Here is a 72,089-nt window from a genome sequence, read left to right on the forward strand (position 1 = left end):
GTCGTTACAAAGAGGTTGGTCGATTTATTTGATCAACTTATGAAAAATCATACATTCGATCCTTATGTAGTTGTAGAACTACTTTTTTGGTCCCTTTATTTAATATTTTGGTTGTCAGATATGTTGGACTACTCTTTACCGCATGGAAGTGGCAACCGCTGGAGATATTAGCAAAGCTAAATTCGCTTTTCACCTGATGAAAAGATTGGTGTTTTTGATGCTAATTTTTCATCTTCTCTTGCTGCACAGCTTTTAACTCAAAACAAATGGTTAATAATGAAGTTGAAGCAACTATATATACCATGGGAAAATGTTAGTATGTGATAAGACGATCCGAGAATATTATATCCGTGATATGTCACATATGGATCATATACATCTATTTCTTATCTCTCCTCTCTATTTTTTCTTTTGAACAATCGGCGCATTTTAGTATGTGATAAGACTGATCTGAGAATATTATATCCGCAATATGTCACATACGGTTCATATACATCTATTTCTTATCTCTCTCCTCTCTATTTTTTCTTTTGAACAATCCGCGCATCGCGCGGGTACGTATACTAGTTTGTATGTATTTTGAAAAAAGAAATTCAACCCCTTTTCAAAACCTATTTTCCTCTTTCCAGCATCGCTCCTCTCTAAACACACGGTCACTTCTTTCTTCTTCTTTCTCTCATTTCTTCTCTATCAACTGTCCTCAAAAGTGTTGAATTTTCAACCACAAGCTCCAAAATAACACTAGGATCAAACCCAAATATTATTTTGTGCTAATGACATCGAAATGAAAGAGATTTGTCTGAATTTCTTCAAGATTTTTCAAGGTCCCCGTGACATTTCGTATATCATTCAGCATGATCCAATTTTTAACATTCTGAACAAATAACATAAAAATGGAATTATATAGAGTGACTTATTAGAAAACTTTACAGAAAGCCGATGATAAAATTAAAAATCAAAGACCGGCCCATTTGATGGGCATTCGTGCAATTTCATCTAATTGGAAGCCCAGTTGAGAGCGGTTGGGCCGGGTTGTAGGACTTTGGGTTTGAAAGCTGATGGACTAAAGAACTTGCTTATTTCTTTGCCAAACACTGACCATCCAACAATTCTGGCCGAAGTACACAAATAGTAGATTTTGGGATCACTATTTAAGATGTGCTCAAAGTTCAACATTTTTTTTTTTTTTTTTAATGAAAATTTACCAACTTATGATACAACTTCATATATATGTGATTGAAGTAGCAATCCACGTCCGAATTACAATTTTTTTTTCTTCTGAAATTGGGAAGTCACAACATATGACTGAAGTGCACTCATACTTGTCTGCACTTTAATATTTAGAAATAATTTAAATTTAAATTTGTTATTTTAGACGACACATTTTAATATTTAGAAATAATTTAAATTTAAATATTATTTAGTGCCTCTTATTGATCACAAATTTGAAAATTCCTTTGTTCTTTTTTAAATCGTGCCTATTTAGACAAGACCACATAAAATAAGACGGATGAAGTAGTATTTTACCAGCACCCTCAATCATGCATGAAAAAAAAAATATCTTCGTTAGTCATAACATAGACTTTGTTTTGCTAATGTACAAATAGGCCACAATTAGGTTAATTGTGCACTAGGTTAAATTTAATAAAAGGCCATATCTTTTGGTTTCTTTTCTTTTTAGAGTGGCAAACAAAGTGGAAAGAGGACCCTACTTTGAACGTTTGAACCGCCTTTTTTGATCCTACAAGCTACCCTTTTCTCTTATCATTCTTCCTATCATCTATCTGTCAAGATTTATTTATCCTAAAATAATAGCGTGCATTAGCTAGTGGAATTCCTGTTAAGGTGAACTAAATCCTAATTAAATGGTAAATGTTTTGCTTTAGCAGCAAAATATCATGTTTAAGATTTAAGATTTCATAATCAAATTGAATGAATGTTGTCTTATTTATAAAAGTGAATCATAGGACTACTAGGCAGTGGATATATAGGGACCATCCAATACACCTGGAGAAGGAGAAAAATAGAGATAGAGAAGGTGAGAGTGGATACTTTTTGCTAACTTTTGCTTTCTAAAGAAAATTAAGAAAAGATTCTTTAGTTATTAGTCATAAGCACTTGGTTAAGAATTCTATCACCATTTTTACAATTTGAATATCTTGAGAAGCTCTTATCTTTTTGTCTAGAACAATATAATTAAGAACATAACGAACAAAATCCGCCTTAGAGTGAATTTGCTCCCTTAGAGTTAGCAATTGATCCATAGATTATGAGGTGCTAATTCAAAGTTTTCATGAAATCTCAGTACCTCCTATCAAATAAAAAGGAAGTCGCATGAGAATTTCCAAAGGATTTTCTATAGCACTAAGGGGTCATTTAGTTTGAGGGGTAGGGGATTATAATTCAGGATTAAATTTCGGATTAGCTTAATCCCTCATTTGGTAGAATTTCTTATTCAGGGATTAGCAGTTTCGGATTGTACGTATGTATCCACAATAGTGGAATAATTTTATTTCCACACTCCACGTGAGATAATAACCCCGGAATAATACTAAAATGACATATTTGCTCTTCTCTAAAATTCTTCTCCTCAAGTCTTAAGAAAGCCAAGATTAAAAATGAAAATAAAAGTTTATCCATCTCTATCTAATTTAAATCAAACAGAAGTTTTATATTAAACCCTGTTATCCCATTTTTAGTCCAATTAACCAAACGTCTCCGGTAAAAATATATCCACTAATAATCTCATTATTATCAATCTCAATATTATAATCCATTATTATTAATCCCGAAATAACATGTTCGCCGACCAAACAACCACTAATTAATATAAAATCTTGGAACTTCTTGACTACTTACATCATGTTTGACCAAGCTTCTGGGAAATCAAAATTGCTTATTTTAGAGAGTTCATGTGTTTGGACAAACTTTTAGGAAAAAATAAGTGCTTTTGAGTAATAAGTAACATAAGTTGTTTTGCATATGAAATGGTGACTTTTTCGCAAAAGAACTTTTACAAGCTTGGTCAAGCACAAATTGTTGCTCTAATATTCACAAAATACTTTTTCAATTGATTAGCCATACGCGAACGACTACTTTCCAAATATATCTTTTCATAAAGCACTTCTAACAAGTAAAATATATTTTAAAAATAACAAAATTTGAAAACTTAGCCAAGCAGATTTTTAATCGCGAATCCCGGAGAAAATCTAATGCTCTATCTATGTCCAGGCCAAAATTTAGCTCATGGGAGCCCCCATACATTTGCACGGGTCCGATATTTGTAGTGAGAATCTAGTAAATATATAAAAATACGATTTGGGAACCCATTAATAAACTGTGTTGTTGGTCTAATGGCAGAGAAGGAACCTTATAAGCTCCTCTTGGTCAAGGGCTTGAATCCCCTTGGTAACCATGTGGGTTTTTATTTTGTTTTTCTTTATTTCTTAATTTGAGATGAGTGAAAACCCACAAACTTCAAATCCTGGATCCACCTTTCTCCTCACAAAATTTACATCACATCAAATAAAAGGATTAGCAAGAGCAAGCAATTTTTAGCATCTTTGTTACAAACTCTTATATCTACAAAAATAAAAAGACAGATTGATAAAATTATGGCCATAGAAAACCCTTTTGGCAACTTTTTAGCCAATAGGTTTAACAGTACACGAAATCGCATTCAAAATCAGACGTACGTCGGGGGGAATTTTCATTATTGAAACTTTACGCTCATATTTGTCACACTCAACTAATTATGACAACTACCTTATGCGTGAAACTATTTCTTAATTGCATGGTCATTCTCTTTTTGAAATTTGACAGGCAGCAATCAAACATATATTTTTATGGTTGGAGAGTCAAGATTTAAATTTTATGAATTTTATATATTAGGATAACAACAATATGTGTTAGTAAGGGTTTTAAATTTAATTTTTAAACATATTTAATAAATATCTTAATGCAAATACTGCTTTAAATTAAAGTTACCGAGTTCGATCGAATCCATATGCAATAAGTAGCCTTCTTGTTCCACCCATGTATATATTATTAGCTTTGCTAGTTGCCAATGTTTTAAGTAAAGTTAGAATCCATTATCGTACACACTAGAAAACACTAAAACGTATTCTAGTTTTAACAGATCTTGTCTCTCAATAATTCATTTCATCTTTGAAAAAGTAAGTTTGAATCCGCAATTTGTTGGTCTTCTTAAAGTAAGTTTGAATACCTCAATTTGTTGGTCTTCTTCACAATCATTGGTATATGGACTACTGCTAGTCATGGCATATATTGCTAGTTCTATTAGAAAGATGATTGGATGGTCGCAAAGGTGAAGTGAAACAAATAAAAGCATAATTTTCACTTAGGCCCCTGATCTTTGGGAAGTGTCACTTTGCCTCGAAGTTGTGAGAACGACAACTATTCCACTTTTATAGGGATATTAAGGTCATTTGCACAATAGTAGCTGATTATTTGCAAGGGAATCGCCTAAATTACGAAAAGTGACATTTAGCTCATACTATTTTTTAAAATGAATGTCTTATATTTTTCAAACAAAGGAAAGTTATTAATAATACCACTGATTTATCTGATAATGAGAAAATATTTAAACAAATTAACTTATGATGATGATTAAAATACTTTTCAATTCTTCGTCTAAAATTAATAATATATATATATATATATTTTTTTTCGGCAATAAAAGATTTTCATTACCACTGGAAGAATTTACAGCTTGTACCCTGAGTTTGGACAAGGTCCCAAACTTCAGCGTTTTCACTACATAACTAATTTCATATCCAACTACTACTCTTCTACTTTATCCTGTGGGTAACAATTAAGTTGCTGGAAAACACTTGCTAGTCTAAGCTTGTTGGATCCTCTAAAGAACACCTCTTGCACCAGTTGTCTAACTATCACATCTGTAGGCCTTTGTTTGCTTTGAAATACTCTCTTGTTCCTCTCCTGCCATATGAAGTAAATTGCAGCACTTAGGATCATTCTATATACATCTGCTCCTGCAGTTTTCCCTCTATAGTGCACTGTAGCCCATTGTAATTCTGCATCCCATTGTAGAGGTTGTCTATATATCCCTTGCCACTTTAGTAATCTGTACCATATTTCAGCTGAAGTTTCACATTGGAAGAACAGATGGTTAACACTCTCCTGATGAACATTGCATAGTGGGCAAATAGTATCAACATTCATGCCCCACTTTCCCAAACTATCCTTAGTATATATTTGTTTATGTGCAACCAGTCTCAGTAAGAAAATCTATTTTGGGGCCCCAAAGTTGTTGCATACTAATCTCCTCCAAGGTACTTTAACAAATTGTCCTATGAGTTTGTGATACATCCTATTAATGGAGAATCTTTCCATGGCCATCAACGTAACTCTGACATTTGCATTCCTGCTTGGTCTACATATTTAACTGCCTATATGATTTTTTGGATCAGCCATGATGCTTGCTTCATTCCACTGCCCATATCACCCATGTACCTCCATAATAGGCATGCACCCATTTTACCCATAGTCTATCCTTCTTCATACTCAAATTCCATAGTTGTTTGCATATAACAGCTTTGTTCCAGGTCTCTAAATTAGTGAGTTGGCACCTCAAGCAGTTTTTGGAAAACATAGAGTTTCCCAGGCTAGTAATGCCTTTTTTGACTTAGTCTTATCCCCTGTCCAAAGAAAGGTTCTGCATATGGTGATTATTTTTATTAATTACCTTCTTTGGTAGCACAAATACTTGGGACCAAAATGTTTGAATAGAGAAGAGGACACTCTTTATTAAGAGTTCTCTGCCTGCATAGAATAGAAATTTGCTTGTCCAGGAGGTAATTTTCCCTATCATCTTCTCCATTAATGGATGACATTGTGCAATTGACATTCTTTTAGAGCTCAATGGAATACCAAAGTATCTGAAAGGAAGATCCCTTCTTTGAAAACCCAACGTGGACAGTATTTGGTTATGTTTCACTGGATAAACTCCTCCAAAGTAAGCAACACTTTTATCGGCATTTGCTGTTAACCCTGATGCGGCTGAGAGTTGTTAAAAGCCCTCGTATATCAATTGCACAGATTCCTACAGAATAACAAGAGATCATCAGCAAATCCTAACTGTGTAATTTTGGTCTTAGCACATTTAGGGTGGTATTTGAAACCCGGATTCTTTGCTACTCTTCTCAGGATTCCACTCAAATATTCCATGACAAGCACAAATAGAAATGGGGAGACAGGATCCCCTTGTCTCAATCCTCTCTTTGCCTCAAAAGGAGGGGATGGTTTGCCATTGATATTGATGGAGTATGAGACAGTGGTTAGGCATAACATGATCCATTTAGTGAATTTTGCTAGGAACTGTAATCCTTGAAGCATTTGCTCAACAAACACCCACTCCACAGAGTTATAGGCCTTTTGGATATCAATTTTTATCATACATCTTGCTGAAATTACTAATATATGTGTGTGTGTGTGTGTGCCTTTTTTCCATTTAAAGTATTCTCCTCAAGCAACCCCGTTATAATTTTCCTCCCCCCTTTTGTTCTTACGTAGTATTTATTTTCAGTGGAATTTCTTTTTATACAATACAAGCGCCCAAAGGTCAAAATGGTACTTTGATCATCTTTTGGACATATAGAGAGTGTATCTACCACTTTAAGGGGTTAAGTGTCATTTTCAAAAACCTTAGTGTATAAGTGGATATTAAACTACCATTTTCTCAAACCTCAAGGGATTAAATATCACTTTCCAAAACTTTAAAGTGTATAAGTGGATATTATCTACAAAAATAATATATTGCATTTACTAATTGGTTTGACCACTTTGATAGGCTTTTGGAAGAAAGAGCATCCATAGGGGATTTCAACTTTATCTTGTAAAAGACGCCTCTTTTACACGACATATTCATTTTCCGTCTCAAATATTAATCGTTTTTATTGCATTCTGTTAAGAACATTTGATATTTTAGGTTATCACCTCTTTTTCTTCTTCAAATCAACTCTTTATATCTCAATTAGTGAAGTATTATTTAATTATTTAAGAAAATCAAACGGATACACTATAATTTAGATAATATTCTTATGATTAAAGTTATTAAGAGGTGTGCAAAAATCTTAAAATATGTAAATGATATGTATTGGATTTGGAGGTAGTCCAATAAAACTTTTAATTGTCGTTTTTTCTTTCCTCTTTAGTTTTTGGGAGAGGGATGTGCCAAAAGGCTAGGGAATGGATTTGAGTGAAAAATGAAATTACAATTATTAGAGTGTAGCTACAGTTTATATGTTACAAGTTATAAATTTGAAATCTAGTGGTATTATTCATTACCTATTCTTTTATATAACATTAGTGGTGGTTAATGTTCTCATCGCCAGAAAAATACTTTTAATTGATCTAGACATTTGTGATTGATGAATCCGCGGGATAGACATGGAAAACAAATTATACACTCAGTAGATCCTATAAAAGTTATAATTTAAAGGTTAAATCAAATTAAAGCAGGTAAGGATGTGGTTTAACAGTCGATATAAAGGGACGCAAATCATAAAAGATTGGGAATCAAATCCCTTCAAAGGCAGGTAATTTCTTCTAATCTATCTGAATTTTGATAGACAAAATTATTCATTACTTTTGTTAGTAGGAGGTAATAAGTATCCAATGAGATAGCCGAGATATTCGCAAATTATAAAAACTAAAGGTCAAATTAAAGTGAGATAAAAATAAGTGACATAGGTGTGAAGGGTGATCAGTTGAACGCTTTTTATCAAAAAATTATGCTCTATATGAAGAAAATAATATTGTGTATGTATGTCAAATTATATTCTAGCTTTGCAAGACTCAAATATCACTTCTGACAATAGAGTTAAAGTTTTTAACATTGACAAATGTTACACGAAATGCATTATTATGACACCTAATATGCAAAAAAAGAAAGAAAAAAAAGACCAATGAAATGTGTCTTGTGGATGGCTGAGTAGCCAACAGCATATTCAACTTTAATTAGCCGTGCAAATAACTGCTAAAAGACCAAAAGAATATTCATCCACATAGCCACCTTTGCTTCACCAAGTCCCATAACTTCTTTTCCCTAAAAAAATCCCTTGAAATAAGAAGTGCAGAAAAATGAAGAAATTAGGTTATATTAAATATGTGGTTATATAAAGGCTTATATTCTCCACCTTTTGATAAGTAAACCCTTTTGGGTTCCCCTAATAGATAGATTTCCAGATCCAAATCTATGGTTCTTTACTTCTTTATCTAATATGTTGGTTTTAAAGGTAAAACTGAATCTTCTTTTTACCAGGAAATTTTACTTATTAATCACTTCTTTATAAATTGCAACTCCCTCTGTATCCGTTTAGTTGTTAGGATAAAGTTCTATAAGCCCATTAAAAAGATGCAGTAAGTTACTAATTTACCCCTTATTAATTGTTACTTTTTGTTTATTTGCGTGCTTATTAATACTAGGACAATTAATGCTAAACATATCAATTCTCTCTTGATTTTTCAAAATGACATATGTTTGGAAACAATATATACATGACAACTAGGAGGGAAAATCATTCTTAAATTTTCTCTTTCCAAATTTATTGGTTCTTGTTTCAACTCTAAAAAATAAGCTGGTTCTAATAAACAAATGGACGCGACACTCAATTTTAGTATTTTGAATTCCCAACTTATTTTTTTGCATTAAATTTGTGAAGGCAGTTTGTCTTCTTGTGTTGAACTAAATTACCACACTAATAACATCATATCCCTTTAATCAAAAAGAAAACTTGTGCCATATCTATTTGGATTTTCTTCATAGTTATTCTAAACGACATATATTCCATTCCTAATTCTTGGTTAATTATAAACCTCATCGATCATTGGAACCAAATATTTAAAACTAGAGGACTAGGCATATAGCAAAATCTCACATGAAATTTGACTGTTTTTACGAGAAGAGTTGATTAGGACATTAGGTACATGTAGACAGGGCTAATTCTTGAAATTAGGAAATACTTTAGAGGGACCTTAGTTGCATTTAATTTAAATCTACCTAAGCTACAAAAGGTAAAAACAACTAGACTTCCCTTCAAGTTCAAAGTAAAAGACAAACAAAGAAACAAACATACCCTTGGTGACAACGTTTTACTTTTCCCCACACCCTTCTCTTTCAAATCTGAATTTTAAACTACCACTATTATTATACGTGGCTTTAATTTATACACACGAACAATTCAATTTCTTGCGCTATCAGTATATTTTAACCATTTGTGATGAATAATTTATCATATTAATTTTATAACTAGTCTCACCCTTTTATGAATTTACCACTGAACCTCTCAGCAGCCCTCAGATCGTTACGCCTTTTATGAGGGTCGAGAACTTATAGAACAAGAATTTTGCTACCTTAAGACCGTTATGATATTGTTCATCGTGTTCGGTCGTCTGCTTCCCTGTCATCAGGTCACCAACTACCTTGACCTTTCGGCAATACATGATCTTTTATATACTTACCTACAGTATAAAAAGAAATTGCGGACTATCAATAGATACAGTCAAACCTCTCTCTAATACAACGATGTTTGTCTGAATATTTTTTGACTACTATAGCGAAATGCTACATATTATAGAGAATATATAATATAACATAACATGAAAATTGGTTAAAAAAAAAAAACTTAGTTGTTATAGTAAAATGTTGTTAAAGGGGACGACTACTATTGAGAGGCATGATTGTAATATTTAAACTCATATTATATCATAATGTGTAGTTTTGCTAAGATTTCTTTTCCTTTTTTAAACCCAAAAGAGATCTTGGGGAGGGGCATGTATCTGAAGAGGAATCTAGTTTGGAGGGGTCAAGAAGAGTAATTAGCTGGACCTTGAAAGTTGAAGCCTTTGAGAGGTGTGGGAGAAGGGAAGAATATTCCATAGGCAAGAAAGTTCAAGAACTAAATTCCAAAGATTATATATTAAACAAATATGGAAAGTGAAAACATCATTAGATTATGATTAAGGGCTTAGTTTAGCAGGAAAAGTCAGCCCACAAGGAGACGACTGCTCATACTTCTAAAAATTCACTGCCTTTGTCAGTTCCCTGTCTTTTTTAACTTTCCACTCTTCTCTAAGCTCTACTTATATGTACGTTATAATTTATAATTCTACTATCTACAACATTGCTTCTTCTATATTTTATTATTATATTCAACCCTAGCCCTACACTAGTCATACCAGTCAATGAAATTCTTTTTACACTAAGCAGGTAAATTAATTTCAAACCTAAAACTACCAAAGATATTTTGTTAATTCAAACTATCTATCTTAAAATTGAATTATTTTTTATTTGCAAATCAAAACGATAAAGGGATGAATTTCAATAAATCGACAAAACCACTCTATTGCTTACAATACCCTTAGCCTATTTTGAATTTCTTTTACAGTCCCAAAATCAATATATCAAAGAAATGCGCCCATGTTTTTAATTTAGATCCTGTCAATGTGACAAAGTTTGAGCTAAATTGTGGCGTATTATAAGAAATTTTAAGGTACTATTGATAACCTAATAAAATGATAAAGAATCCACTATCACAAGTTAACACTACTAAGAAAATAGGAATTAGCGATGAAAAAATTCTGTAGCTAAACAATAAAATCTGCCGCTAATCCTATTTAGTGACAAATTATCAAAAAAAAAAAAAATGTTAGCTAGGAGCAATTTAGCGACGAAGTTTGTTGTTGATACCAGTTTTTTCTAGTGTAACTTATACTATCCCCTCCGATCCATTTTACTTGTCATGGTTAAGATAAATAATTGATCTAAAATACTTGTCATTTTAGAAAATCAAGATAAAATTAGTTATCTGTTTCCACCTTTAGCTTTACTCTAATAAATGTAGAGAGATTATTACAGTCAAAGGAAAAGTAGTATTAAAGTGAAATCAAAGAATAAACAACGACAATTTAAACAAATTATTATTTTAGTTACTGTTTTTAAGGAACGTGCAAAAGACAAGTAAAATGAATTGGAAGGTATGATTGTGTAAAATTGAGATCTTTACACTGTGTAATTTAAGCCACTGTGAAGTGTGAATATAAGTGATTCTTGAATTGTACCAAACTTGTACATTTTGGAAAGCAGATGTAAGTGAAATCAGTGAAAAGTTGCCCCAAAACCAGAAGAATATACGAGTAAGGCTCTTCATACACAGGAGAATAATTGATACCAAGGAATTAATGTTGCCTTTCCTTTGGGTAGAGTTGAGAATTTAGAGCACATATTATTGTGGAGTTACGTCTCAATCTGGGATCTCAGCTATTTTTGTGTCAGAAATAGAATTCCACAATTTACACATTCCTTTCAGAAAAAAATAAAATAAAATCGAGACATGCTTTTATTCGCATCCATAAAAAGAAAAAGCCGTAAAGTTGCTTTTATAAACTCATCTACCATTCAAACAAAATCATCCAACAATCAAACTACTACTAGTACTATATATCTAGCTTGAACAATTCTTTGCAAGTTTTTTTAAAAAGGGATTAGCTCAATTTCCTTAATATTGGACATTTTAGCAGAACAGCATGTGTTAATTTTCAACGAGTCAAAATAAAAAAATAAATAAAGATACCAAAATTTAAAGGGATTCAAGATGTAGTATTATGCTTAGAAAATAAATTTGACCTTTGTATATATAATGTAATTATCCGACCAAGGGGGTGAGTTCAGGGGTTTGGACGAATCCCTTTACACCCTTACCTCTGCCCCTGATTGGACAAGTGTGGATGCAACATATTGACATTAAGCAATGTAGCTTCATTCGAACCCGCACTTGTATACTTAAACGTAGATTTATATGTGAAAATCTGCTTAAACTTTCAATAAAGAGTAGATTTGAACTTATAATTTTAAATTTATGAATCCACCATTAAGAACTTTACATGTAGAACGTCCATCAAATTTGAATTTCGATCTGCCTCTAATATTGGATACAGTAGATGAGAGATCAATCAACTGTTTATAATGCATGGTGGGACTGCCATGGTCAATTTGTCATTATAAGGACGATTATTCCCTTTTATGTTTTGTGTGTGTGTTCGTCGTTTCCTTTGGAATTTATTACCTCTTATTTATTGTTTTCTTGGAATTTTCCTCATTGTTTCCACAGTTGGACACGTGCATGGTTTTTTCATTGATCAACTCTTAAGGATACAAAATCAAGTCTTGAGTAATTTATTGTTTCTCTTTTTCTCATGTTTTCAAACTTCTAACTTATTTACTTGTTGAGTATATATAGGAAGAGTCAATGCTGTGTCGTTTAGTCTTTGATCACTTCAGTTTGGAGTTACCCATCTGATTTACTTAATTAACCAGTCAAATAATCTAACGGAATAATTAATTTACTGTTTTAAGTAAATGACGAAATGATTTAAGACTTTTATATCCTTAGCTTGCAATCTTTCTAGGAAAAGCTTCCCACTTTCTTTTTAATAGCGAATTAAAAAAGCTTTTAAAGCTAATAAAAAAGGTGCTAGTACCATTTAACCTTTAAAGGTTTTTATTGACATCAAAAGAAAGGAAAATATATGAGTCATGAACACTTTAATTAATTAATGACAAAATCCAACTACCACTTAAGACGTGGTATTTTTTCTATTAATTAAATAGATATCCCTTCATGAATATATGCACTTTTAGGTAACAAGCTTATATAATTATTAGTTCCACCTCTTTAATTTCTTCTTCCACTAATTATAATTGCCTAAACGAGTACCTTTCCAATGATACAAGAATTAAATCGTTCCTTAGTAAATAAATTATACTGTATATACAGGATTATTTGACTGGTTAAAAATTAAGACTATTTGACTGATAGTAAGAAAATAGAGCTAGAAGTCAAAAATTAACAAACTGGGAGGGCACATATCCATGTTAAACCGAGAAGGAACTCAGGATATAGTTGAAATTTTTGTTTTACACTCTGAAGAATCTTAAAAGTCATATCTTTCCAGCATCCATGTGTCCAAAAGAAAAGTTCAAAAGGTGAGAAAACCACTTTGTAACCTATATTTCAAACTTACTATTCTTATAAATAAAGACCATAATATATATTTCCCTCTAAAGCCAAATAAAATGACAAACAAAAGCAAAGGAACTCAAACTTTTACCTCAAAATTTAACCATCCTACAAGGAAAGCCAACATCCTACGTTTGTACACTGTCAAACCGAAGACACACACCCTAATACAGTTTAAGTTGTATACACCGATGGTGTAAAAAAAATTTACATAATCAAATCACCTTTATCTGAGCAGGTAACACTATACTATTCTTGTTTTCAAGATTATAAGTTGACATTTTAAGAACCCTTATTATATATATATATATATATATATATATATATATATATATATATATATATATATATATATATATATTAGATGACCTAATAATATAAAAATCTCTTATTTACACCGATGACAATGTATATAACTTAAATTCATCCTAAGATATATATCTAACATAAGGAGTAGTTTAATCATATATACTCTAGTTAACTTATGGTTGGAAGAGATTATAGTATAGTATGAATTATTACTAAGATATCAAAAGAACAAAAAGCAAAACAATTATGGGATAATCATTCCAATGGAAAGGTATGGAGTCTTCACTTTCTCTAGTCCTCATCATGTGTGTCATCATGCACCTTCTTTTGTGTTTTTGGCCAACCCTCCCCCTCACCCCTTTTCGACATAACAAAATTTATTTATTTTAAAAAGAATAGTAGAGATTAAGACCCCAAAAAGAAAATTTTAACTTTTCACCGCCTCCCATAAAAATATTAACATAGTACTATTCAATTCCGACCAGAAGCAGTTAAAAGACTGCAGTATATGAGAATGTGTGCGTGAGCCAACTAGAGAGAGAAAGATAGAGAGAGATCTGATATTTTCTCGTGTTATTTAGAGCTCAACATTACTCAATTAAGTGTTCATTATATTTCTCCTTTTGAGCTCTTCTCTTAATTCTACCAAGAAATAGAGAGATCTAAATAATCAATCTTTCAAACTTCAGATTTAAGTCTCAATCCTTCGAACTTCAGCTATCTTTCTTCCTAAGGTTGGCATCATTTAACCAAAAGGTATTTTTTTCCTGTAGTTCAAACTTTTTTTCCTCTTTTGCTCAAAGATCAAGTTAGCAAGCTTACCCTTTTAGGAACTTATCTTTGTAGATTTAAAAAAGATGACAGAAGAAGTGATCTCAAGTGGATTTACTCACAACTCAATTGAAGGATCCAATCCTCCCCCTCTCAAGAAAAAAAGAAATCTTCCAGGAAATCCAGGCAAGCTATAGTATATATTTTCATCTCAATGTATTCACACTGTCGTCTATGACCCTTTTTGTTCAAGCGTCTGTCTGTAGCATGGGCGGAGCTGGGGGCCAAGGGGTTCATCAGAATCTTCTACATCTGATTCCTTTTTTATATTTTGAATCTCTTTACTGAAAATTTTGGCTTTGCCGTTGGACTTTTGTAGCTTTACAAGCTATATCATCATGTATATTCATAAATAGTCGCGTTTTTTCTTTTTCTTTAATTCACTTAACTTAAGAAAGTATACTAAAATATTATGCTATGATCATGACAGATCCTGAAGCAGAAGTGATTGCCTTGTCACCAAAGACACTGATGGCCACAAACAGATTCTTGTGTGAAATTTGTGGAAAAGGTTTTCAAAGGGATCAAAATCTTCAACTTCATAGAAGAGGACATAACCTTCCATGGAAGCTAAAGCAAAGGACTTCAAAAGAAGTGAGGAAGAGAGTTTATGTGTGCCCAGAAAAGACATGCGTTCACCATCACGCTTCAAGGGCTTTAGGAGATCTCACTGGGATAAAAAAACACTATTGTAGAAAACATGGGGAGAAGAAGTGGAAATGTGAGAAATGTTCTAAGAGATATGCTGTGCAATCGGATTGGAAAGCTCACTCTAAGACTTGTGGCACTAGGGAATATAGATGTGATTGTGGCACCATTTTCTCAAGGTAAATTAATTACAAGTAGTTGATTAATTGTCCTTATGCTTCTTATAAGCTTTTGGCTGGTGTACAGTTATTTGAGTTTAAGTTATATACATCGATGTAGTCATATAATTTGTTTTGTTTTCAAGATTATGAATTCCATTTTTTGTGGAGGCTTTCCTATAAATATACTTTAAGTGATCGTATAGTATAACTTCTTTTTTCACTCACGGTGCATATAAGTTAAAGTTTAATTATTTATGAAGAAGGGTTCATGAAAGTCCAAAAGAAGAAATTTTAAAGAGCTAGCTAGGCCAATTAAGAATAAGATTACCTTGTGCTTAAATTTGTGATTGTGATGTGTTTGTCTGTTTTACATGAACTGGAAAACAGTTGAAATAATCCTTTTCTTTTCCTTTGTTCCTCACTCTCCCTTTTTTAGTGGTCAGTTAAAGAAGACAAAATAGTTGCTTGCAGCTCCTTATCTTCTAAGTTTAATATCTTTCTTCACCTTGGTACTACTAGGATAGGATCCTATAGAGTAGTGCACCCTTCTTTTTTTTTTTCACATTCATAAAAAAGTCTTTATTTTGTTTTTTCTTGTTCGTTTTATTTGCCCTAATGAGTTATTATGAATTTTTTGTTTCTAGCTTCGATATTCTAAGGTTAAAGTTTTTCTTCCTTTTGATACTAGGGTCCCAAGTTAAAGAGGAGTCTTCCCTTTTTTGGGTTTTCGCCCCTTTCAAGAAAAAAATGGGACCATTTCTCAATTTATGCATGTTATCGTTGCGCGCAGGAGTCACGTTGATCTTCTCTGTATCGTTATAATTTTATCGAAAATCGATCCTCACATTGATATAAAATCTTTATTATCTTTTGGATTGAGCAGGCGAGATAGCTTTGTGACTCATAGGGCGTTCTGTGATGCATTGGCTGAGGAGACGGCTAGAGTTACTGCAGCATCTAATATGCACAACCCATTGGCTGCCGGAAACAACATCAATTACCATTTCATCGGCGCGCCCTTAGGGCCAAACATGGCTCAACATTTCTCTTCTCTTTTCAAGCCGGTTTCAACCAACAACAACGAAAACTCGGACCCAATGAGAAGAGATCAACTATCACTTTGGAATATGGGTGTAGCTCAAGAGCAAGAACAAATCGGTATCAATATCAATAATCTCCGCGAAATCCATCAGATCGGTCCCCTTCATCACACTTCACCAGCTCCAGCACCAGCACCAACTATTTATGACACAAATGCACTTCTTGCATCGCGTTATAATAACCATGTGAACTGGGATCAGTTGGTTGGGAGCAAAATTTCTTCACTTAACAATGCTGAAAAACTATCAAACTCCTCATCTGCCAACATAAATGTCCCATCATTGTTCAGTAACCAACACCAAATTGCACCTTCTTCGACTGCAAGTATGTCAGCAACAGCTTTGCTCCAAAAAGCTGCTCAAATAGGAGCAACAACCACAACAACTGTAACTGATCCCTCACTATTCATCCCGAACTTCGGGATGAATAATTGCAACAACAAGAACAATAACCAACTTCAAGAAGGAGATAATAACAAGTTTTGTGGATTTTATGTTAGTACTACAAATAACTCAATCAGTACTAGTCTTGGAAGTGATGTAGATCAGAGCTCATCAGTAAATGATTTCTCAGCCACTATGAACCAAATGCAGATGTATCCTCCTTCAAAGCGTCGTCACATACAAATTGAAGATAGTGTGAAAGGAGGAGGACAAACTAGGGATTTCTTGGGAGTTGGGGTACAATCTATTTGCCACCCTTCATCAATCAATGGATGGATATGATTCAAATGGGTATTTACTTTTTTTTATTTTCGAGATTAAATATTCTGTCTAACCACCAACTCTTACAGTCTAGTGGTACCGGTAAGAGTCTTTCAGGCAATAGTTGTGAGTTCAATTATCACTGTTCCCTTTTCCTGTGTAATAATTTTTCCTTTTTAATATTGAAAAGCTAAAATGACAATAGAGTGTAGCTAGCCGTTTGGTGCGGAATCACCTTTGTTAGGGAGCGTTTTACCCCATGTTGGACTTTCGACGCAAATCAGGATTTAGTCGGGCCTTGAGTACCGAATTCCGGATGAAAAATAAACAAAAAATTTGTAAAGTAGAGTTGGGTTTTTAGGCACAAAGCTTGATTTAGTCGGGCCCTAACGTGAATACCAGGTGAAAAACTAAAAAGAATAAAGTGGAGTTAGGTGTTGTGGGCGGGGAGGTTTGGGGGGGGGGGGGGGGGGGGTGATTTTAGTATTTGCAAACTTTGCAGAGAAGAAAAGGTGGCAATTGAGTGCTTGAAGAAAGTTAAAAAGTTGATCTGGAAAAATGTTATATCAAAAGAGCTCAAGGAGGAGATCCATGCATATTCAGTTGAACCCTGAGATGTGTTCACTTTAAAAAATGGTGGCTTTAATTTTTTTTTTTATTAAAGGGGGGTGCTTAGTGGGGGCAAAGTAAGATAGCCCTTTTCAACTCCATTATTGCTAGCTTTCATATTTGTTCTAGTTATTATCTTCTCAAACTGCTTTTGCAAGTTACTTATTAATATTTCAGAGGCAAAAAGCCTACAACAGCTTAAAATAAGATTATGTAATTAACTTCTTAAGTGCATTTATGCTTAATCATGCAAAGTTGTGCTTAGCAACTCTAGCTATATTCTCATGTATACTTATAATTAATTGAGTTGCATGCAAGGAATAGAAGTTCATTAAAGTTTTCTTTGATCCCACCAAAAAAGGATTGGAGCTTTTTATTTTAAGTTTTCTTTGTGCCTAATTTTTCCTGCATGATTATATAGATTTCTATATAATAAGGTCACTTTTGAAATAGTTGGACGTAGTGGGTTTTATGTTGAGATGCAGTTTTAACATGACACTCATAAATTAAACAGACTTCGGAAAATAAGCGCATTCAAGATTTCCTTCTTACCAAAGAAACTAAATTTGGAACGTTATTCTGGTAAATTTTCTAGGGTCAAGAGTAGGGATGTACAAAGTAAACCGACAAACTGCATGCACCAAACCGATAAACCGAGAAAAAAATCCGATTAGTGGTTTGGTTTGACTTGGTTTGGTGTTGAATAAAAAAACCCTACCATAATTGGTTTGGTTTGGTTTTAGCTAAAAAAAGTCAAATCGAACCAAACCAACCCGACATTACATGTATTCAATTTTGGGAATTTTACATAAATGACTACACTTTGGGGGTTTAAAAATTGCCATAGCTACAGTTTCAATATTTACATCGCGTAGCTACAGTTTTCCCGCTGTATTCAAAAAATGACTCGCTGTATTCATAAAATGGCCTAGCTGTATTCATGGATACAGCGAATAAAAAAATTTCAAAAATTCTTTTCACTGTATTCAAGTCATATGTATTCAACTCAGCTGTATTCATATCAAATGTATTCAACTCAGTTGTATTCATCTATAGCTACTTTTACATTGTATTCACTTTATTGTATTTAAAAATCAGTGGTATTGAAACAACATAAATACAAAAAATATTGTATTCAACTTGTTGCATACAAATTTTTTTTAGTGAAGGCAGCAAGTAATACACTAAAAATCAAGCAAAAATTTAAATACACACAAATAACAAAAAGAATACAATCTAAAAAATAAACAAAATTGAATACAGTGAAAATGAAGCTCAGATCCGGTGACAGCGGTGACTGGCCGGAGCTCAGAGTAGGCGGCGGCGAGACGGTGGTGCCACACGCGGTGACATAGAAAAAGTAACGAATGAAGAACAAACATGTAAAATCGTAGTCAAAATAAAAAAAAAATGGTTTTCTTGTGAAAAATTAAATATCTCTATAATCTTCTTTCCCAAGCTCATATCATGTCTCTATGGTCTTCCTTTCCGTCAAACGTAGCATCGCTTATCTTTTTATTCCTGAAAACAAATATCAAATTTTCCATTGTTATCTTTTTCCTTACTGGATGACTTCAGAATTTTCCGGCCAGATCTGGCGGTGACGATGTCCCGCTGTTTCTCTGTTAATTTGATTTTTCCGGTGACAGCGACGGAGATCGCAGACCTGAAGTTTAGATTTGAGGGGGCTAGATCTGGAGGGTGGTAACAGTGATAGGATTGCGGCGAGTGGGAAGCCGGCGTCGTCGTGGTGGTGGTCGTCGTCGTCGCCGGCGCAGTGGTAGCCGGAGCTCGCTCGCTGGAGATCCGGCGGCGGTCGTAGGATGAGAGCATAAACAGTAAAGATAAAAAAATTATAAATAATTATAATAAAGTATTCCACTTTAAATATATATGTAGCTATTAATTGTATTTAACATATTAATCTTAGCTATAAGATGTAATTAATCTAAACTATAGCTACTAAATATAAATATGTACTAGAGTTAGTTATGCCACGTAGATTTCCCTTCAATTTTTGAATATTTTATACATAAAAATATTTATTTGTAATGTAATTTGTAAATATTTCTTAAATTTTGTCATAGTTTTTTGTCCTTTATCATATTATTTCAAGCTTGAACTTAGAATTTTGAATGTCAATAAGTTTTCTATCCCATGGATGTTAGTAACTCAAATAAAGTCCAAACCAAAACCAACTCAACACTAATGCTAACAAAAGAAATTCAATGCTAACATTAGGAATGACAATAATGTTGGATATCTATTCTTTAGTTTTGCATAATTGGTTTGAGAGAGTGAAAATACATAACTTAATTTTTTTCTTTGTCATGTAATTAATACTCCCTCTATTTCAATTTGTTTGAACCTATTTCCTTTTTAGTCCGCGCCAAAATGAATGACCTCTTTCCTAATTTGGAAACAAATTCACTTTATGAATGATTTACAGCCACACAAATTTTCAATACTTATTTTGAACCACAAGTTTCAAAAGTCTTCCCTCTTTCTTAAATATCGTGCCCAATCAAATGGGTTCAAACAAATTGAAACAGAGGGAGTACTTATTAGCTGTACTTATTTTAGCACGACTTAGTATTTTTAGATTATGGTCATTTTCTTTATGGCTTATTAATTAGCAATATTTATTTTAACTGATTTTATTAATCTTTTTTGTTGAATATTTTAATACAATGTCATCACTCATCTCACATTTGTGTATTTCTTAAGAAGCACCTTAATTATATAGTTGTATCTTACTAGACTAAAGAAATATTTGAAGTGAAAGTTATATGTTTCTATGAAGACTTTTTCCGGAAAAAAACCCGAAAAATCCGAGAAAAATGAATAACCCGAGAAAATCCGAGGTTGAAAAACCCGAATTTTATTGGTTTGGTTTGGTTTATAAATACAAAAACCCGACGCAATTGATTTGGTTTGGTATTTGAAAAATCCGAACCAACCCGGTCCATGTACACCCCTAGTCAAAAGAATAACCAATTACACTTGTGTTGTAGATATAACTAAGTAAATAAAAATTATGATATTTAACTTGTACCTTGAGCTAAATTATTCACACAATTCAACATAGTATATCAGAATAGACTGTGGTTTCTCACCGCGCCTAATACTAAAAACAACTTTCATGTGTTTGTCCACAAAAAAGAATCAGACCCCAACATGAAAGGGCATGTTAGAACACATATAATTAAGTAAATAAAAAAATGTGCATATTACTTTTTGTTGGAAAATTTTGCAAGCTTTTAAATTAAGAAAAGATTTCAATATAAGGACTAACACCCTAGTATATAGTTGGTTAACGTGCATTATAGAAATTAAAGATTACATGGTGAATACTATTGCTTCAAACAGTCTCTATAGTTTCTGTACTTTTTATTTTGTGGTGATGACATGATTGAACAGAATCTAAAAGGGGGTTGCAACCTCAAATAATTGGAACCAAAGATGTTATAGTTCATCAGCCACACATTTATACACACGACCAAATGTTCCAAAATTCAAAAACCTTATAATATGCTAGAGATTTGCCAAAGGGACAATTATTCAAAAGACAATATATATGGAATGATGCTGGGAGGGGCTAAAAAGAAAGCTACTAGTACTATATCAATGTGTTCATGTTTGCCTTTTGACTAGTGCTTGAGAAAAAAGTGGGGTGGGGTGGAGTGGGATGGGGTGGGGGGTCTCAATCATCTACAAGGATGTGATATGACAAAAGAAAACTGCAAAGCCTGGGGTCTCTCTACTCGTGCACAGAATCCTCATAGGTAACTTGCATGTGCATGTTCAAGAAGTTTCTTATAGTGACTGAGGTTTTAGTTACCTGCCTTTTTCAGCTAAAAATGTGGACAGTAATTTCTGATTGTTGCTGACAATTTGTTCAAAAATCTTCCTCTTATTTTGATGTTTTAGGCATCAAGGACTAGCTATGCCATATCTAAGTGTCTAATATATGGGTTGAGGTCCGGCTAATCCAAATTCGCAATAGTCTACGTTGAAAGGTAAAATGCGCTTCCTATCAAAGGCAACTTTGTTAACATGACTCAAATACGTACGAGACCTCTTTGTTAAGGATGGAGGGTTACTTACCCCATCACAACCTTTTGGTGGTTGTTAGTTAAATTGAGATGCAATTGGCAATATCTAATTATCACTATCTTTTTTGTGGTACCTCTTTTGTTGGGTTTTCGATTTATTATTTTCTTCTTTGGATGAGCTTATATAGCTTCCCGTATGTGAACATTTTGCACTTATGCCTCCAAAGTCATTTTTTTCGAGGACTTCCCTTCAAACGCACTGATTTTTAATTTGTTGTCCTTCATATGTGTGGTTTTTAATTTTTATTCTTGGTACTTATTTAATGAAAATATCCAGTCCTTCGCAAGACATAATTTCTGTAAGAATTAAGTTATACGGCATAAATATAGTATTTTTGAGATAAACTTGAGTGTTGAAAGTTTTGCCTTGTTCGGCATAATATGTGTGGATCGATGTTAAGATGCATATAACAAAGTTAAACGTAAACTAGCTATGCCTTGCGAAATTTAAAATTATATCGTTTTTCAGATTATGTTGAGTGTTGAAAGTTTTGCCTTGTCCGGCATAATATGTGTGGATCGATGTTATGATACATATGCCGAAGTTAAACGTAAACTATGCCTTGCGAAATCTAAATTATGCCGCGCCAAAAATATTAAAGGGAAAAAAATTAAAGACAACAAATTTAAGGGGCAAAAGTTAAAGAACTCCCCGAATAGGGACCTTTGTGCGAATGACCCCTCCAAAGTTAGACCTCATTGCAATTAATTCACCATTACTCGTTAGAATTTTGGCACAACACGCCAACTTTGGCCGCCACCATGATAGCTTCGCTCGTTAATTTTCTTCTTGTTATGGGGGTTAACAATGCAACTATGACTGTGCATGACCTCAAAATAAAAAGAACAAAAAGAAAAGAATAGAGAACAGTAGAAGAAAAAATAAATTGGAGCGACCTTCTGCTAGCCCAAGATCATAACTAAAGTTGGAAGATACAACTAAAGAAAAGGAAACTTTGAAAGGAAAGAAATATTTTGGATAGGAGAACTTTGTTAAGGAAGAAAGCCTTCTTAAATTGGCTTGATTACAAATGCCTAAGGTCATCCTTATTTATACTTCTCTAGGGATGGTTGTAGATGCACAAGAAAATCTAGTTAACTTGTTAAGTCTGAATCTGGAGCTTTAAGAGAGCTTGATTTCCAAACACCTATTTAATGTGGATTGCATGAAGACTTGACGTATTTGTCAAGTGCTTTTTCATTTAATTGGATATTGCTAATGTAGAGGGAAAAGGAAAATTCTAGTTATCAGCAAAATTTGAAGTAAAATAAGTAATGTTTAGATTAAAAGAATGTCATGACCCAAATTTGAAGGGACGAACCGACATCTGATGCCTTAACTTTGATCGAGCGAATCATTATTCATAATAACTCTATATGTTCCAATGCATGGCTAAGAATGTAAATCATTTGTAAACATTTGAGAACGTGGTGGAGGAGCCTAGCAGGTGTTAGAGTCGTCCATCAACACATACAATCACAACATGATTGAACCCCCTTGCGAATGAACGTGAGTACAATGATAAAAATTATACTCTGTAAGTATCACCGACTCCCTCACAAAAGGATGGACGATACCTATGAAATACATGAAAATAAATTAAATCATGTATAAGTATTTGAAAGGATGGAAATATTTAAGAAATTTTAAACTTAATTTCATCTAAATCAAAAAGTATCTCAATAATTAGGGAGTACATAACACACTGACTTAAACTGTCCAGTCTTTGGCATCGGCTTAACTGGAAGAACTGACACAACATATTGTCGTATGATGTGTCATTTTCAACCTGAGGTTTTGACTCAATCGCATGAGCCATCTTATAATAACCGCGTATGGGTCAACATTAGAGGTTGCTAGCAACATGTGTATCTCAATCTCAACTGTTGCACCGACACATGTAGTTTTTAGGCCTTAGCCCTCCCAGTTTACTATTTTATTCTGAAAATATTTGAAACTCGATTTCAATTCAATATAACTCAATATTATTTTCTCTATCGCAAAGCATAATATGAATGTGTACCCTAAGTGTATTACTCATATGAACTTCGTGGACTTTATTCAAATGAAATTAAATAATTCATGACTTACAAACTCAAGTAAATACTTATCTCATGTAAACTTTGTATCTAAAATTATAATTCTAGTTAACTATGAGTGATGTAAGCTTGCTTGTCCCAACGAAGTCACATTATTAATTGAAACATTTTATCAAACATGTAGAAGCTATGACGTTTTGAAAACTTAGCCTTAGGTGAGGGTCATCTCAACTCACCGCAATTGCTCTCCTCAATCGGCTCAACGTTTCTCAACAAGTTCAAAGACGTCAATCTATAAATCAATACAAATCATTTGACATTTATTAATGTTTGTTCATAATCTTTTTCTTAGCTCGTTCGGGGCTTCAACTTAGCTAAAAAAAGTGGACGTTCACTCTTAGATTTTTAAGTTTTGATTCATGTTATATAGTCCAAAAATTCACTATTTAAGCTATTGAAGTATTCACAATTATCCAACATCATATCAACTACCAACAATTCACTATTTATCATCATCTTCAGCTTTAGCAACCTCAATAATCGCATTTAATGAGTTCTTTATTTATGACCATTCAACCACCTAACTAAATCCATAAATAGTCTCATATATCATGAATAATCATAACAAATGAGTTTTAAGCAGTGGAATTACAGCTTGGTAGCCAAATCTTGGATCATGAAATTTTGGGTGTATCTGGCCAATGCAAAAATGAAGAAAAATGTAGAATTTTCAATGTTTAATATTGTGAATATAAATGTTTGGAATTTGAAAACATCTTACAAATATTATCAAAACTTACCTTAATTAGTGTTGAAGAGCCCTGACCAAATGGGATCAAGAGGAAACAACCCTATGTACTAATTGGTTTCATTTCCCCAATTCGACCCCTTTTTGTAACCTTGGTTGTTAGTGATCACTGTTCAAGTCTAACCATTGTTGGAGGTTGTGATTTACCATAGAATCCCCTTCCCCAATCATTCTGGAATGGGCTACGGTAAAGATAAATATCAGATATTGCATACAATTAAACACCAAGAAAAAACAAGCATTCATATCCTAGCATACAGATAACAGAAGACTTCAACAAGCAACATCCTAATTTAAAAGTTGAGGGAACCAAATTTTCTTCCTTTATTAAGGAGTTGCTCCATCCTAAAGCTCTAATATGCATGTATACAAAATTAACGACGACAACCAGATCAGATAAAAATAGTAGACAATAATATGAGATAGAATATATTGTACCTCGTCACCGGTAGCAGCAGTCCCTGTGTTCAGAAGTGCCTGTGTTTGGTTTCCGGTCAGGTACCCAACCAGGATTGCGCGTGTTTCAAATTTTTTCTTTTCTCCACCGAAAATGAAAGTCACAAACATTGTCGCACCTTTGCTACCTAAATTTGTAAGTACTAAACCAACGAAACCCAGAACCCCATATTGCACATACTTTCGTACCTAAGACCCAAACGATTTTTTTGAATCAAAAGTAGATAGAGCCTTCTATTGTGTTGTGCTACATTGAAACACTATGTTTCTTTTTGAAGACCAACGATACTTATATTATTTATAAACAACAACACTTAATAGTGCTCAACATTACAACCCAAATTGTGATGTAGAACATTAATATTACCTAAACTAGCAAGGAGGTGAACAATAGTCTCCGTGATCGATTTCACACAAACGATAGTACTGGGCTGATCTAGTCCTAAAAGTTCTAGTAGATACATATAAGGCCTAGAGGTGACATAGAGCTTAGTGGTACTGGACTTCTTCGGAGCAACTTTTGCCAAAAGATGTGCGACTTGTTTTCCTTCACGAAAGTTATGCCGGAGCGGAGGTGTTATTATGGTTATTCATGTTATGATTGGTCTAGATACCCCAAATTAGAAAGGGAAATAAGCACTGCCAACTAATAGAGGGGTTAGGAGGATGGGGAGTTCCATTTCTTGTGGTGTCAATCCAATGGTCGGCAGAGTTTTCATCACAGGACAAACTAAATGTATCCCATAAACTCTTATTTGGAGGGCAGAAGAGGAAAATGTATTCAACAATCTCTCGTGTGGACCTGCTTACAGGACACTGCTCATCAATATTTATACCCAGGTGTTGAAGACATGTTCTGGTGGCATTGCCAAATAAAAAATTTAATCTTGAAAGGACACTGAAGCTGCAAAATCCACTTAAAATCTCTCTTGGGTGCACTATGGTTCTCTATAGTTTTATAGCAAGATCTAGTTGAGAAGTTAGTAACTATGTGGTTTGGGGCCCATAGGGCATATCTGCAGCTATTGTCTTAGGTGGAATGGGTAGCGTATTGATACGCTGCTAGATATGTGCAGGGAGGTCAAAGAAGAGGGAGGAAAGATTCCATTTATCGTGTTTAAGTAGTTTTTCCTATGGTGAGGGTATAATCTGATAGGTGCAAAGGTCCTTCTATACAGTTTCTGAGGGGAGGGATATGAGGGATCCATTTAGAGAACCATATATTTAATTTGGAATTTTGGGAAGGACACCAAAGAATATTCTTGTTGCATATGTCCCACCCTTAAGCGTGTTAGAATACGTTAGCTCGTCTACTATTGGTTAAGAAATCAGTATGCAAAAGATTGATCGGAAATAAGAATATTCGAGAATCCTGTTTCTCAGTTAACTTCTCAAAAACTATGTAGTTCGTCTATTTCTCTGTTAGCATCTTTCATAATATATGTTCTTCTCATAATAGGTTTTTTTTTTTTGCCCCTACCTTGTATATTAATCAACAAAATGAAGTTACACTTAGAGGGGGTCATAGACCAAAACCTCCAGAGGATAAAACTCAAAGCTTACACAATCCGAAGTACTGGTAGCTTAGAGTATGGGGCACCAAAAAAGGGGGACAGAGCACAGCAACCCTGTCTTCCTAGCTTACTCAAGGGGGTTCAAAGTGCCACCCTGAGTGTTTCTTGGGTCTAATCCTGAAAGAGGGGACTTGAAGTTTTTCCATCCTCAAGGTCCCTCTTATGTCAGGTGGTAGTTCATCCTCCATCAGGAAAATCTTCTATACACTTAGTCTTGTGGCATGCTTGGATAGTAAGTCTACTGACTCATTTCCTTCTCTGTATGTATGCTTTACATTGAAGTGATATCGTTGCATTTTTCCTTGAATGATTGCAATGTCTTTTTGAAATTTCCATGGGATCTTGTATGTACCTAGAATCATATTCACAACAAGCAAAGAGTCTAGCTCAAGAGTTAGTGTAGTAAAATTATGATCACAACACCATATGATACCTTGAAGAGCAGCTTGAATTTCTGAGAAGTTGTTGGAAACTGCTTGAATAGGAGAGGAAAATGCCATTATCATATGACCATGGTGGTTCCTAAGAATGCCACCTGCCCCTGCTCTATTTCCATTAGCCATGTAACTTCCATCAGTATCGATCTTCCAAGAGTTATGATCAGGTTTAAGCCAGAGAACCATCTTGCTAAATATAGGAGGTTTGTAGTGTTCCACCATATTGCACACTTTAAACCAGTCCCATTCCCGTACTCAAGTTGCTGAACCTCTGGCCAATAGTAATCTTGACTTGGAATAAAATTTGCTGGTGCATTCTGTAAAAGGAGATGGATTTGTGTCCATATTTCTTCTTCCATCTTGCCTTCCAGATTTCCCATAGAACAATGAGAGGAGTGACTTGGAGGAGAAGTTTATGTGCACCATTTTTAGCTTTGTAGGACCACCAAGTGTTGAGGAGATGCATAATACTTCTGCTGTTGATGTTGATTCCCAAAGGAGTAGTAAAGAATTGCTAAGTTCTGGTGGCAGGATCACTAGTGATAAAGAGATGGCTAATGGTTTCCTGAGTGGAAACTCTACAACAAGAAGACAGCTAGATCAAGATTGGGTTGAACCTTTGAATAATATTATCTATAGGAAGTTTCCTTTTCATGCGATTCTCCGCTAGCTTGAAAGAAATTTTGAAGGGAAGGTGATTGATCCATATTTTTTTCAAAAAGGAGTAGGATCTCTTTTTTTCGCTAAAAGTGTTATATGCAGAAGAAGCAAAGAAGTTTCCTGGAGATTTGGGCTCCATATAGGGAGATCTTTTTTGTAAGAGGGACCAATGTCCACAAGGGAAATTTCCTGAGCAAAAGCTGGATTGACAGTAAGTTGCAGCAAGTTCAAATCCAAATTCGGTCTTGAAAACATTGCTTTATTGGTGTGTTTCCAGGTTTGGAATTGAGCTCAATTTGTGAATGTATAGGTCTCGTAGGATTCCACTTATCCCACCAGAAGAGGATTTTACCTTCAAAGATTTTCCAAGAGATGTAAGGCTCCACTATGGCTCTAGTTTTCATGAGATTTCTCCAGGAACTAGAGTCTTTAGGAACTGGGACTTTTGATATGGGGTTTGATCTAGGGCAGTATTTGGCCATGAGGAATCTGGTCCAAAGGTTATCTTCCACCCTAAATCTTCACTACCTTTTAGCAGCGAATGAAAAACAAATGTCTTGCAATTTCCTAAACCCCAAACCTCCTTCAACATAAGGAAAACTTAAGTTATCCCAGCAGCTCCAGTGATAGTTCTTTTTTCCCTCTTTTTCCCCCCAAAAAAAGTTTAAAAAGTACATTTCAATATGTTTAATGACAGTTTTGTGAGAGGACAGGGTAGCAAATAGATAAAAGGTTTGGGATTGGAGAATATGCTTGATTATGATAGCTTTACCTCCAAAAGATAAGAATTTGCCTTGCCAGGCACCAACTTTGTTCTGCACTTTGGATGTGAGCTCATTGAAATAAGAAGCTCTCTTGTAGCCAATGAAAATTGGACAACCTAGATAGGTAAAAGGGAACTCCTTTTGGGAGTAACCTGTCCATTTCTGAATTTTACTGTTGTGCCTTCTAGAGGTGGAATTGTGGGACAAAAAGAAGCTCTTATCAATGTTAACTTCTTGTCCTGAAGCTTGCTGATATTTCTTAAGAACTTTCATGATGAGCTTGATTGATTTCTTCTCCCCAGATGAGAACAGAACTATGTCATCAGCATAGCTAAGATGGTTAACTTGAGGGCCTCTGCGGTTCATGTAGAAACCTTTGAAATTATCATTGTCATATAGCTTATTAAGACCTCTAGAGAGAGCCTCAACAGCTAAGATAAAAAGTGAGTCACAAAGGGTCACCTTGTTTAAGACCTCTTATGGATTTGAAGAAACCAAACCTGGTGCCATTAATCAGAATAGAGTACCAATTATTAGTAAGCAACCTGAAGATGTAGTCAACAAAGAATTCAAAGAAGTTCATCTTCCTTAGAACAACCATGAGGAAGCTCCATGATAGCTTGTCATAAGCTTTAGACATATCTAACTTCATGACAATATTTCCTTCAGGGTTGTCTTTTCTAATGCCATGAACAATTTCTTGGGCCAAAAGGATGTTTTCAGTGATTAATCTTTCCTTCACAAAGCTGACCTTGTTTCCAGCAATGGTATCCTTAGTTTCCATCCAGTGACCTTGATTGTTTTTTATTCTGTGAATATGAGCTCTTCTCCTTTTCTCCCTTATAACACTATGGAAGTATTTGGAGTTTGTGTCTCCCTCTTCAGCCCACTTGATGCTAGCTTTCTGCTTTAGGATAGAAGTTTGAGCCATTTGGTATATTCTGAATGTGTTTTGTAGTAGGCACATTTCGTCGAGATCAGTGTTGTTATTTTCATATTGTTGTTCCAACTGGTCAATATCATGTTTATACTTCTTAACAGCAGCAAAGACATCACCAATAGTTTGTTTGGACCATGTGCTAAGCCCTTTAGCAGTTGCTTTGAGCTTTTGTTGTAAAGTCCATAGAGTGTTGCCATGAACCTGTGTATTCCATAAGTTGTCAAGAACTGAGAGATAATCCTCCTGGTTTGTCTAGAAATTCAGAAACCCAAAGTACTTTATAGGCTCATCATTATCATTTCTGGTCTGGTAGAGAAGAAGTTTGTGATCAGAACTAGTTTTGGCTTTGTGGACTACTCTGATAATCTGAAACCATTCACCCCATTCTTCATTAATAAAATTATCTAGTCTCTGTAGATTCGTGTTCTCTCATTTCGGCCATTACACCATGTGAAGATGCCTCCACTATAGCCAATGTCCACCAAATTACAATCGTCCATGCATGTGATAAAATCAACACTCTCTCTAAGTTTGTGAGGAACACCACCTTGTTTCTCATCAGCACTAAATATTGAGTTGAAATCCCCTAATACGGTCCAGGGGGCATTAATAGAGGAGTGAAGTCTTCTCAACCTCCTCTATAGTCTTCTTCTTTTAGCTTCTGTTGATTTAGCATATACCCCTGTAACATCGAAATTTTTGCCATCAAATTTCCCTTGCAGAGTAAGCTCTTGTCTACTGTTATTGGCAACTGATAGGTTGAGGTAGTTATTCCAAAAGACCCAAACTTTACTATTCTTGTTGGATGCAGCTTTATCAAAACCCAAGAAGGTTATCAAGAATTCAATGTGTGAAGCATCTAAGAAAGGCTCTTGTAACACTACTAAGTTAACTTTGTGCAGTCTCACAAGTTTTTCAAGCCTTATACTTGCTCCTTTTGAAACCATTCCCCTGATATTCCAAATTTCTCCAGACGATGTTAATCATTAAACTGTCGGGATTTGTTTAGCACCTTGATCATGTGTGGTATTAGAGGGTTGTGATCACCTCCTTTACCTTTTGTTGTTCTGGTATTGATCCCTCTTGGAGATAGATTCTGTTGTTTAATGATTAGATCTCTTTCTTTGGCAACAGGATCTTCTATGTCATCTGAGTCCTTAACATATTCCTCAACCCGACTGTAGACCATTGGCCACATCTTCCTCTTCACCATCCCCATCACTTAATTCATGTTCTTCTGTGGCACTAGCATAGTTTTCTTTTTCTTCGAGTTGTCCAGTATCATCTTCAAGTTTTCCCTCCTCGATGTTTCTACTTTGTATATCAGGACCATGTTTGTCAAGGGACTCAGATTCCTCAATAGTTTCTAAGGAGCCCAAATCTCTCAGATTCCTCAATAGTTTCTAAGGAGCCCAAATCTACCACCAGTTTGCCAGTAAGTCCCTCTAAGTTGAAATCAGTGATTTTGACCAAAGTATCAAATTCTTTAGAAACTTGGTGGTTACTGGAGCTGCACTCTTCTTCAGTGTTGTTGGTGTTCTTTTCAAAGGTACTGGACTGTTGTGAAATATCATTGTTGTCATGACTTTGAGCTACCTTTTTCTTTGCCGTCTTTGTTTCCACACTCTTTGTCGGGTTTTGTCTTGGTCCAAAAGTAAATTTTTTCATGTTCATAAGACTAGCCCTTCTGCTTTGTTTCCTTCTTTTGTTTTTCAGGATCTTTCTCTATTTTTCCCGATCCATTTCAGCTGCTGTTTTGGGAGCTTGAAAAGCTTTGGTGTTATCAGAAAGGTGTTAAAAAAAGTTTTTTTCCTTGGTATTGGGAGGATATTGGGAATAGGTTTTATATTTTCATTGTAATTGGGTTGGTAGTGTTTTGTCCTTCCGGTATCGGGAGTGATATCGGGAGATGGATTTTGTGTTGATTTTTTGAAGTAGTACTTCTTTTGGTCTTTCCTCTTTTGTAAGTATGCTTTTTATACTGTTTCGCACCACTGCTTTGTCCCCCCTCATGACTAGTTCTACATTGTTGGTTTCCATTAGTTTCTAGGTCCACTTTGGCGGTGTCAAGTTTTTCAGTTCTAGCATCTTTGTTTTCCAGTTTTTCTTTGTGAGCATTGTTCTTTCTGGATTCAGCTTTGCAAGTGGTGTTGTCATGTCCTTGTAGTTTACAAGTTTTATAGTATGCTGGAACTCCTTCATATTCCAGAACTTGTTCATACCCCTTTCCTCCAACTCCCTTCTTTTCATGTCCTATGAACATTGAATTAGGCAGAGCTTTGGTTAAATTGACTTCTATACGAACCTTTGCCATACTTGGTCTGGACTTTGTAAATGTTGCCATATCCTCTTTCAGCGGGGTTCCCACTTGTGCCAGAATTTGTTTTAGATAATCCCAATTATATATACGGTATTTCAATCCAGGAATCAATACCCATATAGGCGCAAGAGGCGTTTCTTCATTAGGGTCAAAATCAGGTGACCACTTAAAAGTCCGCATCATACTATTCGAGATGGTAATGAATCATTGAAAATAAAAAAAATTGAAATCGCATTCACGGGTAAAGTTGATGAAAACATGTCGGTAATCGAATACTCCAATGGTGGTCGTACCTTTTAGGGGAATTTGATCCTTGAATTTGATCTTCGATGGTTTCGATTACGTTTCTTCGTAGTGAATTTTTCAACCGCAGTGTTCGCTTTTTGATCATAATTCCATAATACTCGTTATCTTGGAAAAATACGCACGGAGAGCTGCGAGTCAGTTCGTCGAGCTATGATTTTCGAGTCAAGTCCGTTGCTGGTGAATCGGGGGATCTTTGCGTGGCATTGCGATAGTGAGACGTTTTGATTGTTTTCTCGTGAGGGTTCGCACTGTGCGGGGGTCTTTGTGTTGGCCGCACGCCACGCAAATTCCGGCGCCCGAGCGCTCATCGAGGGCGGAAGTTGTGATAACACGCGTCGAAAGCGAGAGTAGGAGTTCTGTGGACCGACCGCATAGAAAGTATAACGTAATTGAACTATTATATTAGCAGAAGGAAGAAGACCTTCTCTCTAACTTTTGTGTTGTATATTTGATTTTCCAAAAGTCAATTCTCATAAAAGTATACGCAGGTCCCACATTATTGGGAGTAGTTGCAAAGATTATAATCACATGATAAGCCTTAAATTTTCACCATTAATAGGATCTGCTTAGCTTAGTTCTTTTGTCAAAAAATTGATATTAGCATTATAACAAAGTGTTCGTGTGTGTGAGATACTTGATTAAGATCCTATTACATGTTTCTGACAACCTTTTGGCTGGATTTCCGTGTTTAGTTTAGTTGAATATGCTTTCTGACAATTCAAAACTTGTTTTGAATTAATGTTACCTCTTGTTCACGCTTAAGGAAATGGATTAACAAGTAGGTACACCACTTTTATATTGGTTTAATTGACAACTTCGGATGTGTAAAGTGTTGTTTGTTTCCCTTAGCCAAAAATCCCCTTGAACTAGTTAAGTAGTATGTTTATTTGAGTTTAGGAATCTGTTTATATAGGTTTCAATTAATCTTGCTTGTTACACCTCTCTTAAAATTCTATTTCTTAGATATTAGTTTATCATGAGTTTAAGGATCTCGAACTGTCAAGGTGTATGTTTATAGTCAAGTCCTCTGCATATTTCATAGTAAAAGGGGAATCAGTTTGTGCTAAAGTTTTCATGTTTAAGTCTTTTAAATGATTAACCTGGGAATGCCTCATTTTTAGATAGCAATATCTTGGGATTTTACAAATTAAATAGAGTTAAAGAGTGGCGGTTTAATCAACATGCTCTTGAGTAATCTTTAAGTTGATGTTATAGGATTCATATTGAAATTTTGAAGTGAGTTATTAAGATCCTTGAACCTTATTGTTTTGGGGATCTTAAATGAGCTTTAATTGTTTACAAAAAGGGTTCTTATTTGTTTACCCATCTGAACGAATAAGCATGGGCATATGAAGGACACTGGTGACTGTTTCATGTTCCCATAATTTGTTAGTTGCATAAACTTGTAAAGCATGTTGAATTAGTTAAGTTTTGTGAAAAGCCATGAGCTCTAATCATCTACTGTCTTGAGAGTTTGTTTGAATTCTTTGTACTGGCTGAAGTTTGAGACTACTGATCTGAAGCAAATTCGAATGAAAAATGGTTTGTTTACTTATTTTCTTATATGTAACATGAATATTCAAATTACTTTTATGGAAGATCTTGTCAAAAGATATTGTTTTGAACATTACTGGAAAGACCTTTCTGATTTCCAGATCATTATAGATATTCAAAAGATCTGGTTGTTATGATTGATGATTTCACTCCCCTGCTTAAACTCATTTGTTGTTTTAAATTGGAAGTATTGTTTTTCATATATGTCATAATTCAATGTTGTTCCTGCTGTTGCTATTTTTTTTCCTCACGGATGCATCCTTAAAACCTTTATGTGACCAAATGCTTTAGGATTATTTTTTACAGGATCTTGTATTGTAAAACCAGCTTGATGAGTTCTCTTTCTTTTGAGTATTTCTGCAAAACACAAACCTATCTAAGTGTGCTTTTCAGACCAACAGGATTCTAGTTTTCTTGTCTCCTAAAAAAATAGACTAGTTTAAGAAGCTGTAATCCTGAAATTTTGCAAGCATCATCCTTTCTTGGTTTTGGTTAAATAATGTCTATCCTACAAGCATGACTATGTTGTTAGTTAGGTGTTAAAAGGAACCTCTTACTGTTGGTATTCATATCTGTATAGAGTTGAGAAGTCAAGGCCTTCAAAAAATGAGTATGACGTTGAGCATAAAACTGTTAGAAGTGTGATTAAGTCGGTCTAGTTTATGATGTGCTTTTCATTTGACTGATATTAGAGGCTCTGAAACTAGAGTCAAAATGAAATATTTCGGACTTGAACCACAAGATTTTGCACTGAAAGTTTGTGTAACATGTTGCTATTTTGGGAGGTAAATGCTTGTGTGAGTTATATTTGAACAAACGGTTTAAAATGGTGTGATGTTGAGTCTAGGCTACTGTTTTGGCTTGAACATCAGGAGTTTTTCTGTACCCTCATGTTATGCTTATTATGATTGCATTGGGGACAATACATATTTTTGTGTTTGGAGGGAGGGGTACTTTATTTTTGATAATGACTGTGGTAGATAGGTAATATTAGTGTGATCGTTTTGGTACCAATAAAGGTTTAAACTTTGGCATATGAGTTGTTGATTTTGAAATGGAAAAAGAGAATGACTGAAGTTGATGATTCATGTTGTGACTTTAAGGTTCAATTTTTGGTTCTTTGTTCACTAATATGTAGTCTTCGTCCAGTTCAACGTATGTTCGTGGGCTTAGGTAGTGAGTTATAAAATTTAAGGGCTCAACACTTTTGCCACTTCGTGGCCACGGAATAGGTTCGTTAGAAAACGAACTCAACACATCCGTCCAGTTTAACTAGTTCGTGGACATGAACGATGTTCGTGGACTCAGGCACTGAGTTATAACATTTGAGGGCTCAGAACTTTTGCCGCCTTCGTGGCCTCGAAGTAGGTTCGTAAAAACGACCTCAACACGTCAGAATCCAGTTTAACGAGTTCGTTGACACGAACTATTTTCGTGGAGGCCACGAACTTTGGTCCACCCCTACACTCTTTTAATTAGTTTTTCATTCTTGTAGTTGTTTGTTTGTTTTCTTTTGAGTTCTCGGGAACTAGCATCAGTTACATCACTGTCTCAGGTGCTATGGCTAATCGTTCACTAGTACAACTTACCGACAAGGAGGAACATCTTGAAATTGGAGCTTGTCTTTCAGGAACTATATATAAAGGAGTGTGCAGAGGAATCTTGACGTATTTGGTATCAAGAAAGATGTGACCGTGTTCATCTTTCAAACCAAGAATGCTGCCAAAGGCTTTGTCCAACAACTTGAAGATGCAAAAACAAAAGTAAAAGCAATAGGAAAAGATTGCTCATTCCTTGTTTGTGTCCACTTCGTTAAAGCATTTATCAAAACAGACGGAAAAAAGGAAAAAAAGGGATATTATGTTATTACTGAACCATTATCCAAGTTTGATGCTAATGGATTGAAGATCTTATTCAATCACAAAAGTAAACATTCCTGGCACAAAGAATCAAAAACTACCCTTAGGTTGGGTGACGGCCCAAAAGAGCTTTTTAGGTAAGCCTTCTGAATAATCTAAATCTGTTTCTATTATGTCATTATATTATAATTGAAATTTTATTTCCTTTTTTTTTATTTGGCAGGGAAGTTGGCAAAGCAATGTATGCTTTGAACGAAGCTGGTCTTTTTAGCAATAAAATTATGTTTGGAGACGATGCTATTCATAATCCTAATGACAACTATCCAGGTATTTGGTTTGAGAGTGACCTAAGACTTAGGCTCTCCAATTGCAAGTGTTTCAATGATGAAGAGCATTGCAAAATTGCGGAAAAAGATTGGATTGACAGGGGCTTGAAAGAAGATGTTCTTCAATACACTGAAACACTATGTTTCAAGTGTTATTTGATATAAACTACTTCATTTGTAAAGTTTCACAAGATTGTTGATATTTAGGTTTAATTTTTTACGTCAGATCTATTTCTATAAAACAATATACATAAATAAGTGTAGTTGTCACATATTTATCTATCTATATCATATTATACTAAAAGTAGCAAGCTCCTACCTTCAAGTTTAGATTACCATTTTGGCCCTACAGTAAATCAAAATTTAATTAAATAAATAGTAAAGTTTTATTTAAACAAATAAAGTTGATCAGTGGCAGCACTAAAATGTCCCTTAAAAATTAAGTGACCATTTTACCTTCTTAAAAAAATAAACTTACCTTTCATTAAACCGAATTAGATAAATAGGAAGTGGAGTCTTTGTGTCTTCCAGTTACAAACTCCATTCAATTTCCACTAGAAATATAACATTTCCTTGGTTCTTTTTCCCTGTCTTATAACTTTTTATTAATTTATTGTGCTAATAAATAATATTAATGAAGAGCTATGATGGCAATGAAGAGTGGTAAAAGGACTATGAAGAGTCATATTGAGAGTTAATAGCAACTGTCCACATACTCTCATCTATTACACTACCATCAAGACAGTTCTATCTAGGTCAGAAACGGGACTGGTAGTGTTGAGTTGTGCTTGACTCGATTTAAATGTTTACTCTCAGTTACACCCAGTATTATGTCCATAAACATGTCAAATTTGTGTAGTTACACCTAATTACATACAAATAAATTTTAAGAGACTTTCAAAAAGACTTTTAAGGAATTGAGTTAAGGTAGTATTATTCAAAATTTTAAGAAGTTAATAACTAAAATTGTTCCATATCATTCCCTTGAGACAACGAGTGATTAATGCTCTGTATGTAGATGTCAGCTCCCTTAAATTCAAAGTTTTCAAGTGGAATTCCCTTGCTGATATAATTAAAATTCTTGATCCGTTTCTATTAAAAGTATGACTGCGAGAATCTTTACTTATAGAGAACTCTTAATTTTGTACTAAAAAGGCAAAGTATTTAGTAGCATGAATCAGGACCGAATCGAGTGGCATGGACAACAGAAATCAAATTCAATACGTCATTTCATATTTAATTTTTTTTTTACTGACAATCACTTCATAGTACTAGCTAGAATATAGTATCAAATTAAGTTTAAACTGGATGAACTGCACATTTTTTGTTCGATCAAGTGTCAGATCTATAAAAAACAAACAAATCATATACTAAAATAGATGCTTATAAGAAATGATCAAATCACCACAAAATTGTGTTAAAGCTTGCAGTAGTGAGAGCTCCTAAACTGTACGCTTAACTAGAATCACACTAATGAAGAAGGAAAAAATAGCCTCTCGTCCTCATTAACATAGAACATGTGATGTCTGATTCTTGTGAAATAGCTAAATAAGACAATTAAATCAACGATTTATAAAATGTCTAATCGATAAAATAAAATAAAATAAAATAACCAAATCATACTAAAATAGAAAACATTAGCATTTCGACAAAACTGCAAGCTTAATTAGATTCTAAACTGCAAGCTTAATTAGATGAGCAAATCATCACAAAACTGATTTAGGAATACCCTTAGGAGTTGGAACGGTTAGTTTTCATCTTAATATTAAATTTTTAATTATTAGTTTTAGTTTCTTTAATTATATTTCTTGCATTTTTCAGATTCCTGCCCCTCAACCTGAACCTGAGACTGAAGAATCAAACTGGAATCAAACTCGCATCAGGTACGTTGAGGCCATTCAGTTGAGAATTATTTTGTATATCCAATGTGTGGAATGTTAAGGTTAAACAATAAAATAAAAGTTACTTCTTGTTTAGGTGAGCATGCTACTATATAATTCATTATATATACATGTAAAGAATATCACTTGTTAGCTCCATCGATGACTAAGAGATCTCTCACTTGTTCATTAAATATCTCAATTATTTGGACTCCCACTTCATATTCTATCATGTCCTTTCTATCTTTTGTGTTGAACAAACTACGCAAAGCACGATAATTTGCATCTCATGTCTCCTCTTTGTCAAGTCTGGTCCACTCTGAAAGCATGAACAATATATAGTTGTAAAACATAGCTAATGAATACTATAACAACCGATTTTATCTCATAAAGCAATTGACAAATCTCATATCACTTAAATATCATGGTGTATGTCTTTCTTGAGCTAGTTTGTCTATAAGCAAAAATACAAACATTAAAACTATCAAGGACGGATCTAAATTTGTTCTGCAAATATAAAAAAAATATTGATTAATAGAATACTCCACAAACACAATATCATGATAAGATAAAATAAGGCATCTTGAACTCATTTTTCAAGAACATCAAGTGAAAGATAGATTTCTAAGATATTATGCACAAATAGTCATAATAAAGAGAAGAAAATGTGCTACTTATTATAAATAAAAAAGGAAGAAGGTGCTAAAATGAGCCGAGAAAGAAGACATACCTTGAGCTGGTTTAGTTTCAAAGACCATGTTGAAAGTGAAAATCTTCCTAGCATCTTTCCCATGCTTACGAGGATAAACAATCATGATATCTCTATTTTCTCCGATATAATCTAATGTGGACTTCATATCAGGTTTTTCTGATAGAAAGGGCCTAACTCTGCAACAAATTCTTATTGTCCTTGATGAAGTAAAAGTAAACTTAACTTCCATGTCATAAATAAGTTTAAACGGAAATGTGAGAAATTAACAAACTTATCTTTTGGGCCTTGGATTTGATTGTAAAATAGACGTTTTTCTTCCAAGACTTTGTGATAAGAAGAGGAGGTCACCTCAAGGCCTTAATATGGTGCACTGAGGAAAATCACTTTCAGATTATAAAAGTGATAGATAAACATAAGTTTCATTCATCTTCTATACAAAATACATTAAGATAGTATTAACCAAGTCTTCTAATTTCTTCTTTCTACCCTGACTTATACATTTAGACATCTAGCTTGGTTTCTTTGCAAAAAAATTGAGCTCCTGAACCATACATTAAAGAGAAAAGAATTAGTTGTTTTCTCATTCGTCTTCATTGTTTATTTGTTTTCTAACCAAACTGGTCATGTTCTTTTTTACCTATTTTTGGTTTCTCTTTTCTTTGGTCCTTATACCTCTATATTTGGAACCATCTAGTGATTCGCTCAGGGATTGTCTTAGTCTTTTGCGATAACTTAAATTGTGTTTCCAAGTCCGGTTAAGGATCTTCTTTATAAACACTGACAACATCAAAATTTCATTAGTACTAAAACAAAAGCAAAAACAAAAGTAGTGATAAACGTAAATGTGGAATTTTAGTAATTTACGCTTCAAGCTTTTGAATATCCCTTTTGTTGTGATGTTTCTTCCTCTTAAGACTTCTAGAAGTGCTAGAGCTACTCGTCATTTGAACTGTAATACAAGTTGACAATTAAGCAACCATATCGAAATCATGGTGCTTCTACATAGTAGAAATAAACAACTTCAAAGCTAAAGAAAGAAAACTAAATTATTGGTCGAATATGAATTGTAAACAAATTTCAATAATCCAATCAACTTTTTAAATTCTACTTGCCATAATATCTCTACAGCCTATTAGAGAAGCAAGTGGAGCCAATAAAATATATTCATCAAAAGTCTCAAATAAGTAAACACTTTGAGTTTGAAAGATAATCATCATTTTTTTTTTTTTTTGTTACCAAAGATTAAAACTTAAATTTTCAAATAATTGAGGGATCCCAAAGATGAGATAAGAACTCTTATTAATGAAAACTCCCTTTCTTTTTTTTTATTTATGGAGAAGTTAATCTGAAAATTATAAAGGCCCAAAAGTTAACACTCGGGCCACGGCCCAAAATCCCTTTGTCTGAACAAGACGTTGGCCTATTAACCGACTGAAATTGGGTCATTTGCACTTTCATCCCTATTTTGTGCTGGTAATTTATTTTTGCCTACAAGGCAGATAAGTTTTCGCGGAGCATAAATTTATATTTTTCATCATAATATTTTACAAATTATCCCCTATACTCCGAAAGAATTTATGTCCCGTTAAGCATAAGTTCAATTTGTACGGGTAAAAATGGAAGACCAACCCATTTAAAGGGCAAAATAATTAAGGAAAAATTATGCTCTATTTTTACTGGGAGAAAATATTTCCGCCACGCAGCTCATATTTTGAGTTTATTATCCGATTTAGCTCATATTTGTGTATAGTTACCTTTTATACACTATTATACACTTTTATACAAAGTTGATACATTATGAATAATGCTCTCCCTCATATATAGTGTTATATAATATTGTTTATTAGGCTACGTAACATAAGATTTTATGTTTCTCTGTATAATTTTGAAAATTTCCCAAAAATTAACAGATAATTACAGTTTTGAACCAGTCAGGAGTCTAGTTTGCCTATTTTAATCCAACTTATTTATTACCTGATTTAGCCAAACTAATTAGGCAAATATTTTTGAAAAACCCCATCTTTCCCCTTTTCCCTCGCCTTCTCCTCTCGTCATTCGGAACCCGTCATGTTGCCGTCTGCTAAACACTTTAGCAGTGACGGGAAAGGATTAGACACTAATTAATAAAGAAATAATAAGCCATAAAAAACTGCTTATAAAGAAACAGTTAAGGATAATAAAGTAATTGGACTAGTGCATTGCTAAAGACAACGTGATTACATGTGAATGGAACTAATTGACGACTCTGTCCTACTTTTGCTTCATTAATTTTTGGCTAACACATATATTTGCTTTTAGCATTCTGACAAAAGTTCTTATCCGCCAAACCTCTAGCTAAGAATTGCCTATTTTGTTTACTTTATTACAATGAGAAACAAGGAAAGCTAGGGACAGATAAATTACCTATATGCTGCAATTTGAGTTGGTTTCTGTGTTTATACATGATTATACAAAGCATACATATTATATATACGACTATATGTAATGTTTATATATAGCTATACAAAACATATACATTATATATACACCAATGATACAATGGGCTACATCGCCTGCAAACTAGATGTATTGGCCGTATCTATGGGTTATTGGGCAATTTGCAATTGCCCTTATTCCAAACTCTACCTTTAAGGGGGTGGTCTTTAACTTTCCCCTCACCTTGTGATTTTTTTAACTTTTTTTGTCCTCTCCCATAACCTTTGGATATTTTTGGTCACTTTTTTAAGCGAAGGCCAAAAATTAAAGATCTTAATTTGAGGGACAAAAATTAAAAATCAAGGACAACCCGGAAAAGAGTTTGCGAATCGGGTGGTCTTTAAACTCAAATTTGTGGTCTAAATTTTGTGATTTTTTTAAATTTTATTTTGAGCGAATACATGAAGTTCCGGGTTCGAACCCCCGCTCGTGCATAAAATAAAAAATAATTTCGTTCTGGGGAGTGAGCCCATAACCTTTGGATATTTTCGGTCTAAACTTTTTTAAGTGAAGGCAATGGAGACTTTTAGTTAAAATTAAAGACATATAAAATTTAAACTTTGCCTTATTGAGGGACAAAAAAAAAATTAAAAGACACTTGAAGTCCGCTTTGTTTAGATTTGAAGGACAATTTGAAGGTATCGGGAAGATATTACGTGGGAATTGAAAAAAAATTAAGTACATATTTTCAAAATTACAAGGAGCATGTTTGTCCATTTGAGTTGGTTAAAAAAAGCGCATATATATGCTTCAAGACAAAGTTTGCCCATAAGGCATAAGATTTGAAGGTAATTCCTAAACAAGTTTATGCCACTTTTTAACAGACTGAAATTTCAGCAGGTTATTTGCACTTTTGTCCCTATTTTGTGTTGGTTTTTAATTTTTACTCCTCAGGACAAATACTCCTTCGAACTTTGGGATTTAAGTGTTTTATTTTTCAGGCTTTTTAAAGATCACCCCAAAAAGACCTGCGTGTCTCTTTATATTTAGTAAAAAGTTGACAATTCAAACATCTATGTTTTAATTTTTATGACAAGTTTAAAATCTTACAAGATTCCCAAAAAAAAGTCTCTTTATATTTAGTAAAAAGTTGACAATTCAAATATCATGTATGACAAGTTTAAAATCACAAGATTAAAAGATATTTTAGTACATTAGACACATCTTTAGTTTAGAACCAGTCAAATTGACACTTAAATTATGATGTAAAGAGTATTTTTTCCGCGGGACACAAATTTATGTTTTTCTAATATTTCATAAATTATGCTCCGCGTTCTTAAAGAACTTATGTCCGGTAGACATAGGTTGATTTTAAAGATCAAAATTTAAAGGGAAAACATCACTAATTGCCCGCCCAACCCAAACTAATTACTCGCCTATGCCCCCTCCCAAACTATTTTTCACTTCTGCCCAGCCCAAACTAATTACCCGACGTGCCCCATCGCCCAATCCCCTTTCTTCATGATATCATCGCAATATATTTATTATATATCATGATGGTATCATGGAGGACTCTCCATGATACCATCTCAATATATTTATATACCACGATGGTACCATGGTCTTGAGGAGTGTCTCATTGAAGGACTGAAGTAGTTCTCTATAATACCATCACAATATACGTACATAAGACGATGATATCATAGAGGTTTTTCTCGAGAAAGTGTGCCTTTTTAAATAAATGACATGATCATCCATAATACCTTCTCAGTATATTTATACACCATAATGGTATCATGGAGGACTAAGAGAATGGTAAGCAGTCTTCGTATATACCATGTTGGTATCATAATTTGAGCATCTCGGATACATAATTTTAATTTTTTCTGGGAGCACGAAAGTAATGGGAGATGGACAAATAATTATTTTGGTTTAAGGGGCACGCACGTTCTTACCCCAAATTTAACTTTTTTTGGCCCTTCAAATTGGTGGTCTTTAAGTTTTACCCCTCGCCTAATACCCCGAGGTTGTGGGTTCGAACCCCAGCTTTGTAAAAAAAATAAAAAAATCGCAAGGTAGACTTTGCAAAATCAGAATTTTGTAAATCTGGCCAGTGAAATTCTGCTCATGCAAAAATTCTGCCTATGCCATGTAAATTTCGCTGCAATTCTTAATCACCAAGGACAAAATTTAAAGACCACCATTTTGAGGGCTAAAAATTAAAGACCACCCCCAGCGAAGGCCAATCCTGCAAATTGCCCCAAATTTAAAGACCAGCCCATTTGAAGGGCAAAAAAGCCCATTTGATGGACAAACCGTGAAATTTGAATCAATTCAAAAGGGAAAGTGAAACAACTGAGAGCACAAAAGAGAGAAACAATGAAGTTCACTGATTCACCCGTGATCGATCTTCAAGTCCTTAATTCTGAATTATCATTCCACCAAGACAATGGATCAATGCACGTTGGAACCAGCGTTTGGCCTTGTTCACTTGTCCTCGTCAAATTCATCGAACGTTGGCATCCTCTAACATGCGCCGTTACACCAAATCCCTATTCCGACATCCTTAACTTCCACAACAAACGTGGCATCGAACTCGGCGCGGGTTGCGGTGTAGCATCAATGGGCCTTTTCTTATTGGGCCTAAACAACATCGTTATAACAGACATCCCTCCTGTTATGCCGGCTTTAAAACACAACCTCAAAAAGAACAAACCCATTCTGAAGAAGAGTTTGAAAACGGCTCAGTTGAATTGGTCTAATAAAGATCAGATAAAGTCAATGGGCCCACCGTTTGATGTTGTTATTGCTGCTGACGTGGTGTATTTGGAGGAGACTGTGGGTCCGTTGTTGACGGCTGTGGATGATTTGGTTGATGAAAATGGTGTTGTTTTGTTGGGGTATCAGTTGAGATCACCTGAAGCGCATACGAAGTTTTGGGAGCTTTGTGGGGAGATGTTTGATGTTGAGAAGGTTCCACATGAGCATTTACATCAAGAGTATGCGTATGAGGAGACCGATGTTTATATCTTCAGGAAGAAGAAGAAATTGTAGGAATTGTGTTGTCTTGACAGGTGATTATTTGACAAGCTTGAGTTTTTTTGGTTTTAATTACAGTCTGTTTGGATGGTTGTTACATAATGTGTGGTATTTTATTGTATTGTGTTGTATTTTATCGTATTGTATTGTTTTGATGAATACAATGTTTCGAAAGATTGTACGGTTTCAGTCCTAACAGTAATATCACACATAAGAAATTTGTAGCATAAACCTACAAGTAGAATGTCACACATCAGCAATTTGAAGCATAAACCTACAAGTAGGGGTACGGGGTAAAGCTACTGCAAAAAGGTAGGGTAAAGGATAAAATGTGATTATTAGTTAATAAGTAAAGACAAAATGAGAAAAGAAATAAGTAACAACGTGATCACGCCTAATTGGCCGTTACACAATATGAGACTTTTCGTCGTTACATAGCGATGGATTTAACAATATGATACAATTAAGTTTAAGTAACAATAAAAAAAAACATTGTGTTTAGACTAACAACACAATACAATACAATAGGTAAGAAACATCCAAAATCGTATTGCGCATTGGTGTAAGATTTTGTGTTAATTAATTTGTTCGACTATAAGGAAAGTTTTCCTTAAATTGGAGGATTGATATTGAAAATGTTGAGTATTGGGATGAAATGGTCAAGATGGAGTGAATTGATATTGAAGATTCATATAGCAGACACAAACTAACTTGGAATTTGTTGTTGAGGAAATAAAATTTGAGCTGGGATTTACGGGAAAAAATTCGAACTATACTCATGCATACTTCTAGTGATACGAGATATGCGACCTCTAATCAGGAGGTCCTCATTTTTTATTTTTTTTTATGTCAATTGATTTTCTCCTGATGACTAATGTTATTGCTTGATATTTCTCAAGAATTTGACTCCTTAACTAAGAGAGCACTGTTCTCTCTCTAAGAGTAGCATATTGTTCAATCTTCCACAACTACTGAGGAGAACACATATATTGTTGAAGGACTTAAGCTTTTGGTAACTTAATATGTAAATGAAGCGTCAACTTCAACTTTCTAGTCTCGACTATTTCGCGTAAGAACTTTTCACCGGATGGTTTTCTTGGTGCAAGAACAATTATATTTTCCACCTTAGACCGCGAAAAATAAATGGCTACTACTACTACTACTATGCTTTAACCCCAAGCTAGTTGGGGTCGATCTTATTAATCTTCAATATCATAAATGCTTTGTTTGGGTCCAAAAACAGTGGGGAAAAAACTACATCTGCAACGTTCCATTGTAAACCATTTGCCCCTGTTAAGGATTGACGGCAGAGTTCTTACCCTGATACAATTAGATTTTGTACAAGTCCCTTTCTTGTACTTACACCTACTCCTGTGGTGCCTAATTCTGTGCCCCCTTTTCCATCATACTCCCTCTGTCCCAATTTATGCGACACTCTTTCCTTTTTAGTTAGTCCTAAAAGATTGACTCTTACTATATTCAGTAGTAATAATTTAACTGTAATACTTTCTATTTTACCCTCAATGAGATGATTTATGGCCACACAAATATGTATGGCTTGTTTAAGTCCACTAGTTTCAAGAGTCTTTCGTTCATTCTTAAACTCCATGCCTAGTCAAACACCATCACATAAGTTGGGACGGAGGACGTATCTGTCTTGCTTGTTTGTATTGGCATTGAAGATAACCTCCAAACAGTTATGACTTTATGACCATCATATATATCTGACATCTTAGGTACTAGATTAAGTAAGAACCTTACTGATATTGTTTACAAAGAATGTGAGAGATAGAGAGAGCTGGTGCAGTGCCCTTTTTTACTTCTTCCTAATTCCTGTTTGCTGTGTTCTTTCTAGCTTTAGATACGAGACCAACTTGTGTTGCAGTCTCATTTTATACCTGTGCTTTCTCACAAGAAAAAGCTACCTTCATTTGTGGGGTTTAATACCCCTACATATACGTTTGAATCCAAAAGATATCCACATATTGGGCGTTAGGATGGTTCTTAACACCCTCAATTACATTTTGAGGTGAATTAATTTCAACAATCTGCAATGTAAATTTGTGTTGTTATATATTTTGTGCTCCTATTTTTTAAATTTTGAGATCTGATCGTGAAAAATGGGTAATTATTGTTTTGAGTTGGGGGTAGAGCTCCGTAAAGTCACCAAAGACTTGACAAGAACTTACTTGATGTCCATAGGTTTTCCACGAATTTGCTGCTTGATTATCTGCTAGGTAACAATGTAACAATGGTGAACCTGACTGTTTATATTTACTAGTGAGGTCTTGATTTCTTGGGTATAATCTTGTGGTCACCAGTTTGGACTTTTGAGTCGCAGTTCCATTGACTGCTTTGGTTAGTACAAGACATCCTTTTTCTTTAAAAGATACTTAATTGGGTGATTCTTACACCATCTCAGTTCGAAAAGCGTCGGCTGCACCTTCACATTGAACTAGTACCTCTCTTGAACTGATCAAAAGAAATAAGTACCTCTCCTGAAGTATTACACTATGCCAATAGTAGTTTTCCTTCAGAATCTCTAAAGGTCCTTTCCTTTTTCATAGGTTTCACTAAAGCTTCGTTCTCCTTTAATCAGAGAGGTTTCTCCCACTTGAATCTCTTAATTGTTAGTGATGTATCCTAATTCTCCGCCCAAGTTAAGAGTTTCGTCCAGTCTGTACAAAAAGATACATTTGCCCAGGGCAATTGCTTGGGCATCATGCTATCTGCATGAAGGATACGTGTGCTCAGCAAGGCAATTGACTGTAAACTTACATTGTGTTTGAGGTTAGCTTCTCCACATCTTCTCTGTTTACTTTCAACTAGTTTCCTACACTCCAAACACGGAACGATTTGCAGCATTATCTCGTGCATTTTGTGTCCAGGTCTGGCTATCCTGTATCCACCAGTTAAGCAACTTTCGCCTTAAAGGAGTGGCCTCATATTTAAATCCTGAATTGTTAGAAAAGAATTATTGAGCTGTTTTGCTAGGTGTCTCTTAGTAAATAGGTTCCATTGCTAGATAAGTGTTGCGTGTATACTTATTCCCCCCAAAAAAAAGTGTTGCAATTTTCTTGTTTGGTTGCGTGCAACAGTAGAACTTAAGACAATGTTATACCTTATCTTGCAAAGCATCGTCCATTTGGCATTTTATGGATCCAGAGTTTTCGCAATAAAGAAAGGATTTATCATGAAGCAAGTAAGTTTATATTGCCTTAGTACCTGTTAGGCTGACTTATACGTGTATCCTACTTTCACGTGCCTCTTCAAAGGATTTTTAGCTACCGAATCAGAAGGAATATCCTCTAATTTTGGTTTCTTCTTGGATAATTTATCTATTAGTGCGAGCTTGCAGTCTCTTTTTATGTTGTAATACAAGCGAGCTTGCAGTCTTCCTTTAGGGTTTCACTTTTTCTTTTTTTTTTTTTTTTTGGGCAGTAAACTGTGTATTATTACCATAGCAGACAAATTTTCCACAAGAAAAGAGCACCTAAGAGAAACTAACAACTTCCAGGAAGGGTGCTAGTACTCTTAGGCCCCAGTAAAGCAACACCAAATAAAAACTTACAATCTTAAGTTGCATCTTATACTAAACAGCAAAAACAAACGAGCAGCTAACTACAAAATTTCTGAACTATAGCCTGACTCCTATGTGCCTTCTTGGAGTTCTTCAGGTAGTCCATTCTCTCTTTTACTTCCTTTTGAATCTATATAATCACCTCCTCTTTATCTGCAGTTGCTTTCTTGAACAGTTTCCAATTCCTTGCCTTCCATGTATGATATATCATTGCCCCCCAACAAGCTGTAACAACCTCTTTTTTGAACTGTTTCCACCTCTTGTTCTGAATCCATTGCAATCCTTGGCTCACATCCCTTCTGCGCAATGTTATCCCAGACCACTTCTCCATCTCCTTTCTCACATAGGAAAACCATTTACAGCTTGATAATAAGTCAGTTCTGACTTCTGAGTCTCAACTTGTGCCTCATCACATAAGCAACACTTATCATCCTGCACTTATCATCCTGCACTGGTATATTCAGCCTGGTCAGTCTTGCCTTGGTTGGTAACTTTTCCTTGCTTGGCCAACCACAAACCTGTGTCTTGGCAGTAGTATTGAGTTCCAGATGAGGTTTGAAGTCCTCAGTCTAGGGAGCATTCCCGGCATAGCATTATAACTACTAGATACAGAGTATTTACGTTTTGGTGTCAAACAGTATGTTCCACTTTGACACCAGCTTGTCATCAGGCTCTTAATCAGTTCAACTTCTTCCAGTACCAACTGTAGTCAGTCGTATGTGTGCCCAGAAGTCCTTCTTTCCTCTCATATATAGTCCATGCACCCATCTGATCCATAACAGATCCTTCTTTGCTACTTGCCATATAGGTTTGCCCACTGATTCCAGTTCTTGCAGCTCTTAATGTTTAAACCACCATATTTCTTTGGTACACAGATTTTATCCCACGGTACTAGAGCTACTTTCCTGTTGTGTTCTCGCTACCCCATAGATAGGTGCTACTTTCCTGTTGTGTTCTCACTACCCCATAGATAGTCTCTACATTTCTTATCCACTGCTTTCAATACACTTTTGAGGAAGGATGAACATTTCACAGTATTTTCTTTTGGACAAGCTTGCTTGCCTATATGAATGGATGTTAGTCGCTTTTCTATGGGTTCTTCAGTTGATTCCAGTTGGCATAACCTTCAAACCGAGGAGGTTTCTGTGTAGTCCATGAACAGGTGGTTTAATTTGTTTGTGTCACCATTGCTAACTGTTTGTGTCAAAGAACAATGGAATTGATTAATGTTAGAGAGAGCCGAGTGTGAGAGCAAGAGAAGTTGCATCCTGATGTACATAAAGTTAACTGGGATTTTAACTTTCTTACTCCGTACAAGTAAAAACCTTTTCTCCTCAATTTTTTTCCCTAATATAACAGATTCAATAAGTTGAACATATAGTTAGTCTTTTGATGTACGGTAGGTCAAAATTGCAACACATTGTACTCACCCCATCTAACAAGTCTGGTCTGTGTTTTGCAGAAAGGAGACTAGCAAGTGTCGAACTGCAGAACACCAGGCAGGGATGATCGTCTCAGCCATCGCTGCCGGCTTAGTGGCTTCACGATGAAAAATGTTCGCATGCATATCATTATAGTTGAAGACCTATATATGTATTTTGTGAGATGGCTGTTCTGCTGAAACAATAATGGGATAGATGGTGATGTGATGGACTTAATAATATTCTGGTGCCAAAGGAAACTAAGTACAATCGTCAACTGTGTAATATTTTGCTCTTACACCACCCTGCACATATCATATTTATGTGTGAATACTTGTTCCAGAGATCAGTTTTACACATTATGTCAGCACAACTGGTCCTGAGTGCTATTTTGAGTCGTCAATTCGCTATTTGCTTCTACTATGCATATACAAGGTTGATATTGCTTCCTGTCACGTTGCTCTGACTAGAAATCTGTAAGGGGGGTGTATCGTTTTTTCAGAATCATTTTGTTTTCCCTTCAGGCCGCTTGTGAACCTTAGCAACTAGTTAATACTTCACAATTCAATTGACGAACAAGAAATAGAATTTGTTACAAAAGAGGTGAAAAACTAACAGAATTCTTCACAAAATCTGGCGAATTGGTGATTCGTGATGTATGAGGAACATAAGATAACAGCTTCACATTTGACTTGGGTTTTCTGTGATAGTAAAACCATGATGAGAGTGTTCTTTGTCATTCATGTGTAACTAAAGGTATCAAACTGTTATTTTCATGTATAAATTTCAATAGAGATACTGAACGGATTTGCCAGTAGCACCTTCTATAAATCTCTTTTTCAGTTAGGAGATTTTATTTAAGTTATTATTCAGAGACGGAGTTTGGGATTGAGGTGCAGTATTTTTATTATCCAAAAGGCAGAGTCCGCAGTTACCAATTAATGCATCATCAGATTGAATTCTTTTTTTGTTTTGCGAGATTATCCTTCAAACGTGATGGTCTTTAACTTTTGTCCTTCAAACGCGTGGGCTTTAATATTTACCCTTCCGCCTCTTTTAATGAAACTTTTCGGACGAAATTACCCCTTACTCTATTGAACCCTTACTATTTCGTTTTTACAGTTTTTTCGATTATCATGCGCTTTTTTTCTGTGTCTCCCGTTTCTCTTTGAGTTGTTTCTCTTTAACTGTACGAATTTATAGTTGTTATTGAAGTCGATTTTGTTTATTGTAAGTATATTCTTCACCTTTGTTTTTTTTTTTCTTTTTTCCCGTTATGTTTTTGTATGTAATTGATCGTTTCTGATTGTAAACTATGGTTTTAGTGTTTATTCAAAGTTTCTGTATGATTTTTTCATTGTTAAGTCGTGTTTCCATTGTTTATGTTGGTTTTTTTTTTAATTTCTTATTATGTTGTTTCCATTGTTTTTTTTTTTTTTTTTGATATGTACTTTTGTTTATTGTAGGTATATTCTTCGCCTTTGTTGTTTTTTCTTTTTTCGTTATGTTTTTGTATGTAATTGATCGTTTCTGATTGTAAACTATAGTTTTAGTGTTTATTCAAAGTTTCTATATGATTTTTTCATGGTTATGTCGTGTTTTCTTTGTTTTTTGTGGATTTTTGATATGTGCTTTTGGATTTCTTTGTGTTGAATGTTCTAAGTTCTGATTCAACCTCTGCCTTCAGGCAACTCTTGACTGTGATTCAACTTTTGCCTTCAGGCCTAACTTGCTCAAAAGTTATGCATTAGAGGGCAGAACTGTGATTTAACCTCTGCCTTCAGTCCTAAGTTGTTCAAACTCCTTAGTTTATGTTTAATTTTTTGTTTTTGTAACTAAACTTATCCCTATTCCTGCATAACTTATGAATGAAGTTATTTTTATAAGTGTTTCTATTCCAGCATGTGTTGTGTGTTATGGTTTTGTGTATATTTTTTTTTTTTTTTTGGTTTATGAAACCGAACTTTTGTCTATTCTCTTCCTTCTATGATGCAGGTGATTTTTTTGGTTTGTGTAACAGTCCAGTAACTCATTATATTATGGTACAGGTTAATTGTTTCTTTCTTTTTTAATAACTTGACTACATTTGGAATGTAAAGTTCTGCCTTAAGGCTTAAGTTGACTACCTTATTGGACTCTAAAATGCTGCTTAAAGGCAGAACTTGACTAACTTTTTGAATGTAAAGTTCTGCCTGAAAGCAGAGCTTGACTAACTTTTGGAATGTAGAGTTCTGCCTTACGGCTTAAATTGACTACCTTATTGGACTCTATAGTGCTTCCTGAAGGCAAAACTTGACTAACTTTTTTAATGTAAAGTTAAGGCAGAACTTGACTGACTTTTGAATTTATAAAGTTCTTCCTGATGGCCTAACTTGACTACCTTTTTGGACTCTAAAAAGGCAGAACTTAATTAACTTTTTGAATGTAAAGTTTTGCCTGAAGGCAGAACTTGACTAATGGTTACGAGTGATTTTATAGGGGGGTGGTTTGTTGTTGTTGTTTTTTTTTTTTAAGTATATTATTTTATGTTTTTTTAGGACATGGATGTTTTTATTATGTTGTTATTGAAATATTTAAATATTACTATGTTAATATTTTTTAATATAATGGAATACTACTATGTTTAGTTTTTACTATGTTTTTTGTATAAATTTTTATAATCTATTTTTTTTCATCTTATTTGTGTTCTGCAAATTTCATTTTTCACTCTGCTTGTCAAAGTCTGCCTTAGACCAGATTGTGTTATTTTGTAAGTTCTACCTTAAGGCAGAGTTTTACTTACTTTGCAATAAAATTATGCCTTTAAGCATCACGTGTTCAAAATATTATGCTTTGTGGTATAACACTCTGCTGGTCAAAGTCTGCCTTTATATCAGATTATGTTATTTGTAAGTTCTGCCTTAAGGCATAACTTGTTCAACATATTATGCGTTAAGGCAGAGTTTTCACTTGCTTTGCAATAAAATTATTCCTTAAGACATAATTTTGTAAAAGTCTGCCTTAAGGCAGAATTTTTGCTTACTTTGCAAGTAGGAGTTGACAAAAAATTCAAAACTCTACCTGATTTGCTTAACTTTTGTTGTGCCAACGAAAGTTACTACAATTTCAGTATAGTAACTCAATAAGCATTGTCTAATAATCAGAAGTATCATATAAATTAATCAAAATCAGAATAAAGCAATTTATTCTATGAATTCGATGTTGTTTAGTAAATTTATCATCCATAATGTTGATTTTCAGTTGAATATCAGATGTTTCTGAACAATTAGGTCATATCTTAACGAAGATGACTTCTTGTTATTTTCAAATATCAACAAATCTAAACTTAATCAAATATGAATAAATTTGAATCTGTATGTTTTGTATTTACCTTTTTCCGACATTGTATTATGAATCAATGGAGATTTCTGCGTTTCGAATCAATGGAGATTTCTGTGTTTGGAATCGATGGAGATTTCTGGTTTCGTATTGGTTTCATTTTCGTTATGTTTGGGTTTTGTTATTTATATGTTTATGGTGTAGGGGTATTTCAGTCTTTTTGTTCGGTTCCATTAGATCACAAGGACAAAAGTTAAAGACCACGAATTAGCGTGGCAAAATTTAAAGACCAGCGCATTTGAGGGGCATTCGCGCCAATTGCCAGGATTGAATTTGAATGACTTGTGTAAGAACTGTACGATTATAAATCAGACACAAAAGAAAAATATACTAAAAGAGACATAATATTCTAATATGGTTTGATAAATTGATCTACATATATTAAAAACAAACAAAAAAAAAACTAATATAAAAGCATAAATCTTTTGAGAGAAAAAAAACCCCTAAACAAAACTCTCTAAAACTTTTTGAAGTAAAACAATTATGGTAAAATTCAATTAAAGTCCCTCCACCAATAGGTGGTTTGAAGAAAAAAAAAAATTAAGGTAGGAAATTCATGACAAATCTTAGCACTGTGTATTCTCCCTAACAAGTGAGAAGAATAGTACACGATCACGGATTACCTTTTCTATACCAAGCAGATTGTTACTACGTTTACTCAAGGAAGAATTATCTTTTTCACCATCTTTAATTGAATGTACATATGACGATGATCCTTCATATTGGTTACTCAAATTTTACCTTTATCATCTGACTCTACCCTCTTAAGAATGTTGGAAATGGCTGAACAATTTGCTTACTTGTATAAGGCATCAGATAATCTGTCGAGGATCTGATCCACCATTGCTCAAGACTTTAGTGGATCGATTCTATTACATGGTTTATTCGATTTTTTCCAGCACACTTTTCTTAACATCTAGAATTATTTATTTTTGCTGCAACCCAAAATCGCCATCACAAAGGAAGATTGCTTTAGACCTGGTCTAGACTCTAGAGTATGACTTCCAACCCTTACTCGAATAGGATTTAATTTATACATAGTGTCAGTAGTGTAAAATATTTTTGCAGTGTCAGTGTATTCAATCTGTTTATAGCAGATTACCTGCATTATTTTCTAAATTACTAATTCCAATTGTGAATAATTACCTGCAGTTATCTTTCAGTTAATATAATAGTATCGAAATTGTTCTACAATATGAGCATGTAAAAGTTAAGCTCACTCAAATAAATGTGCTACAATTTCAAATATAACAAAGAACGCATAAAGATTACTAGAAAACGAAAATAACGCACAGTTAGTATAGATACGCTAAAAAGTAAAGCACTATATATCTTTGTACAGTTGAACTTCGATTAATTAGTTACTCTCCCAGTCAAGAGCCATGTACCCTTATTTGTTCAGTATAGTTCACTGTACAAAGGAACTACCAATAATAATACATAAAATAACCACATCAAAAATAATAAACATAGTTAAAATGAAAAATTACAAGAGAACTCTCCTTATTCTTCCCAGTCCTCCTGTCCACCCTACTTATGTTGTTTGATAACTTATTCAGCAATGTGTGACCGTCTCATCTAAAAGGAAAAAAAAGGTCAAGGAATAAATGTAGAGGTGTCAGGGAGGTTATTAAAATTCGGAAGACGAGGAGTAGCCTGACGATTAGTATGTTCAAACTGTTCGAAGGATATGAGAGCAGTTGGATTGAAGCATTGAACAAATTGCGATCCCACTTGACCAATATTTGTTCTAACTTGAGGAGGAGGAGGACAATTATTTCTTAGGAGAGAATTATTATTATTATTGTTACCACCACATTGTCTTGGTTGAGTTTGATAAAAGACTTTAGAAACAACAAGTTCTCCTTCTTTCTCATCTTCGTTATCCCCAAGATGGTATTGATGCATTACCCAATTTGTTTTCTCAGGTTTCCTTTGTTTTCCATAATTTGTGTAGAGAACAAGTATTTTCTTGTGGCCTTTCACTTTGTTTTTTAACACAACAGGCCTAGTCTTGCCTGTTTTGTGCCATCGAGTTTCATTGCCTTGTATATCTGTGTGTACTTTTCTTCTTTTTCTTGTGCCTGTTGTATATGCTTTCGATGGTCTATGAAAAAAATGTCGAACTAAGCCATCTTTGGTCACTCCTGCAAGCACCATGCGCAATAATGGACCAGAAATTATCAACTTCAATCATCATATATAATATTTTTTTAGGATTTAAGACGGGCGGTTTAACAAAGTCGGTGGCCTAAAGCAAAATTATATGAAGGGGCCTTAATTTCATTCTAAATGTCTTTCATATATATTTTTATTTAAAGTCTATATATTTTAGTTTTTTTTTAGATATAAAGTTGTTAACAACTTTTTAAAATCAATTTATTCTAGTTTTTTTTAAACTGACGATATAACTAATCAATCACATGACTAAAATTTTCTCTTGTTATTTTTTTTCAAAATCTTGCAACTTTTATCTTAAAATATTAATCTCTTCATTATGTGTCTTATAAGTTAGTACTATCTAGAGACTCAAACATATTTTCTTTGATCATGACTTTTCAAGTACTATTTATATATTTTGAATCGTTCACTATTGTGTATTTATAATACTTTTTATATAATTTTTAAATATGAAAACTTTATTTTCAAAAAATTAAAAATTTTATATTCGAATTGAACATTAATTAATTTGATCCTTGTATTCCAAAATCAAGCCATATAAATGAAATCATGAGGAGTAAATTGTTTTTCAAGAAAATTAGCCATAACACCTACTATCAATTTTATTTTTTTTTGAAAAAAAATGGGGGCCCCAAAAATTTGGGGGCCTCAAGCCTTTGCCTTATTGGCTTTATAATACATAAATTACTGGCAAACGATAGTGTAAAACTTTTTATGCTATCAGTATTGTATAACATGTGATATCATGTTAGTTACGGGCTGTTATATTTATAATGGCGATTGTATTTACTTTATATTCAAGCTTAGCTTTTGCATTTACCTAATCTCAAGTAGGATACTTGCTATCCTTCAAATCTGAAAAGGGTGAAGTAATCCACTCATGTAACTCCCTTAGATCTTGGTGTAAGTTTTGATTGAGAAGATGTATAAATGCAGAGAATTTATAGTTAAAAAAATTTATTTTATATGACTTGATTGTATGAATATTTTTTTACACTATCAGTGTACAAAACTTAATTTCATTTGATTAAGGGAAAAGGGTCAAATTTACCCTCCAAGTATGATTTATAATTTAAATTTGCCCTCCGTCAAAGTTTCGAATCAAATTTGTCCTCCCCGTTAGGATACTTGATAAATTTGCCCTTATATGGATGGAAGTATGACTTGGACTCCACAACACAAAAAAAAATTAGCCACGATAGATCCACGTCGGATCCCAACCCCAATTCTTTTAACCCGTAACCCGTTTCCCCATTCCATTAAATCATACAACCCTAGTTCATTTTATTTTAGAAAGAGAGGGAATCACTCCATTTGTACACTGAATTGGGTATTATGTACTATAATCTATCAATTGCGGGCATTAGGTTTTTCTTTTAGTGTGTCAAAATGCTAAAGTTTTCAGCAATGACTGAAAATGCTAAGTTGGCTCAGATACTTCCTAGTTCTGGAGTAATTTCAGTTCTTTTTTTTTTTTGGTTTTTTTCCGCAGTGTGTACCAAACTTTTAAGGGTTGCATTTTTCGGTTTGTATTAGAGGGTTTTTAACTTTGTGAACTGAATTGATTTTGAATCAGCAGTAATATTTTTATTGTGTTCCTTCCTCTCCAACACTCCATCACCTTTCATCTTGATTCATTTTAACGTAGCTTAATGTAGAGATCCCTGTTTCAAATATTGTATTATCTTTTTACAATCTGGTTTAAGAACCAAATGGGGGTGATTCCCTCTCTTTATAAAATAAAATGAACTAGGGTTGTATGATTTAACGGGATGGGGAAACGGGGGTTAAAAGAATTGGGGTTGAGATCCGACGTGGAGCCTACGTGGATCTGACGTGGCTAATTTTTTTTTTTTTTGTATTGTGGAGTCCAAGTCATACTTTCATCCATATAATGACAAATTTATCAAGTATCCTAACGGGAAGCACAAATTTGATCCCAAACTTTGACGGAGGACAATTTAAACTATAAATCATACTTGGAGAGTAAATTTGACCCTTTTCCCTTTGATTAATGTGAGTACGGGAAAGTACATTTCTTAATTATGATCCATTTTCTTGCAACATTTAGCAATATAATAACCTCATTATCAAACCATATATACATGGAAACACTATTTTTATAGTTGCGTTTCTCATGAGCAATGTCAAATTGTTATTTGAGATTGTAAAAGAGTTTGAACGTCACAATTAAAATCATTTACACAATAAACAAAGGGGATACTTAAAATCTTTTAGCATCCATATTCTTGTTCTTGTACCATTCTATCTAATAATCTTTGACAAAGATAAAGTTTATTTTGGTTCGACAATATTGAAAGCTATCTGTAGAATTTATATAAAAAAAGTCAGTCATTATTTGAATGACTAAACAACTATCAATAGTATCAACTACGAAACGAAACCCCATCAAGAGCTAAGACTGATCGGGATTAAACATCCATCAAATGTTTATTTGTTTTCTTTCGACATCAAATGCTGATTAATTGTGGAAGATATAGTTTTTCTCCAGATCTATAGATTTCATGCATTACATTTTCAGGTTACTAATCTCTCTTATTATCTCTGATTACTTACAATTATCTTTTCATTGATTTGCGTGTATGGAAGTCAAACTTAGAATTAGCGTGAGTTTTGACCAACTTAAAATTAAAGGATTTTGAAATCTTTTAGGACTGGTAGATTTACCTGGTAACTTTTCTGGATGAGTATAGCAAATCCCATTTTCTCCCTCTAGTGTTTGTATGAATTCATCAATTAGTGGATGAAGTTTGTGAGCATCCAATCTCACCTTTGCCTCAAGATGTTCAAGAATCTCTTGATCACTTGGATCAAACTTCACCCCAGCTGGCAACCCTGGAAGATTGTGAATCCCAGCCTATACTTCAAATTTTCCCCCACAAAATCCACAAGAGGAAAAAAAAAAAAATTAAAAACGAATCATGTTATAGGTAACCAAAATAAAACAATAAAGAAAGAAAATGACTAACCTTTTCTTCAGATTTGATCAAATGACCACAAGAAGGACAAGTCCTTGTTGTTATTGTACCTTTGGGGCTTTCATTTGTAAGACTAATATTTTCATTACTTGATGGAACATTATTGAGAGAGTCAATATTGATACAAGTCATGATTTCTTTTGTTTTCTCACTTTCTTAGTTAAGAGCATCAAGATTAGGGTGAAAACCTTTTTTCACTATTGTTCTCTAAGTACTATTCCAAAATAACAAAATTTGTAGAAAGAGATACAAAGGGTTAAAAAGAAAAAAGGCAAAAGCAACTTATGTTCTTGAGGCATGTTCTCCCCTCAAGCTAATTGCTCTTCAAAGTTGGGAAGGTATATTATTGAAATTCTACTTCTTCTTTTTCCCTACTTTGTATAGTACCTACTTCTTGTTCGTATCATCTTACACCCAAAAAGAAAGAGTTTTGCTACACCTCAAAGATTATATTAGATGGAAAAGTTGAGAAATATAATTAGTAGTACCAAAGATGGAATTTTTTTCTTTTTTTAAAAAGTGTTTGCTTGGGATTCACTTCTTCTTTAGCTCATTTAAGTAAGAATGCTTCATGTGGAATAAATGTATATCTTTGTGCAGAACCAAAGGGTGTATTTGAATTGATTATTTCATTGACGAACATTTTAACAAAGACAGTTTACCGTGTATTGGTAAACAAAATTATAAAAAAGAAAAACAGGAGTAAAACTTAAAAGTACTTGAGTGTAAATAGGGCAACCTAGTATTAGCTCCTTCACACACCCCACCCCCCAGACACACAGTTACAGTTCTAATGTCACCCTAGAGTGTACCCTAAGACAAACAACTTTGGGTATGATAGAAACAAAACAAGAGGAACTTTAACATCCAACAATAATTCCATTGCTTCACTTAAACTTCTCATGCAATGCAAGAAACCTGGGCACACACAGAGATAGAGATGGAACTAAGATATGAATTTTATGGGTTCTAACTTTGGGATAGCCGCTAGGGATATCAGGTGTTAGTAATTGAGTTTGCGTTTAATTTTTTTACATATCTAGTGGATTTCTTAATACATACATAGGTTTTGGACTAAAGCTACTTGGTTGAACCAAACGTATAGATTGTCCGGAGGTAACCTTCTAGCCGAAGTAAATCTAGAGTGCGTTTTGGTGGTACAACTTATTTTTTTGCATTCACATCAAATTATATATATACAAAAATATATTAAAAACGATACATATAATATGATCACACTTATTCTGGACCTACTGATGTTATATATGTTCCAGTCCCACATCGGTACTACTATGTGTTGATGGGTTATATAGTCTTGGACTCTCCCATGTCAATAGCTAGCTTTTGAAGTGTGATGCTCCTTAGGTTGTAACAATGGTATCAGAGTCACCCACCACCTTCCGTGAGCACCGTGCCATGAATGGTGTCGCCGGTATGACAGTGTTCGCCCGAGGCTAGTAATGTCTAGCACACAACCGTCCGTCAAGAACGACATATTCTTTCCCAAGGGCTGCCAGGCCGAGAGACCTTAGACGCTTTGCTCAGACAAAAAATTTAAAAAACCTGTTTGTTAGAGAAACCATTTGTGTTGAAACTTTATATTGTTATATATATAAGTTGAACTAACATCTTGAGCTTCTTGTCTAGTCAAATTATTGAATTTGTAGGATATCGAACTAGGATAGTGGTGGTTGAGCCTTGTCTTATTCCATTCAAAAGTTTTGTAAGGGGTGTAAGAGTTTTGCATTTTCTGGTTGCTGAATTTACATTCCAAATTTGTCAAATCTAAAGTTGGTGGCTTTGTACCAAACAGTCATAGTAATTTCACTCCAAGCTGCATCTCCTTTTCCATTTTTTACAATTACTCCTAATATATGTACAGTCAGACCTCTCTAGAAGAACTATTATAGAAATGTTTCAATATAATGGCCAAGTTTTGAACCAACTTTTCATTTTACGTTATATAATATGTTCTCTGTAACAATATTTTACTATAGCAGACAAAAAATGTCAAGACAATGGCATTATTATAGAGAGGTTTGACCCTAAAAAAAAAAAAAAAAAAAAAAAAGAAGAAGATAAATTAAAGGGATCCATGATCCAACCACCGAATATATATTTTTTGGTATTTTCAATTTACGCAAACCTGGAAAAATTGGATTCTTGTAGATATGGTAAACCAGATTCTTAAAGAATTCCTGCACCTTTGGGCAATCATTCAGAACCCAACTTTTGTAATCTTGAAGATTTTGGACACGTGATAAGAGCATTAATATTTCTCCACCTATAGCTTCATCACACAATAAGCCAAAAAGAAGTGCAAACAAAAAGAAAAGAAAACCGAAAAAGTCTTCGGTTAATGCCATCCTCCACCCACCCCACCCAATAAGAGATCAGGGGCACGTATCGACAAAACTTAGTAATTTTAATCCAAATTATGCATATTTGTAGAAAAAAATCACATACATAAATACTTTAATCAGTACAATAAATAAAAAATTTATATTCAAAATCCGTAAATTTGAAATTCTGGATCAGCCTCAGAAAGATCGTCCCAAAAAGAAAAAGAAACTTTGAGGAGAGAGAAGAGAGGGATATTGCTTTAGAAGTAAATACTGATGAATGATTATGTTAAAGGGTTGATGGTGATTGCAAAAAAGTTTAATTAATATCAACTTTAGCAAGCATGATTAGTTAACTATTTGCCAAAATCGAATTTTTTTATTTGAACGTGAGGTCTAGCTTGTCGTGGTAAGCTCCAATCCTATTTACTTCATCTTGGACAGGTTATCAAATCCAATTGAAAGTTCAATTCTTTAGTACCTTTGTTATTGTGAAACTAATTATAAAATGTTTACTTAGTATGAACATGATGCACACAGGAGCTACTTAATAAAATTGATGGCCATATATAAATTTCAATAAGAGATATTAAACTTATATCATATATATATATATATATATATATATATATATATATATATATATATATATATATATATATATATATTCAGCTCATTTCTCTCGCCTTTTAAGGTGCAAAATGAAGTCGTGACAAATTATATTATTTATAGTTTATTATAATAAATCACATCAAATTTAAAAAATGAAATTTTTTTAAATACAAAAAATTGAATCCATGTGGAGGAGGGAAAAATTTCTTTGGAAAAATGGAAAACAAATTTTTTAATTAGTGAACAATTTTGGAAAAGTCACATAAATACAACTTTTAAAAATGGTAATTAAAAAGATTACAACTACTTTCTAAAAATTACTTAAATGCAATTTATTTAAAATTTTAACTTTTTAATTACACAAATGCAACTTTTTACATTCCTAAAATATCAATATAGAGGAAATATTATATTGATGCATATATATATATATATATATATATATATATATATATATATATATATATATATATATATATATATATATATATGACACACACACACACTTATTAGTATATATGTTTCGAAATTTTCATCAGAGGTATTTTTATATTAATGCATTGCATGAAATATATAGTATATCGATGGACTTATATGCTTAACTTAACTTAAATAATATATCGATGCCATATATGCATATATATAGTATATAGTATATTATGTTCAATATATGTTATATTGACACTGTCTATGTTTGAAGGCTAAATTCAAAAGGAAAGTGAAAAAATCTTCAAAAGAAGATAATGTAGAGTATTTGTAACGTTTGTTTGGTGGAGTATTTCTAGGGTTTGATGATAATGTTTCCTTATTGATAGGTAGAAAGGGAGAATTTATAAGAACTAACTACGTAAATGAAGGAAAATTATAACTTATCCATTTAATTACCTCATTTATACGAAGATTTCATATTTAAAGATTTTCTTCTTTACTCATTTATAGGGTATATATTCTATATTCTGTAAATTAAAAAATAGTTATAGATTATACAATTTAATACTTATTTACTAGTAATTGTGTAAGTTTCCCAACAATTTTTTCATTCATTTGCAAAAGAAAGGCAGAAAACTAATCGGGCCATAACCTATTACGTATATATACATATTAAGGAGAAATATTTACGAAACGTGACGATAGTTTTCTATTTACAAAACATAACATTACAAACCCTATAACAAACATACTTTTAAAAAAAAAATTATTTAAAAAATATATTTTTTATTTTTTTTTTCGCTCAAAAATTTATGTATGAAAGTTGTATGAAATGTGTATATCTCGCTCAAAGCTTAAAAAGTTCGCTCAAAATTTAGTGTATGAAAACTGTATGAAATGTGTATATCTCGTTCAAGGCTTAAAAAATCACCTCAAAATTGCATGTATGAAAACGGTACGAAATTTGTATCTCGCTCAAGGCTTAGAATTTTGCTCACATTTTCGTGTATAAAGTTCATGTTACATTTCTCTAAAATTTATACAACTACAACAACATTGTATACAACTTTGATATAACATTCAAGACTTAAAATAATCGCTTAAATTTTTGTGTATGAAATGTGTATATCTTGCTCAAGGCTTAAAATATTCGCTCAAATATTGTGTATGAAAAACGTATGAAATGTGTATATCTCGATCAACGCTTAAACATTACGCTCAAAATTTTATGTATGAGAATGGTATGAAATGTGTATATCTCGCTCAAGACTTAGAATTTCATTCACATTTTGTGTATGAAAAACTATATTAAAAATTTCGCTTGCACTACACATTTCATACATTTTTCATACAACTTTCATACAAAAAAATTTTGAGGTAATTTTTTAAGCCTTTGAGCAAAAAAAAAAAAAAAAAATTTTTTAAATTTTTTTTTTTTAAGTTTAAAATAAAATTATTTTCTGAAAATAAAATTAAAAAACGAAAAATATATGAAAATCCGTCATGTTTCATAAAATATCGTTATGTTTTGTAAATAAGAAAAACTATCGTCACGTTTAGTAAATATTTCTCTTTAACATGTATATATACATAGTTTTCCTTGCAAAAATAAGATATTGTGGTAGTGATCTTGAACTTTTGGCCCTACTTATTAAATTTGCTAGATAAAACATCATACACATTACACAATCTTCACCCTGTGTAACTTATTGTCTTATTAATATGTCCCCAGCTCCTGCCTGATAGACAAACTAATTTATGCCCAATGGATACAGGATAACCAAAGTTTTGCCACGTGGATTTTCTTAAAGATGACTTTTTTAAAAGAAAAATAATTAGGCGTGGCCAAATATTCAAAGTCACCCTTTATATGGGTGGTCATTCTTGCAAAAGTGGAACCCGTGGTCTTTGTCTGTGGTTGGCGATTTGAACAAATAGGATCAGTTGTGGCAGCTGTTTAAATTTTGTCTCCCGTTTAATGATTTTGGAAAAAATAACAATAATCTCGGCACTAACAACGGAAAGAAATTATACACTTTCAAAAGTTATATCAGCCAGGCATAACTTTGTACACTCTTCACTGTACATGCCTTGTTAAATTGTTCACAAGGATGGTGAATTGACAGAATTTATCTTGTTCAGAAGTTATATCGGGTGTCCATAACCATAAATTATTCACGGGTTTTATTGGATGCAAATGTGGCATGTGTTATTCGATTCACATGTTTTGCAATTTGATATTATTTTCATTTTATCTATCTTGTTAAATATTCAAAAGCCTTATCGTATTGGCAAAATTTGCCCATGTTGTTCAATTATTCACAAGTTCTGCTGCGGACTCGCAATAGTGTATACTATCTTCATTTTATCTATTGTTAAATTGTTCACAAGTTTTGCCCAATTTGTGTCGTTCAACTGTTCTTAACTCTAATTAAAATTCTTTTCCGTCCGAGATAGAATTGAAACATAGAAATTAGGGGTGTACAAAGCAAACCGACAAATCGCACCAAACCGATAATCCGAACCAAACCGAGAAAAAAACCCGACTAGTGGTTTGGTTTGACATGGTTTGGTTTTAAAAAGAAAAACCCGAACACTATTGGTTTGGTTTGGTTTTAGCTAAAAAAAAGTCAAACCGAATCAAACCAACCCGACATTACATTTATAAAATTTCAAACATATTTTATACATAGAAATATTTATTTATAATGTAATTTATAAATGTTTCTTTAACTTTTTCATAATTTTTTGTCTTTTAACATGTTATTTCAAGCTTGGAATTAGAATTTTGAATGGTTTAATAAGTTTTATAGCTCAATGATATTAGTAACTCAAATAAAACTCAATAAAAATCAAATCAATACTAATGCTAACAGAAGAAATTCATATCTAACACTGGAATGACAATAATTTTGATATCTATTCTTTAGTTTTATATTAGTTTAGAAAGTGAAAATACATAACTTAATTTTATTTTTTTCTTTAATATCTAGTCATGTAGTTAATACTTATTAGCCGTACTTATTTTAGCATGACTTAGTAGTTTAAGGGGTCGTTTGGTATGAAGGATAAACATAAATAGTCCTGGGATAAGAATTTAGCAATTTCTTATCCCTCATTTGGTTAGTAATCATGGGATAAGTTATCTCAGGAGTAAAAATAGTCTTTGGGATAACTTATACCTGCCAAAGGGTGGAATAAGTGATCCCAGGATAAGTTATCTCGGGATAAGGAAGAAACCTCATCTTTTTAGAAATTATCTAATGTATAATATTTTTAGTCCAACATACCAAATAGTCAATAAAAAATAACTCTAGAATAACTAATCCCAGCATAACTTATCCCAACGTAATTAATAAAGATAACTTATCTCGCCGTAATTTGTTTTTGAACCAAACGACCCCTACGATTATGATCATTTTCTACATGCCTTATAAATTAGTTGTATTTATTGTAGCATGACTTAGTACTTTTAGATTATGACAATTTTATTTTATGCAATTTCATTAATTTTTTTCGTTGAATGTTTTAGTACAATGTCATCTCTCATCACGTTTTGTGTTATTTTCTTAATAAATATCTTAATTAGATAGTCGTATCTTACTAGGACTAAAGAAATATTTGAAGTACAAGTTATATGTTTTGTATTAGACTTTACCGAAAAAAACCTGAAAAACCCGAAAAAACCGAGAAAACCCGAGGTTGAAAAACCTGACTTTTGTTAGTTTGGTTTGGTGTATAGATTTAACCCGATGCAATTGATTTGGTTTGATCTTTAAAAAATCCGAACCAACTCGGTCCATGTGCAGCCGTAATAGAAATTGAATTGATACATAAAGCAAAAGTCTCGATTTCAAATGCTTATGCAGTTGGATTGCATGCTTTCTAGATACATAAGATACAAAAATATGCAACAATAAAAGAGAGAGAGAGAGAGAGAGAGAGAGACAGAGAGAATTACGAGAAGATGGAGTGAGAAACGAGTATTTGAGAGATACACAGCAAATTCTCACTTGCAATAGATTAAAGTTTGAGTTGAATCACATTAGGAAGGAGAACAAGGTTTGTCGCTGAATCTAAGTTACTCTAAAATGAGGATAAAAGTTAAACACCATCAGCAAACAATCCCATTTGTTCAAATAATTCTTTACATAGGGTTCGAAGGTTATATCTTATATACAAGTAATATTACGTGCTGTGTTTTTTTTTGTAGTAAATACTTTTTTTGTGTCTTCTTCCAAACCATCGATGTCTTTGTGAGGGAATGTTAATAGCTCAGTTGGTTGACTACCTGAACTTTCACCTTGTTGGTGAGAATTCGATCCCCCACCTTGTAATCCCCTCTCTCGTTTCCTCTTCCCCTAATCCCTATGTAATAATTTTAAAAAAAAATTGATGCGCAGTAATTAAGGCTAAAGTTGCTCACTCAAATAAAAGGAAAAGAATAAATAAAGAGTCTACAAACAAGTACGTATAAGCTTGCGATTACGCCCACTAAAGTTATAAAGGAGGCATATATTCAGTTTTATTTAGTGATATGTAATTGGTGATTGTTCATTCAGTTCTTACTAATTTCCTAGAGTCATTCATGAAAAAAAAAATTAGGAGTCAATCATAAGGAAATGTGAGGTATTATTTACTAGACAAACAAAACGTCTGGCGAAATAAATTTTAAAAATAAGTAGCATTGTATAAGTTATTTATACAGTCAAGAGATCTAAACCAGCTGCATGTAAGTATCTACATTAATCTTAAATTGATAAACCACTCAAATTATTCTGAGAGTATAAAGATATTTTGCACAATCACTATATAGAACTTAAATTCATTGTCATTATAAATTTATGGTCCCTTAGTATTGCAACCCATCATTTAATCCATGAATATCAAGTCACAGTTGGAAGAAAATGAAGTTATTTTCAATGTGTTTCCAAGTTCCCACTAGCTCAGGGCAGAATTCAAACCCAAATTCCTTTCAGCCAACGAAGTTCACTTAAATAGAACAACCTTTTAACTACTCATGCTGCCTCAATAAATAGTCATGTACCTATTCTAATAATTGAACATCCCCACTGACTGTCACCAAACAGGTTCTAAATATCTTTGATTTCTTTTCCTCAAAAACCTAATTTAGTCAACAGACAGAAATCTACATAAGCTATCAAAGTCAATAAAAAACAGGCAACTTTGTCTATGGAGTTACTTCTAAAGGCCCCAGTTCAGTGAATGAGGGACAGCAAAGTAGGACCAAAATTGAACAAACTTAATCAAAGGCATTTATTAAGAATAATTATCCTCTCAATTAGAATTTAGTCATAAAGCAAGAACTTTCAGTACCCCACCTGGCATTTATGATAGCAGATTCATAAAGGGTTGTGGGCAAACTTCGCCCGTGGGAGCTTGCTCACATAGCCGGTCCTAAGCCCAGATAAAGGAGGGTTGTGGTAGGCTGACAGCCAGCGTAAAAATTATCAATTGATGATGAATCCTCATAATATAGATTCATAAAGGGTTGTAGAATTCAAAGAGTACAATATTACAATATGCTTAATTCTTGCAAAAGACTAATAATTTATCATTATGCAGCTTCTTCCTTGCCAATTCTTGACAGGAAACACAGCTGCTCTATTACTTGATCTAATAACTAAACTGACTTTGGAAAGTTAGGGGAAAGTATACCATTCTTGTGTTCCATTCCTGGCACATTATAAGGAACTGATTCTTGGAGCATTTTCACAACTCTGCGCATTGAGGGACGATTAGCTGGAATATGGTTAAGACAACATAGACCAATATCAAGAACCTTGCATATATGTTCTTTGAAGCTAGAATTCAGATTTGGGTCGAGCAACTGATCGACTCCTTTCTCGTTCAAGGTCGTGAGCACCCAAGTAGCTAGATCTTTCTCCCCAAATTCTGGACCAACTGGTCTTCTGCCTGTCACCAGCTCCAAAATGACCACTCCAAAGCTATATATGTCGCTCTTTTCATTCACATGAAGTGTATAGGCATACTCTGCAATCAATGAATTTCACTAGCTAATGTTAGTTTTGGCTACTTAAAAAAAAATGCAATCTTTCCGAAAATTAAGTTAAAAATGCCAATGTATCGACAAAAATGATTAAATTATACCTGGTGCAATGTAACCACAGGAACCAGCAATTACAGACATGGATTCGACTCCACCGTTGCTGGCTGAATTAACAATTTTTGCCACGCCAAAATCTGAAATTTTGGCTCCAAACTTATCATCCAGCAATATGTTGTTTGACTTAACATCCCGATGAACAATTGGAGGAACACAATCATGGTGCAAATAAGATATACCCTCAGCTGCATCTAAAGCTATTTTGAATCTCAACGGCCAATCCAACAATTTGGCCTTGCAACTGTGCAGCAAATCGCCCAAACTTCCATTTGGCATGTACTCGTATACCAAGAGCTTGCTATCCCCAGTATCACAACAGCACCACAATCTCACAATATTCTTGTGCCTAATTTTACCCAGAGTTTCAACTTCAATTTCAAACTCGTGTCCATGAGGGGTTTCATCTTTAACTGTTCTCTCCCATAGTTTCTTGACTGCTACTGCCTCGCCATTGCTTAGAACAGCTTTGTAAACTCTTCCTGAAGCTCCGTTTCCAATAACATTGGCTTCATCTAGCCCATCGGGTATTTCAAATTCACTGAATCCAAGCTTATGGAACGATGTCCACTTTGTCATAGTGATTCCTTTCTTAATCTTCTTGAATTTCTGGTACTTCCAAATGAACAAAGCAATCCCGACAAGAAAAACGAAGCCAGCAACTGTGTAAATAGCTCTCAAAGTCCACAAGTATCTTTCATTCTCTCCTCTACCTTTGCTAGGACAAATACCAGCAACACCTTGACACAAACCTGGATTACCTAGAAAGCTATTTCTATAAACACCCTTATCAAAAATTTCCGGAATCATCCCTGACAGGCGATTACTAGACAAGTTTAGCTTATTAAGCTTCAAACTCTGCATGCTAAGTGGGATTTCCCCTGAGAAGTAATTCCCAGAAAGATCGAGATAATTAAGCACTGGCAAAGTCCCAATTTCATCTGGAATTTCCCCAGAAAATCCGTTGTTAGCTAAGTTAAGCTCACTGAGTTGCTTCATTGTCTGAATTCCCAAGGGGATTTCCCCGGATAGCTCATTGAAACTAAGATCAAGTGTTCCTAACTGCCCTAGATGCACTAATGTGCCCGGAATTTCTCCCGTTAGCTCATTATGACTCGCGGAAAACTCTACTAAATTCTTCAATTGTCCTATTTCACTAGGTATAACCCCTGAGAGTTTGTTTCTTGATATTTGTAAGTTAGACAATTTTTTGGCACCAGAAATCATGTGTGATATATTTCCTGAAAATGCATTGCCAAAAAGGTCTAAGAGATAAACCTGAGGCAAACTCCAAAACTCAGTTGGGACTTCCCCGAATAGCTCATTACCCCGAAACCTGACCCTAAGTAAACTCCAGCACTTGCCAAGACTATCCGGAACACTCCCCGAGAATGAATTATATATCATAATAAGATCCTCTAAAGCTCCCATTTCACACAAACTTTCAGGAATTTTACCAGAAAATTTATTGTATGAAACATCAAGATTCTGTAAAGCTGAATTCTTTCCAAGTTCACTAGGCAATGAACCAGAAAATCTGTTAGAGAATAACTTAAGCTCATACAAATTAGGAGACTTAGCTATACTTTCTGGAAACAACCCCTCAAATTTGTTCTCAAACAAATTGAGTGACTCAAGTGGCAACTCACACAACTCATCAGGAATCGTCCCGGTTAACTTGTTCGTGGACACATCGAGCCTTCTCAATTTAGTCAAGTTAGACCATCCCATTGGCAAAACTCCAGTAAGGGAATTATTGTAAAGCTCCATTTGGACAATACTGTTAAGCTGGGAAATCTTACTTGGTATTGATCCAACGAGTCCATTATTGGACACGTCGAAATTAGTCAATCGACTCAATTTCTCAATACTAAGTGGAATTGAACCAACAAGATTACACATGCTTAGCCATAATGTCTCAAGGTTCGTTAAGTTACTGAGTTCTGGAGGAAAATGACTCGGTACAAACGGGTTGTAAGCGAGTTCAAGTCTCTTGAGACTCGTTACATTACCTAACACAGCTGGAACTTTACCAGTAAGAATGTTCTCAGTTAGATCAAGAGTCTCAAGTTGCCGGAATCTCCCAAAACTTGCTGGAATATTCCCCGAAAAAGAACACCCGCTAAGATTAAGGTATCTGCAATAAAAATCATAATATACTAATGAAACAACAAGAATAACAAAATCTCAATGCCAAGTTAGGTGTAGTCCATTATTAATGTTCAATATTCTTTTTGTTCCATCTGCATTAATTTGATTTCTCTAACACCAAAGAGAATTTTTACATTAGTTTTTTACCGACATACATATATAGTCCAAATTAAAATAGATTATAACAAGCAGATCTGAGTGAGTTTTGTCGGTGCAGCTGAATCAAATGCTTACAGTTCCATATTGTGTGTACAGTGTACATATGCAACGAATTTTCAAAATTATATCATACTCATTTTTAAAAACACTTAATGTTCCTATATTTGCCTATAAACAGACCCAAATGCACATAAGATATAACTAAATTTTAGTCCCAATTAGTGGTATTGTTAGAAAATTTTAAGGCAAAAAAGAAAGGAATCGTTATAGTCCAAATGCCTTTTGGTGATCTAATTTACTAAATAGCCAGCAAACTTATAGGTTATGTATATTAAGTATAAAATAGAAATATTGTGTACATAAATATAGATACAATATACATAATATATACATAATCAATGTACTCCTTCTATTCATTTTTACTTGTCTAGTTTAGACTTTGTACATCTCTAAGAAACAATAATCAATATGTGTATTTTTCCATAATACTCATATTTATTGATGTTTAGTCTTAGATCTTGGAAAATAATTCAGGGAATAAGTAATTATTAATGCTAAGAATAAAACATGAAAAATTATGTTTTCTCTTGATATGCTATGCTAAAAGTAAAAATATTTTTTTAGTATAATGGATAACTAAAAGTGAACCTTATATGTTTTGTATATTTTGGCTACTGTCTATAATTAATTTAGACGACAGGCCACAAACGAAAAAATCCCAGAAAAAAAAAACAAAAAAAAACAGGGGAAATGAGAAAATGAGCTTCAAACTGAGTACCTGAGGTATGGTAAATCAGCGATTGCCTCGGGAATTGTGCCACCTAGGAGATTCTGAGAAAGGTCAAGGTACGTAAGGCTACGACACTCAGAAATAGTAAGTGGAAGAGTGGAGTTAATGAGATTATTGGAAAGAGAGAGTGATGAAAGTAAAGGTAAGTGGCATAGGAAAACAGGAAAAGGTCCGGCTAGAGAAGCACCGGAAAGATTAATGCCAACGACGCCAGCGTTGTTGTTACAGGTGACACCTGTCCAGTTACATGGTGTAGGATCATGTTCAGACCAAGTAGAAAATATTACACCTTGTGTGTCTGAGAGAGAGTGTTTGAGTCTTTGTAGATATAACCCTTCTTGATTTAGAGCACATATAACCAAAGGAAGAGTAATAAAAAAGAAGATGAATATTTGCATTTGCATGGCTTTTCATGGACAGAGAAAAAGACTGTTTATGTTATAGTAGTAGCTACTACTATCATGTAAAAATGGTGAAATGGGTGTTTGCTGAGGTTGTTAAAATAAGGTATGGAGGGAATTTTGTGGGGAAAGAAATGGGATAAGAAAATGGCGTTGTTGTCTTGTACTTTAGTGAAGAAAAGTTGAGTCTTCGGGGGAACAGTACGTAGGATTGGGAAAGGACGAGAGTGGTTTAAATGTGGAAAAATAGTCCAACTTGTTTGGGGCCTATACTGTCCGTTGTGGTGTGATGTGATGTGGTCCTGATAAACAACTATTCTTGTTTTTAGTTGTTTAAATTAGTGATTCATTAGTTTGAAAATTATCGCATAAAGTTGCTACTCATATGCGCATAAAGTTGCTACTCAACTTTATAATCTTATACCCGAATGCCCTCTTTGCTCTTACCATGATATTGACTCAACCTTAGAATATTTAGAAAAAAAACAAAAAAGATTTCCTTTATTTCGCATATGGAATTAAATTGCATAAGGTTCTGTTCTTTTGGCTTTGGGAATAGGAAGAACTGGAAATGTTGTTTTTCCCCATTGCATATGGTTAGTGCATTAGTGGTAAGAGCAGCAACATTAGCATGAGCATGTAAGTGTAGTCAAATTGAAAAGGAAATAAAGCAGTAGTTTTAGAAGAATTTTTCAGCACTACTGTAAACTCTCTCTGCCACAATTTGGTGTATATGTGGGGACTCTTACAGTTCCATCCCCTTTGAACAAAAAAAAGTGAACTTTGAAATTTCAGAAGAAAAGCGTCCTTCTAATTCATTTTTCACACTACTAGAAATATTATTTTTTTCTCATCGACATCCAGTGAGAAATTTGTGTTACATTTATATGATATTTTTATCTCATTCCTATCAAACTAGCTCACTAAGAAAACGCATAGTAGGAAACAAGTTTCCATTGAAATGCTGAGAAACTTCCTAATTTTTTCGTGTGAAAATACTACTTACTATTTAGGTTTTTTCCCACCGACATTTAGTGAAAATAGTCACGCAGTGAGAAACTTCAGTGGGAAAATAGTGATTTTGTTGTAATATCATCCACCATGGTTGTATGACCTTTTATGAAAATTTACCCAATACTAATGTTTGCTATATAATTCTTAATTTTGATTCTCTTCTTTATGTCCCCGTTGACCGCTACGGCGGTCATTCTATCCATTGCAGCGGTCTCGCTATAGAGGGCATGGTACCGCTGTAGCGGACCACCAATTAAATGCTCACCTCCGCTATGGCGGTCACGGACCCGCCATAGCGCAGCCGCCACGGTCCCGAACGTCCGCCATAAATGTCACCCCACTTCCCATAGCTCCCTCGCTAGCCGACGAGAGATACGCTCGCGCGTGGCTCCGCCGTTACGGTACTTCGTTCGTCGTAGCGGTGCCACTGAACCAGTGAGCTCGCTGATTTCCACAGTATTTCACTCTACCACACAACACTTCATCCAAGGCCTCACAAATACAAACAAAACACGCACATTAATGTAAAAACACCATACGGACTCACTGTGGCCTCGAAATCCCCAACAGAGGTCTAATTTCCTACATCACCCCCCAATGGACTCGATACAATCAAACAATAATCACAAGCAAGCTAAGTTTTCAGCTCTGAGACTTCTATATTTGATTTTCTATCAGCTTGCTCTATACTTGGGAGGGTTCTATTTGGTAGAGTGATCTTAGATTTTCCATAATGACCGGGAAGGTCGTTACAGAGATAGTTTTTGATGTCTTTCCACGAAGGAGGCAACTTCTCAATTACAACTTGAAATGTTTCATTAACTACCATACCTTCAGCAATAAGATCATGGATAAGGA

General features: G+C 34.0%; 4 protein-coding genes, 1 long non-coding RNA gene and 1 pseudogene across 6 annotated transcripts; 3 read left to right on the top strand and 3 right to left on the bottom strand.

The window, feature by feature from the left end:
• Window positions 1–13,884: 13,884 nt before the first annotated feature.
• On the top strand, window positions 13,885–17,120 carry LOC132036884 (zinc finger protein MAGPIE-like). Its single transcript, XM_059427289.1, has 4 exons — window positions 13,885–14,142; window positions 14,217–14,327; window positions 14,632–15,028; window positions 15,894–17,120. The coding sequence occupies exons 2-4, from the start codon at window positions 14,228–14,230 to the stop codon at window positions 16,834–16,836; spliced, it is 1,440 nt and encodes a 479-aa protein (XP_059283272.1). The 5' UTR covers window positions 13,885–14,142; window positions 14,217–14,227; the 3' UTR covers window positions 16,837–17,120.
• On the bottom strand, window positions 15,753–15,861 carry LOC132038721 (U6 spliceosomal RNA; annotated as a pseudogene).
• Window positions 17,121–34,012: 16,892 nt separating the features above from the next.
• On the top strand, window positions 34,013–35,855 carry LOC132037540 (uncharacterized). The gene is made up of 2 exons (XR_009409917.1): window positions 34,013–35,394; window positions 35,481–35,855. It is a non-coding gene; the product is annotated as an uncharacterized LOC132037540 (long non-coding RNA).
• A 7,037-nt stretch (window positions 35,856–42,892) lies between these two features.
• LOC132036386 (uncharacterized) lies at window positions 42,893–49,019 on the top strand. 2 transcript variants are annotated; one of them, XR_009409571.1, is made up of 3 exons: window positions 42,893–43,664; window positions 46,289–46,419; window positions 48,672–49,019. XR_009409571.1 is itself a non-coding variant. In XM_059426714.1 (2 exons), the coding sequence occupies exon 1, from the start codon at window positions 42,970–42,972 to the stop codon at window positions 43,642–43,644; it is 675 nt and encodes a 224-aa protein (XP_059282697.1). In that variant the 5' UTR covers window positions 42,895–42,969; the 3' UTR covers window positions 43,645–43,664; window positions 48,672–49,019. The 2 variants fall into 2 exon arrangements, 1 of the variants encoding a protein (XP_059282697.1); XM_059426714.1 differs by lacking the exon at window positions 46,289–46,419 and having other exon boundaries at window positions 42,895–43,664.
• Window positions 49,020–53,309: 4,290 nt separating this feature from the next.
• On the bottom strand, window positions 53,310–57,644 carry LOC132037334 (NAC domain-containing protein 73-like). Its single transcript, XM_059427834.1, has 3 exons — window positions 57,180–57,644; window positions 56,878–57,067; window positions 53,310–54,155 (listed from the first exon to the last, which is right to left on the bottom strand). The coding sequence occupies exons 1-3, from the start codon at window positions 57,318–57,320 to the stop codon at window positions 53,605–53,607; spliced, it is 882 nt and encodes a 293-aa protein (XP_059283817.1). The 5' UTR covers window positions 57,321–57,644; the 3' UTR covers window positions 53,310–53,604.
• Window positions 57,645–66,029: 8,385 nt separating this feature from the next.
• LOC132035841 (receptor-like protein kinase HSL1) lies at window positions 66,030–70,391 on the bottom strand. The gene is made up of 3 exons (XM_059425981.1): window positions 69,805–70,391; window positions 66,704–68,853; window positions 66,030–66,586 (listed from the first exon to the last, which is right to left on the bottom strand). The coding sequence occupies exons 1-3, from the start codon at window positions 70,218–70,220 to the stop codon at window positions 66,216–66,218; spliced, it is 2,937 nt and encodes a 978-aa protein (XP_059281964.1). The 5' UTR covers window positions 70,221–70,391; the 3' UTR covers window positions 66,030–66,215.
• Window positions 70,392–72,089: the final 1,698 nt, after the last annotated feature.

This window comes from Lycium ferocissimum, chromosome 11 (assembly GCF_029784015.1).
Source record: "Lycium ferocissimum isolate CSIRO_LF1 chromosome 11, AGI_CSIRO_Lferr_CH_V1, whole genome shotgun sequence".
NCBI classification, from domain to species: Eukaryota; Viridiplantae; Streptophyta; class Magnoliopsida; order Solanales; family Solanaceae; genus Lycium; species Lycium ferocissimum.

Bases quoted from the DNA above. Each gene is read 5' to 3' on its own strand.
- LOC132036884 (XM_059427289.1), top strand. From the start codon at position 14,228: ATGACAGAAGAAGTGATCTCAAGTGGATTTACTCACAACTCAATTGAA. The intron at 14,328-14,631 runs GCAAGCTATAGT...TGATCATGACAG, and splicing joins AAATCTTCCAGGAAATCCAG to ATCCTGAAGCAGAAGTGATT. The intron at 15,029-15,893 runs GTAAATTAATTA...TGGATTGAGCAG, and splicing joins TGTGGCACCATTTTCTCAAG to GCGAGATAGCTTTGTGACTC.
- LOC132036386 (XM_059426714.1), top strand. From the start codon at position 42,970: ATGAAGTTCACTGATTCACCCGTGATCGATCTTCAAGTCCTTAATTCT.
- LOC132037334 (XM_059427834.1), bottom strand. From the start codon at position 57,320: ATGACTTGTATCAATATTGACTCTCTCAATAATGTTCCATCAAGTAAT. The intron at 57,068-57,179 runs GTTAGTCATTTT...TTTGAAGTATAG, and splicing joins TGATCAAATCTGAAGAAAAG to GCTGGGATTCACAATCTTCC. The intron at 54,156-56,877 runs GTAAATCTACCA...TGGTGCTTGCAG, and splicing joins TCATCCAGAAAAGTTACCAG to GAGTGACCAAAGATGGCTTA.
- LOC132035841 (XM_059425981.1), bottom strand. From the start codon at position 70,220: ATGCAAATGCAAATATTCATCTTCTTTTTTATTACTCTTCCTTTGGTT. The intron at 68,854-69,804 runs GTACTCAGTTTG...TTTTTATTGCAG, and splicing joins GCTGATTTACCATACCTCAG to ATACCTTAATCTTAGCGGGT. The intron at 66,587-66,703 runs GTATAATTTAAT...CATTGATTGCAG, and splicing joins CTGTGGTTACATTGCACCAG to AGTATGCCTATACACTTCAT.